This window comes from Pleurodeles waltl, chromosome 2_2 (genome assembly GCF_031143425.1).
Source record: "Pleurodeles waltl isolate 20211129_DDA chromosome 2_2, aPleWal1.hap1.20221129, whole genome shotgun sequence".
Taxonomy (NCBI): domain Eukaryota; kingdom Metazoa; phylum Chordata; class Amphibia; order Caudata; family Salamandridae; genus Pleurodeles; species Pleurodeles waltl.
The window spans coordinates 19756058-19828146 of NC_090439.1; positions in this window are offsets into that span (position 1 = coordinate 19756058).

The window sequence follows — 72089 nt, forward strand, 5'->3', positions numbered from 1 at the left end:
CAGGAACTCCTTTACAGCCTCTGGCAGTAGATCTGTGAGTGGGTGCTCAAGTGTTTGAGTGGATGTGAAAGTGGGTGTGTGAGTCTGAATAGGTGTGAGGGGATGCATGAGTGTCTGAGTGGGTGTGTGAGTGGATGCATAAGTCTCTGATTGCATGTCTGAGTTAATGATTTAGGCCCTGATTCTGACTATGGCGGGCGGCGGAGGCCGCCCGCCAAAGTCCCGCCGACAAATGACCGCACAGCGGTCAAAAGACCGCGGCGGCCATTCTTACATTTCCGCTGGGCCGGCGGGCGCTCTCCAAAAGAGCACCCGCCGGCCCAGCGGAAATGCCCCTGCAACGAGGATGCCGGCTCCGAATGGAGCCGGCGGAGTTGCAGGGGTGCGACGGGTGCAGTGGCACCCGTCGCGTATTTCAGTGTCTGCATGGCAGACACTGAAATACTTTGTGGGGCCCTCTTACGGGGGCCCCTGCAGTGCCCATGCCATGGGCATGGGCACTGCAGGGGCCCCCAGGGGCCCCGCGGCACCCCCTACCGCCATCCTGTTCCTGGCAGGAGACCCGCCAGGAACAGGATGGCGGTAGGGGGTGTCAGAATCCCCATGGCAGCGGAGCACGCTCCGCCGCCATGGAGGATTCTCCCGAGCAGCGGAAAGTCGGCGGGAGACCGCCGACTTTCCGTTTCTGACCGCGGCTGAACCGCCGCGGTCAGAATGCTCAAGGGAGCACCGCCAGCCTGTTGGCGGTGCTCCTGTGGTCGGTGAGGCCAGGGTCAGAATGACCCCCTTAGTGTATGAATGAGTCTGTGGTTTTTCTATCAAATGTTTCTATATTGGCAAATAATTCATGAGAATTTGTGAATTTTCATGAATATCATGCATGGTGACACAACATTATTTTAAACCCATAACTTTTGCCTAAAACACACCTATCACACACCTGGTGTCAGGGTAGTCACCCTGACCCCTTATGTCACTTACAATTTGGATTTTTCATCCCTGGGGTGTCCCGTGAAATAAAATGGCAGTCACAACTTTGTAGTCAGGTTGTGGTCAGTCAATTGCAAACTTCTTTTCGCACGCATATTTGCGAAAGATTTGCAAATTTCATGAATTATTCATGGCCAGCGATACACAAATTTATTTTCCCTTCAATCACTGAAAAACTAGGCAAAAGCGTAATCTGCATACCGAAAGCTAGCTCTCTGCCAAGTTAGATGTAATTTGATCAAGTGGTTTGGCCTGTAGTCGTGTCTAAAGAATCCTATGGGCAGTAAAATGGGAAATACAACTTTTTTGAGCCCTCTTTTTCTAGGCCCCTGTTTGACGATTACCCAGAAACTTTTCATCTGCAACAAGAATCATCGCAAAACTTTTTGGAGAAAATCATATAAATACATACGTGTATGTTTTAACTTCATGTAAAATCTAGAAAATTAACATTATGTTAATTTAGAAATTATTTCATATTTGCAATGCAAATTAACATACATAGATATTTTGTGGACATAACAAAAAATTATGATTTTTATTATATATATTATCCCACCAATCACTCAGTCGAGGTCAGGTGTCTCCAAGCAGCCGATTGTGAGCCACCAGTATCTCCCAGACACCTTCAGAGTAGCTCACAGCCTTGAGTTCAATTTTAAATGAGCATAAGTTCAAATTTACCTTTTCCAGTTCAGGGTAGGCTGTGTTAATTATACAATATTATCATCAGGCTGCAGATACCAGGACCTGATAATGAGTAGTGCTCAAGCAGATTTAGGACCCATGCTGGGGCTGGGTAACAGAGGTGAACAACTGAAGCCTTGCGGTATTTTAATCTTAAATGCAAGTCCTTTTCAGCTCTGTATTGGATCTGTGAATCAGATTATGTTTCTGAATGTTTTAAATGGCAGATAATTACAATGAAAAGTTACCTTGATGATCAAGTTAATTTTTCATTTTAATTCTCTCCCATTTCAAAGTGTCACAATTGCAAACAGCAGGCCTCTTACTCCCAGTGGCCAGTGGGCACTGTGCCACAAGTATAAGGTAAAAATACAGCACCCATTTTATAAAATGAGAGAAATAAAGTGTAGGAAACTGTTTAATATTGAGAATTTTTCTGCAGAATATTTTTCTGCACTTTAAATTTCTCCCATTGAAAAATAAATTATTGTGTTAGACATGTAACAGTGTCACATCTGGCAAAAGGTATGTCCTATGTTGCAAGTACATACAGCACAGGCTCTCAGTTACCTTCACAAATATATTACATTTGTAAGCACACACTTTCATACTTCACCAAAGACCAAGCTCTCACTGCCACACATGGCATCCCTTTCATAGAGCCCTTAGTAACAATATATGGTTAAAACTGAAATGTTGGAGACACCTGACCTGGATGATGTAACTGGCCTGGATTAGTAAAATAAGAACATGATAAGGGATAAGGGTACTCAACAGGTCAGAACAAATGTTTAATTGTATGTAATAAAAATTAAGAAGAAAATATTATTTTCTAACTGTAAGAAATGGGGTCTTTGGTTGGCAGTCAGGTTACCCCTTGCCCAAACAAGGACCCTTACTCCAGTCAAGGCAAAGGAGAAACACAGCTGGTTAACCCCCATTGACTCCCTTGGTGGCTTGGCACAAGCTGAAAGACTTACCCCAGAAGCTATGTGTAAAGTATTTGTACCAACACACAGTAATACATTGCAGACCCTGCAAAATGGACACCACACCAGTTTAGAAAAATAGGTAATATGTATCTAAATCAAACAAGAGCAAAACAACAAAAATCCAACATACACAGGTCCAGATATCATTTTTTTTAAAGAATAAGGGGCATATTTATACTCCGTCTGCGCCAATTGTGCGTCAAAATTTTTGACGCACAATCAGCGCAAACGTTTCCCCGTATTTAAACTTTGACGCCTGAGCCCGCGGATGACAAAATTCCACTGTGTGCGTAATTTTTTGGATGCGGCAACCCGCCTTGCGTTAATTATATGCAAGGTAAGGGTTCCCGTCCAAAAAATGGCTTAAACGGCCGTGCGTCGTATTTATGCTTTCGGGCAAAAATGACACACGGCCGGGAGGCGGAGCCAGAAAATGACGCACAGCTCGATTTGCGTAAAAAATTAACGCCTGGGTCAGGGCAGGCGTTAAAATGGGGCAAACACACCTGTATTTAATCAGAACACACAGAACAAACAGCAGAGCAGCAGAGCAGCAACAGGGAGCCATGGAGGTGATTCTAATCCAGCATGCACGCAGACGCAGAGCCCAGCAGCAACAACAGCAGCTACAACAACACCAGCAGGGACCCCAAAGGCAGCGCAGAAGGCAGGAAAGGATATTCCGCCCAAGAACAACCCTTCAGGGCTTCATGGAACACGACATCATACAGAGGTACTGGTTGAACTGGCAGGCCATTCAGCAGCTGCTGCGCAACATTGAACAGCAGTTGGCCCCCACTTGGTGACACACCGCACCATCCCAACAGAAACAAAGCTGCTTGACATACTTCATATGCTGGCAAGTGGCTCTTTCTAAACAACTGGTGCCCTTGTTGGCGGAATATCACAACCATCATTCTCCGCCTTTTTGCCCAAAGTACTGGATGCCATCATTCGACTGACACCCGCCACATCTGCTTCCCTAACACACTGCAGAAGCAGCAGGAAACAAAACAGGGGTTCTACGCAATCAGTGGCTTCCCACACGTCCTTGGTGCAATCGACTGCACACATGTACGCTTGTGCACCTGCTGCAACTGAACTCCTCTACCGCAACAGGAAGCACACACATTCCATCAACGTGCAGGCCATAGTCGATCACCAGGGATTGAACACCAACATCGTGGCTAAATATCCTGGGAGTGTACATGACTCATACATCTTCCGTCACTGCACCATCAATCAACACTTCCAGGATGGACGGTATGGCAATGGACTACTTGTTGGTAAGTACAAAAACCTACTTATATACACACTGCACAGCAACCCTCTAGGACACACAACACATACACCACAACAGCAACATGTGAACAGGAACACACTGAGGTCGTGACATCACTAGCCATGTTTCTTAAGTCACCATTGAAGCTGTCACACATTGGAAATTACTGTATAGCCTAATGTGAAGACGTCAATAAGTGGGGTTGCCTAAATGTCACCTTGCAAATTGTAAGTGTCCCAATGACCTTTACATTAATGCATTGCATAAGTTTCAAGGTATGGGATGTCCAGGGTACTTTGATATGAATGTGTTAATAACACTTTCAATTTTAACTGTGCATGGAACTATCATCTCACCCCAGTGAAGACACACGGACACCTGTATCACAAGTCACAATGCTAGGGAGGGCACACTGTACTGCAAATCCCAAAACATACTGCTGACAAACGCTTAGCAGACAAACACTTGTTCAGCCAAGGAAACAACACAATGCAGATGGTACAGCCTACAAGCATAGGATGTCACATTAGTACACAAAAGAGTCACAGACAACACAAGACAACTACTGCCATGAAAGGTCTTTTCAATAGTGCCAGCTACATCAACATGATCCCATTCATTTTCTCTTGCAGCTGATCAGGGGTATGGCATCCAGCCATGGATTATGACACCATTTGGCAAACACAAGTACAGCTGCAGAGCGTGCATACAACGAGGCACATAGGAGGACACGCAGCATTGTTGCGCGGACCTTCAGCATCCTCAAGTCAAGGTTCCGCTGCCTCGACATCACTGGTGGTAGCCTCCTATATTCCCCCGAGATGGTCTGTAGGATCATCCTCACATGTGCAATATTGCACAACATTTGTATCAGAAGAAACATTCCCCTCCTGGAAACAGAGCCACACATGCCTGAAGAGGAGGAAGAGGAGGATGCTGGCCTGCAACAGGAGGGGGAACTACAAAACACAGCTGCTGGTATAAGCAGGCGGCAACAGATTGTAAATAATTTCTTCTGAATATGATCACCTTCACCACTTTAGTTAACTAATTTAAATAAACACCTATTCTAATCACCATATCATGGTCTGGCTATTCCTTTTTGCACACCTTTATCTCTACTTATCAGAATAAGAGTGTTGCCTCATGGAGCATTGCTGAGATACTGAGTAGGACACGGAACATCCCAGAGCTAATGTGATGCCTAACATACAATGGTCACATACACACACACTCTTAATGACATATATCATGTACATATCTCCTTTGAAAGCCAATAGCAGAGGACCACAACTATTTCACACATACATGTTGAAAGCAAGGTCCAACGCAGCATATGGCACACAACTATGAAACCATCACTCAATAAGGGGAAAACAAGCCTCATACATGAGGCAGTCAATGTGCTTTGGCATCACTAACAGGAAGGTCTGACAAGACCCTTGACAGCATTTAGTCCAACTGCATCCAATATTTGCAAGGAATATCTGTGACTAGAGTTCCATAGAAGCAGAACATAAACAGCACAAATGCCACACATATGACATGCATTGAGCACATGACATTCCATGCACATGTCAGCCCATTTCCTAACTCGTGACACACCCATAAACCTGGTCACAACCCACCTGTTGGAAGAGGTCCCTGGAATACTAAGATGTGTACCCTGATATTACCTCCTCTACACACACAGACCTACATTAGCAAACCAGTGTGCTACACCCTTTCCTAAGGTATGCCATTGTCATATAACATCTGACTGCATGGACGTCAGGTCAATTTATAAATTGTCTTCTAGTTTCAAAGCCCTGTTAGCACATGTAGATTGCTTCCCCTTGTGAAAATGTCTGTTGGCCCTTAGAATGCAAGTCTCACCTACAGGACTGGTGAGAAACAGATGCAGCCCACACCTGTGATCACCTCCATGCACACCACCCATTTAAAAAAGCACTGCCCCTGATGATGCCTGGAACAGCATAGGAGTTGCCATTATGTCAAATACACCGTCAACCATTGATACTAATTAAGCCGTGTAACACAGCCCTTGGGTTCATTTGTCACCTTCAAAAACACAGGACGTACACAGTTTGACATGTCAACTGTCTAGTTTGTCCTCCAAACAGTCTCAGTCAGACCACTGATTATGTAACTTGTCCAGTAGCTGGCTCCTGAATCACCTTGCATTCTGTCAGCCTGACTGGCATCTGTCTGTGCGTCACACTAAAGTATCCCTGTGTCTACATATGTACCACACGTGCGTAAGAAAACCTCCCATTCATCAGGGGGCATTGGGCATGGGCTTCTTCCATGCATACCCAAATACATTGTGTAGCATCATCTGCCTTTTAACTGTACCATTTGAGTTACATCCTCTTGGAAATACAAAATTCATGGCCCATCCCTTGTCTGGGTTGCATATATGAATGAATGACAAAGTGTGACAGTGTCCCAGGGTCATAGGCAGGGATTGGGTACGGGGCTTTCAGCACAACCAGCAACCTCTGAAAATGTACATGAATAATACACAAATGTCAGAACCATGACAGTTCACACACAGCATCACAGTGCGCACAACGTAGTGATGGGCCGTGTGTGGTGAATAGCTGCGAGAATAAACAGCACAGAGGCTATGATGTTCCCAGATGCAGTGGGAAGTGCAGAGGCCAACCTGTGTACAAATGTTGTAATGACACCTGCCGGAACATGACAATTGAGACATTATCTCACTCAGCACACCAAGGTTGCCCTGTTGACTGTCTCATTACACGTCTTTAGTGACAGGGTGGGACCATCCACATGTTGGTTCACATGTCCACATCTACTTTACTCACATTGATCAACAAAGGATACTCAGTAGTTACAGGAATAGCTGCCACTGACTCATGATGAGTCCTTGTCCGAACTGTGACAAATTACACCCCAAACAATCTACAGGATCATCATTGGACCACACACATGAACAAGACACCTATGTGTAATTGATCACTGGAAATATGTGTACACGTGCTGTCTTGTATGCCGGTCCACCACAGCCACTTGATAGTTGGGGGCTTACTTCTATGGCCTCAACTGTGGTGTCATCATACATATGAGATTGACCCTTGTCTGTCTGTGCAAACAACATGGTACCCACTTCCTCAATGCATGTGTATGATTCACTGTGGGATTCATCAACTAGTGCCTAGGAAGCTCTTACCAATACTCTAGGACATAGGATGTAAAAAATGTGGACCATTGACATGAATATGCGTCTGCCATCCATCTGGTGCATGCTATGTCACATGTGGTGTCTACGTGACCCTAAAACTTGGAAGTATACTTTACGGGTGTTGTTACATGTATGACTAACACATGCCCTTGCTCATTCCAAATCTGACTTGCATTTTAGGATTGAACACATGGACGTCAGATTCATACAACCATATGTACAATAATGCTTCATGTGATATACACACACACAGTTGGTTAACCAACACATTAGTTGTCAAAGCACACACTTTGAGCCAAAGGCATTTAGGTGTTGTACATATGTGCGTCACATTGTTATACTCTCCTTATGACAAACATGCACAATTTGTGCCACACATATATGTAGGCCACACTTATGACCATCTATGACGTCAGCCAACTGTAAACATACTGTGAAGGGTGTAGTGGATGATGTTCCGCTGCAGTATGATGTCACACATGTGAACATACACCATCAACACCATACTGTCTTCAATTAGCCAATCTCTGATGTGTTCCAAATGTAAAATAACCAAAAAACAAGTAAAAATGCTCCAAACCAGTTAATGCACTGTAATTTTGACGTCCCTAGCGGTGTGCGTCATTTTTTGACAACCAAAACTGTATTTGCTTCATTCTTTTTACGCACAGGAGTGAAATTTAGCCGCATCCAGATATTTGAACAGTCCATGTATCATTATGTGGATGCGGGTTAATATTCACGTCTGTGCATAAAAAAAAATGACACAAATACAGTTTTGTGCAACAAAAAATTACGCATAACACGAAAAAGGCATGACTTTTCATACAGGAAGTGATGTAATAGGATATCCTGTTTACAGATCATGTACAGTGGGTGTACTTTCACTTTCACTTTGCAGTCTATGATCCTTCTAGACTGTGTGGCTGTGTAGAGAGTGTTGTCCAGAGATTTTGTGCTGTTTTTGTCCTGTGTGCTATCTGTAAAATCCTTTTGGGAAATAAATATTGTTTGTGTATACTGTAGTACTGTGTTTTGTCTACATTTGTCCATTTATCTTGTGTATTTCTTGTTTGTGGGAGTCTGTTGTGGGTAGTGTTAGTTTGGGGATAGTTGGGCTCTTTTAGTGTTTAGGTTTACTTTTTTTCTGTCTTTTTACCCCTACTTTCACCCATTTCCCCTTTCTATTTCTTTTACCCCTATTGACAACCAAAACTGTATTTGCTTCATTTTTTTGACGAACAGGAGTGAAATTTAGCCGCATCCAGATATTTGAACAGTCCATATATCATTATGTGGATGCGGGTTAATATTCACGTCTGTGCATAAAAAAAAATGACATAAATACAGTTTTGTGCAACAAAAAATGACGCATAACACGAAAAAGGCATGACTTTTCATACAGGAAGTGATGTAATAGGATATCCTGTTTACAGATCATGTACAGTGGGTGTACTTTCACTTTCACTTTGCAGTCTATGATCCTTCTAGACTGTGTGGCTCTGTAGAGAGTGTTGTCCAGAGATTTTGTGCTGTTTTTGTCCTGTGTGCTATATGTAAAGTCCTTTTGTGAAATAAATATTGTTTTTGTATACTGTAGTACTGTGTTTTGTCTACATTTGTCCATTTATCTTGTGTATTTCTTGTTTGTGGGAGTCTGTTGTGGGTAGTGTTAGTTTGGGGATAGTTGGGCTCTTTTAGTGTTTAGGTTTACTTTTTTTCTGTCTTTTTACCCCTACTTTCACCCATTTCCCCTTTCTATTTCTTTTACCCCTATTCCTTATCTTTAACTATAAGTATGTCTGGTAGGCCACGTCTTTGCAGGATGGGGGAAGAGGAGTTGGGGGGCTTCATCTGGCTGGTGACACATTTCTTGCCGCTCATGATCCAGGCAGGGGGCAGGGTCATACAGGGGTACCCAATAGAGGCACGCAGAATCAGGTGGGGAAAGGTGCTGCATCACCTGCAGCGTGTGTATGCCAGCCAGAGGAGTGACCACCAGCTGAAGCACTGGTGGGCTGACCTCATCACCAGGGAGCAGGATCTCTTGGACCACCTGGGAATCATGATTGGTGGCACTGTTGGTGAGTACGACAATTGTTAATGTGCACGATTAAATGCTCTGTAGTGACATCAGGGGATTAGTGCAATGTCTGCCAGCTAACTTGATGACTGTGTGTAATGCTGGGGAAGTATAAGGGGATCATTGATGCACTATGGCAAGAATCACAATTGCTAGCTGTCAGGTAGCACGTGCTCAGCAAACTCACAGGTAACTTTACCATGAAGGAAATTGGTGCGGCCTTTTTGTCAGCACAGCTAACAAAATAGGAGCCAATCATGTCTATATAGTGGATTATTGACAGAGAAGTACAGATGTACCAACATTTAGGCCAACTATGTTGACGCAATTGCTAGGCTGACTTTAGAATCACTACATGATGCTGAAAATGAGTGCTGCCTTCACGTCAATTGATAATAGCAAAGTGGCTCAAACAATGGTCTCATGTTAGTCTGGTGAGTGTGGAAGGAAAGCGTTCACAGAAGTACTATGAATGTGTGGGATTATTTGGTTTCTTGATCTTTTTGGATACATGTCAGTTCATGATTTGAAAACATCGTGAAAAGGTGTAAGGTGCCCTCAGCTAACATCTTAAGATGTTTGTTGGAATTAGTTGAGCCACAATCCAAATATGGATGGCAGTCCAAGTGTATACACACGACTTCACATCTCCATGGTTGGTGCAAATCACCGTAGCTGGGCCACATCAATTGACTATACTGTAACAACAGGATGGCTTACAGGAGTCCCTGCCCCTCCCTCTGTACATTGGGCCTATGTGCAATAAATGTGTCATGGCCACAAGGCATGTTTGACTGGTAATGCAGTCCTCAAGTAACCAGGCGTTGGATGTTTCTCTTGGATGCACATGATGAGACGATTACACTCCATAATTTTTAGTGCTCACCAATTATGGGGCAAGTTTGCAACCACATGATAGTTAGGGCCAATGTATGTGTGCAGATATGTGTGTAACTGTCACAGGAGACCCATGCTATGTACAAGTTGGCCGTGAAGTATCAGATGCAGTACTATCATGTCTGAATGGCTGCCATGTCCTTATTCAGCCTACACATTGTAAATGATTATGAAATTGTTGCACTGTGCACAGATTTTGAGCACATTTCTTCCTTCTGTACCTTACAGGTGGACCGGCACCCTACACTGTGGGAGAGGTGGCGACATTTGAGGACCCCAACCACTCCAGTAAGTGTTGATATGTCTGTTATGTGTTGTGTTTGCTGGTTATGGACTCATGTGAGTTGGACGCATAGCAAGGTGTGATGCGTTGGGCAAGCTTTTCACTTGTTCCATGAGTGGGAATGCAGTTCTCACATGTTTTGAGTTTGCCAATGCATATCCAATAGTATCATGTAGGGATTGTAGGACATCCCTGTAGGCCCCACTGTGAGTACAGGGGATAGTCATGTGTCTGACACTTGACTCACCAAGAGTCGCAATGGAAGTCAGCCCCAATTTAGTCAGCCTGTCAGACCCACATTCTCTAAGATTGGTGGAGCTAATAGCTTCCCAATAGACATCTGCTTCACTATTTACCTACGTAAATTTGAAACAGTAGGTAGAACCTCCTAGCAGCATGTACTTCCACATGTAGTGCTACAAGTATGTGGAACCTGAGTGTAATAGCCTAGGTGTGCATGCAATTCATGATCAAGGGTGTTCTAGCAACTCTGAGTCTGATGTAAGTCAGGCCTCACTGGAAGTATATGTTGTGTACTAAGTTCTGCATTTCCTGACATGTCTGACCCTATGAGTGCTCTAGGGTTTGCTGACTCCAAATTGTAGATAGACCTTACCTGTGGTGTGTCTGTAGAGACAAACATGTGTGGAGTTGCCTATACACTCCTCAGTGTACATGTTGTTGGCAAATTATAGTTGTGTATCCACAGCCCCCCTCAAACATGGCCATGGGTTTGTGAATGGGGTACCTAGTACTGATGCTACCAGTATGTTACACATACCTGTGAATAAGTGACGGTTTGGTTGCATACTAGTATACACACTCAGGTTTGGCACTTGGTACCATACTGGAAAGTCCAGTTACAACTTGCAGACCATGTGGCTTTAGTTTTGCTTTCCGTACACTGACATTTGTAGCCCAGCTCTTGGTGGAGGATATGCAGCATGATTCTTAGATGTTAACTGTCAGAACTCAGATTGCAAGTCAAAGCCAGTTGTTACCCATCTTGTGGGTTATGGATTTGCTTTGTGTGATGTGACCTTTGTTGTCTGGCCTGCCATATACTTCCTCAGGGACATTCAATGCTCTGTATCATGATATGAGCTGTTACAAGTATAGTAGATGTAGGGGGTCATTCTGACCCTGGCGGGCGGCGGTAGCCGCCCACCAAGCGGGAACCGCCAGAAGACCGTACCGCGGTTAAAAGACCGCGGCGGTCATTCTGGGTTTCCCACTGGGCTGGCGGGCAACCGCCGAAAGTCCGCCCACCAGCCCAGCGGGAAACACCCTTCCCACGAGGACGCCGGCTCAGAATTGAGCCGGCGGAGTGGGAAGGTGCGACGGGTAGAGTTGCACCCGTCACGAATTTCAGTGTCTGCTAGGCAGACACTGAAATTCTTTTTGGGGCCCTCTTACGGGGGCCCCTGCAGTGCCCAAGCCATTGGCGTGGGCACTGCAGGGGCCCCCAGGGGCCCCGTGGCACCCCCTACCGCCATCCTGTTCCCGGCGGGTGAACCGCCGGGAACGGGATGGCAGTAGGGGGTTTCAGAATCCCCATGGCGGCGGAGCACGCTCCGCCGCCATGGAGGATTCTCAAGGGCAGCGGAAAGTCGGCGGGACACCGCCGACTTTCCGTTTCTGGCCGCGGCTGAACCGCCGCGGTCAGAATGCCCAGCGGTGCACCGCCAGCCTGTTGGCGGTGCTACCGCGGTCGTTCGCCCTGGCGGTTTTTACCGCCAGGGTTAGAATGACCCCCGTAATGTCTGATTAACTTGCTGTGCCGTTTCACACAATGCAGTTACTAATGTAGCATATCTGCATTTGTCTTCACAGCAGCTAACATGGCTCCAGACCAGGTCCGTGAATTTCAGCGTCGGGCCATGCGATACCAGCGCATCCTGCTGGTGGAGTCAGGGTTCCGGAGGATGGCCCGGCGATATCACCATGAACGTGCCTCTGGGGCATGGCGAGCCTTCCCACAGGGTGGGCCTACTTTGCCCACCACAGCCACCACAGAAACAACCACCAATCAGAGCCAGGTGGCCCCACCCACAGCTGCCACTGTTGATTCAACATCTGCTGGACTTCCTGGCCCCAGCATTGCCACCGGTGCTGGACAGCCCACACAGACCTCCTCCACCGGTACCCAGACTGCCACTGCTCCAGCTGTTGACCCTGCAGCCATCAATAGACTTGAACATAAGATGGACAAAGTGCTGCGCAAGGTGAGCCACCTGAGCCGGGACGTGCGGCACATTAAACGGCAGGTCAAGGATATAAAGAGTACCCTCCGGAGGGCCAACCTCTAGACAGTTGATTTGATGGAAATGATACCCTCCCCTCCCTCCTCTTTCCTTGTTCTTATAGGGGGCTTAGTGTTAGGTTAGTATAGGCTGTTAGTTTAGTTAGTGTTCGTGGGTTGGGGGTGGGGGGTCCTGCTTTTTTCTTTTTTAACTTATTACATGTGTGGGTAGGTGGGTGGGGGGCTATGTTGGGGTTCTTGTGTGTAAAAAAAAATATATATATGTATTTGTTTAGGATAGTATACTGTAGTATGTGTTTAGGTTAGTATGTGTTATCCTCAATGTGTCCCGTCTCATAAGGGGGGTGGGTGGTAGATGTTTAGAATGTTTCATTACATGTGATTAGTAAGGGTAGCTTAGGTTAGTTACGGACAGTTGTGGGTAATGAGTAGTCAGAGTAGATTAGGGTAGGTAAGATATTTCCTTCAGTTTCCTCATCTATGGTTAGCTTTTAATAAATATTTGGTTACCCCTTAATAATATGTGTTGAATGGTACTTGATCGTGGGTTTGGATTCAGTGTACATCAATTTTGTACTATAACATCTGTGTCCTATGCTACACACAAATCCCAACTGAGCTGTACAATTGGCAGCTAGCCCAGAGCTACCTTGCAAAGTGTCGACCCTTTGTTGCAACCACCAATCACAGTTAATTTGGTTCCCAATGTGTTTCTGTTGATAAGTGTGTTTTCAAAGTCACTAACAGTGTTTCCAGACTTGAGATCGGGGAAACAGTTTTAGGTCTGACTGTAGTGTGATGATCATGCACACCCTTATAAGATGAGTTCTCATTGGCAATCTTGTATTCTTGTCTTCATGACCCTCATACATCATTTGTGACACAGTTCAGCATGATTACCTATTTGTATGTTAACTCAGACACCTTAATTTGTGCAGTTTTTTTTTGTATTTACTTAGATTTTTGTGGCATGTTTAATGTGTTATTTTTGAATGTTGACAACATTTAGCGGGCACTATTTGATGACTTAGTTATCCCCTGAGGAAGCATTCTTCTGTCCTACACAGCATGGTGGTGTATGGTTTCTCACTTCATCAGATTATTCCCTCAGGATGGGCAGAGTATGATGCAATCATGGTCACTGAGCAGATTTCTCTAACTTCATAATATCAGGACAGTTGTATTGACAAGCTACGTAATGTGACAGTAGGCACATTTCAATTATCTACTGCACAGTTGATATGTAACATTACCCAGAGACAGATTTGTTGTGTAAGTGCTATTTATTGAAAAGTGCTGTAGTGCTATATGTACATTGTCCATGATTGTGAGTCCATTATAGTGATATCTTCCATTGTGATCCAACACAAGGGTTTACCAAAATGCTTTTGTCATGCTTGGGGTGCTGTTTCAGACAGTGCAGAGGGACAGACTTAGCCAATGAGTAGGAGAGAGACAATCACTGGGCTGGGTGACAAGATATACAGTGGTTAGCAGAACAGTGCTTGAGTACAGTTGTTGTAAGACTGTCATGTTTCAAAACGCAGGACTTTGGTAATAGTTGGCCATCTGGCAGGGACTAGTGCTTCCGGGTACTTTTCCTTGTGAATGTGATCTGTTCCATGTCTTCTTCTTCTGATGTGTGTGTTGCCTGCTTTGTCCTTCTTGTTGTTGGTTGTGAAGGGGCAACACACACCTCACGTCTCACGTTCAGTGTTAGACGACGTGGAGTCAGACATCCCGGTCACTGCTCCCTGTGAAGGTCTTAAGGGCAGTACTGCTGCAAGGAGGGCCTGCTGGTTCTTGAGAATAGCAGCCACATCACGATAGTAGGCAGCCAGGTCTTCCTTGAGCGGTTCAATGTTGCATTCGTGCACGCGTTGACAGGATTGCTGTTGTAGGTGTTGGGTCAACTGTATTACAGCTGTGCTGATTTCCTTCTGGGTTTTCTGCAGTTCCTGCAAGATAGATGTTAGGGCTTGCATAGCTGCTGCCTGATCTGCAAATGACATCATGCACGAACGCACCCCCTCTAGACTGGCTGCCATATTTTGCATCCCCACCCGCACCTCCTTGGCCAGCTCCCGCTGTACTCCAACTACAGTTCTCTCAAAGCTGGTGCCAGTGTCGTCTGAGTCCTCAGCTGTATTGGAGCTGGCAGGTCTTACAATTGGGGTGGTGGGTGCTTCCTCTGCGATGGCTGCTTGTTCTGTGCTCCTCCTTGTGACAGAAGGCGGGGTCTGGAGGGTTTCAAGGACCTTTTGGATAGTCTCCTGGGGAATGTTTATCGGCTCGTCATCCATGTCATCAGGGAAATCTGGGACAGGCATATCGGCAGGAGATCCATCTTCCTCTGCAATGAAACAGGGTACAATTAGTGTGTCTGTGTTGTGGCAATTTTGATGTGACGTGCCTGCCTTTTGATGAATTCACTTTGTGATCTTGATTTGTGTTAATATCTCCAATCCTTCAGATGGGCATTGTTTCAGGCCTATGGCCCACCTGTGTGTCACATGTATGTTATAGAGTTATTAGACTTGTCAGCCTCATCGCCTCTAGGTGTTGATTTTAGCCAAATAGAGAATTGCCACCTTCTTTTCCTACTCGACCCTCCGTGTACATCCATTCTCATGTTGAGACCTTTCACTGGCTGTGGGTGTTCTGATGGCTCTGGCAGCACACTTAACAATCTGGACCTGCCCCAATCCTTGATCGTTCACATCGACTTAAATGTAATTGACATGTGGCATAACCTATGCATGGCAATGTTATGATCCAATATGGATGTTGACATTGTTAATGGGTCCTGCTGATGTTGGGTAATGTGTGTTACATTGAATTGCCATGATAGTCGTATCAGTGTCCTATTTCCTCCTCTGACTGTGCAGGTGTATTTCAGTGACCAGTTACATGTGTCCCCTCCTCTATGCTGTTGTCTGAGCAGTATGACATTTGGGATGTTGCCTTGTTACCCAGGCACAGGATGGACCCTGACATATGCAGCATGGGTGTGTCCTTAGTGCTGTGTTGGTCCTATTGTTGTTTACTTTGGCTGATGTTTGTGACAACTATGGGCCTTGACATTTGAGTGTACTGGGGCCTTTGTCTTGTTTCTGGGGATTGTTGCAGATGTCATCCTCACCCCCTAATTTAGGTGTGTATGATCCATGGGGAGGTTACTGCCATTGGCTACTTGAGCTGCACACAGATCAGAGGTGGTAGTGGCAACTGTTGTCGCAGTTACATTGCAGTTGTCGGTTTCGCTAGAGGATTGCTAATAGGGCCCTAGTTAATGTAGGGGGTATGTTGGCTGACGAGTGCCAGGATGTAAGTTTGATGTAGTGGCCTTCCCTCCTGTCGTGGCTTTCCCTTTGCTCTATCGTTGGCATGACAGCAGGCCCCCATGGGACTGTTGTTGGTGTAGTGTAATGGTGTGCCCCAGCTTCTGTCTGTGCAGGCCATGCCCCTTTACCCATGCCACTCCATGTATATGTTGACTTCCATGCATTTTGTGGTTGGTATCCCCCCCGCTTGCAGTTAACATTTGTGCATTTTAATTCCCCATGCAACTTACCCTGCATGTGCGTTGTCTCCTGATAGTCTGCGCTGTCCTGTCCTTGAATCCCTGTGACGATCTCCTCAGGGATGACGGCTGCAACCATCTCCTCCATGTGGTCCAGGGCCTCCTGGTGTGCTGGACTCCCCCCTACAGTCTGCAGTGCTGCGTTCCTGTTCCTTGCCATCTTTTCCTTGGTCCTGCGTTTGCAGTCATGCCAGCGTGTCTTGCACTCGATGACTGTTCTGTGTACTTCAGCCACACTGTTAATCTTGTCGACAATTTTTTGCCATATAGCCTCTCTCCTACTGATTGGCAACTGTGATGTGACAAACAGTTGGTGCTGGTGTTCCGTCACCTCTTTAACCAGAATTTCCTGCTCCTCTGCACTAAAGCGACACTTTCTTTTCTTCTTACATGTGTCCTGGTTCTTGTGTGGGTCCTCCTGGCTGGTTCCTGGTCTGCTGTCATCTTCCTGGGGTCTGTAGTGGCGTCTGGGATCCATTTTGGCTCTCCTCTGGTGAAATGGCTGTGTTCGCTGTGTTTTTAGACGCTATTGCGTAAAAAAAAACGGCGCATATCCGGTTTGCGGTGTCGTAAATCGACCCACAGTCATTTTCGCCGCGTTAACGTCATTTTCCTTTACGACTTGACACCGCGGAGTGCGTCATAAATAATGACTCCCACCTGTTGTTTGCGCCGCCAAAATGGCGTTAGCCGGCGGTAATATTTTTGACGCAAAACTGGGCTGGCGCAGTTTTGCGTCAAAAAGTATAAATATGGGCCTAAGAGTCTTACTCCACATAAAACAATGGAAGCGTTGATTTTACACAAAATACCTGGTTGTTGTCCAAAATAAAGCCGTACAGGCGAACGTGCATGGGAAAAGTCAGCAATGTGTTGATTACTTACTTGCAAGTGAGGCAGTGCGTTGTTTCTTCTCCGGTTAGGTAGCCGATGCATAGTTTTTCTCCCTCGCAAGTGAGCGATGCGTTGATTTCCGGACAGGGCATCTCAGATCCGCATTGATTCACAATGACTTTGACACCCGGGGCCAAACTGCTTGGGGTTTGTGTCATTATCAGCAGCTACAAGTGGGGTTTGCAGTGTTTCTCCAGCCGCGATGCTTCGATCTCCCAGCTGAGATGCAGGTGGTGCAACGATTTTAGCCGCGAAGTAGGTGGCCCGCCGTTTATCAACCACATTGCAGATGGTGTGTCGAAAATGTCCTTGCAGGGCGTTCTGTGTGTGGATTTCAGCTCTTGTTCTGCCAACTTCCCCTTTCAAGGGTCCACGGACTGGATAGGGCACCACTTGGCAGGTCAGGAGTCTCAGCAGAGAGTCCAGGTGCTGGCAGAGGAAGTCTTTGATTGCTCTGAGACTTCAAAACAGGAGGCAAGCTCAGTCCAAGCCCTTGGAAATTCTTCTCAAGCAGGATAGCCCAACAAAGCACAGTCACAGGCAGGGGTAGCACTTCTCCTTGGTAGAAGTTCCTCTTGGTTACAGAAGTGATCTTCAAGAAATCTCAAGTCTGGGGTTTTGGGTCCACTACTTATACCTCTTTCTGCCTTTGAAGTTGCTCAACTACAAAGAAAAGGTCTCTGTTGGTCACAAGATCCTGCCTTGCCCAGGTCTGGCCCCAGACGCACACCGGGGGTTGGAGACTGCATTGTGTGAGGGCAGACACAGCCCGTTCAGGTGTAAGTGACCACTCCTCCCTCCACTCTAGCTCAGATGGCTCATCAGGATATGCAGGCTATACCCCAGCTCTGTGGGTACACTTGCCAATGCGAATTGGCAGTGCAAGACTGCACACACAGACACTGCATTGGCCTGTCTGAGACAAGTTTACATGGCTACTCATGTGGGTGGCACAATCAGTGCTTCAAGCCCATTAGCAGCATTTGATTTAAAGGCCCAAGGCACCTTTAGTGCAATTTACTTGGGACTTACTAGGAAATCAAATATGCCAATCGTGGATAAACCAATCAACAATACAATTTGCACAGAGATCATATGCACTTTAGCACTGGTTAGCAGTGGTAAAGTGCCCTGCGCCCTAAAGCCAACAAAAACTGGTCAGAAAAAATAGGAGGAAGGAGGCAAACAGTTTGGGGATGACCCTGCAAAAAGGGTCAGGTCCAACACAAACCCTTTCAAAATCAATTGTATTACATCAATGCAAAAAAACAAAACTCACATTTTTTTTTCCTTTTATTTTTTGTATCCATACACGTCAACGCCCATCAGAAGAAAAATATCTGGAAGGCCATTGCAAAGAAGGTGCGAACCATGGGGGTCCACAAGCGGTGCAGCATCCAGTGTCAGAAGAGATTGGAGGACCTGTGATACTGGACCAAAAAGTCAGCTTACATCCAGCTTGGCCAGTCCTTCCAACATGGGAAGCATGTGTGCCACTCCCTGACCCCCGTAATGGCCCCCATAATTGTGATGGCCTATCCACAGCTTGTTGGGCAGTTGAGAGCCCAACAGCAGCATCAAGGGGGTGAGTTGTTTTTCGAGTTCTTCTTGTTAAGTAACTATTCTTTGTTACAGCAACAAATTATGGCATCAACGTAAGGATTGCCACATGTCCAACGCACAAGAGGAGATCTTGAATTTGTACGTTTTGCAAAAGGTGTGTGATGATGTGTTTTGTACATTTTTGTTTAACATGATACCACTATTTTTCTGATCACTTCCAAAGGACTATTTTGACCAGAAAAATACCTGCCCAAGAAAAAAAGGTACATGAGTTTGTTTGATGTTACAAGGGACCAAACAGCCCACAATTTATGATTGTTTCAGATGTGATTCTTCATCATAATTGTGAACGGTGTTACATTAGCCTGATTAGAAGTGACATAGCATAAAATGCATTTATGATACTCTGGATGTTCCAAGCGTCACATTGGTGAGTTGGTATTATAGGAAAACAATAATGAGCATGTGAGCCAAAATGACAAGAAACATGAGAAAAATTGCAATTCTTTTTTAGTAAAAACATATTACAAATATGTTTAGTAAAAAAATCAATTCGGTTTATGGTAAAAGTGACAGATTAGCACGATGTCTTACTCCTTCACAAATGTGCCTGTAAGCCAGTCTGTGTTTTTAAAATGAATTTGATAGGCTTTTTTTGTTTTTTTAACAGACTGGAATGTGTACACATTGGTGACAGAGTAACACATGCCAAAAGCAACATTTGTATCCTTTGTAATGTTCAGATGCTAAATCAATAATGAACAAAAAAAGGTTAGTTAAAGAGACTTTTGCAGATGAACAACGTACAATGTTTTCTTTTGCTTGATATTAGGTTTTGTAACATACGTTCACTATTCAAAGTAAACAATCAGAATCATTCAGAGATGTTAAATAATTCCTGGAGAAAATGAAAATGTTTAAGATAAATGATCAAACATTATGTGGGAGTAATGATGGGAATTTACAAAACTGTGACCAGCATGCATGAGATAATGGTAAAGTAAACCTAAGTTTGAAAACCTTGAAGCAGGTGAAATATGAAAATTTGGAAATTGTTTTATGAAAAACCTTATGATTAGTTTTATTTAAACTATTTTAAAAGTCTTTTCAGCATCTACAGGAGCAGGCAATGGGGACATTGGCCACAAAGGCTGGGAAGCAGCTGGCGACTGTGTGTTGGGTGGTGCAACCTCGGACATCAATGGCATCGGTGACATGGAGGGTGAGGGGACTGGAACAAAGGTCACCAGCTCTCCATCATCTTTGGAGGCCTCCACAAGTGATCAGACCCTAGTGGTGGTGGATCCTACAGAAACTGTAACATCCACATCATTGTTCGGCACCTAAAGACCCATTTCCACCCTCCCACTTGCTCCCCCCAGTTGGCCAAACCCGACCCCCTAAAAGGGCTGGCCACAAGCACCTCAGCCCCTGCCCCCGCCTGTGCTCAGGGAGGAGACTATTGAACTCTTACACAGCATCACTGTAGACCAGAATGTGATTATGAATGGCATCCAGGGCCCTAGTTGCTAATTGCAACAAACGGTTGAATTTCTGGATGCTGTTCATAGTTCAATGTCTGACATGCAGAGATCACTTGCTAAAATAGCTTCCACATTCACTGCAGCTCCCCAAACAGCCCAACCTTGTGCCCCAACTCAGGTCCCTTCCTCATCCCAAATCCCAAGTCCCACCCCATCACAAGCACCCTTACTTCTTTACAGGGGCCCACTCCAGCAGACACAGGCAGCATACTCACACACACACACACACACATCTGGAAGCTGCAGATAAGATGGCTCACTATTGTGAAAAGGTATTCTTGACCTTGAATGTTGGATTTCACTTCTAGCACAACCTTTCAAAACTATAAATAGTGGAAAACACTGTAATACCCACAATGTTTGCATTTTTGCAGCAGTGCTCGGTCCATACTGTATTAGAATGTTGGGATATCCAGTTAAAATCAATGGTGCACTCCGAAGCTTCTAATGGCCGGTAGAAGCCCGGAGCACCAACATTCCAATGTTTTTATTCACAGCTGTTGCTGTGAACAAAAACCCCATGGAGCCCAAAGAGATTTCAACCCCCTCAGGATCCGTGAGACTTTTGTTTTATTTATTAGAACATTCTGCCAGCTACTGGCAGAATGTTCTAATAGCTTTATACCCCTCCTTAACTGGGCTATGCTGGCATTAAATTCCTGTTTCTTAGACAGAGGCCCTTGCCTTCAGCTCAGGCCTTTAATGCTGGAGTGAGCCTTTAATGGCTGGTATAGTCAACTACGTTGGGCTATAAGAATATATTACAAAATTAGCTTTAAATTCTATCCCTGCAGAAAATACTATAAACCTGATTCACAAAGATTAGTATTTGAGAAAGTGTGACCTACTCTTTTAGCAAGTTGTGGCTTTCTCGCGAATTATGAAAGTAAGCAAGGAGTATTCCTGGCTTTCTACAGGTATAGTCATGGATTTCAGGAGTACTACAAGAGTAAGTCATATCAAAATCATTGTCAATTTTGGACCTATGAATATTGCTCCATGTTCCCCACACAGGCACACTCCCTGTCATTCCAAAGAAGCTAAACTGTTGCATCTATTTGCTTTTTTCATGACTATTACTGTTGTAAATGTTTAATATTAACCCTTTTTTCTAGCCAATATATTCTTGCTCAATGAGATGTCCACATGCAAGATCCAACCACTCTAGCCTATTGCATGTAGACTAATTTTTGTTCTTTGCACTAGAATTTTTTTGACATTGGGAAATCTTAGTGGAGAATTAATGGCAGAGACCATAGAAAGTGTGTCATAGTATAGCAGAGGGTGGGGGCGAAAGTGCTGTGTGTACTGTAGGTAGATGTGTTGGTGGCTCTGAAATAAAAGAATGCAGACCCTACAGAAAGAGGGAAACACCTCTTGTGATTGTTTTTGTGCAGGAAGGTGTTCCTTCCTGCACAAAAACAATCATCCCTATAATGCAGACATCCTTGCACCATGGTGCAAGGCTGCCTGCATTGGCACTAGACAGCAATTTGTCACCAGCGCAGGGGGAGAGGACAGAAATGCACCATATCTTGTAAATACAGCAGATTTCTATTGTTTCCCATTGGCGCAGGACGGTGCGGCAAGGCACTTGCAGTGCCGCCCTGCGCCATGGGTCTTGAAAATGAGGCCCCAGCCCTCATGGAGCCCTCTTTGCCTACAGTCTGCAGCCTTTCACCACTGGAAGATTAGAACCTCCAAATACCCGACTAAGGCCCTCATTATGAAATTGGCGGTAAATGTCACTTACCGCCACGCTGACGGCTGCCAACATACTGCAGCGGTGGAGAATATCCGGTCACCATATTATGACACACACACACCATTCCAACAGAATACAGCCACACACACAAATCCCCCAGCCCGTAGGCCAGTGCAAAAGTGGCGGACCTAACACCCATGACCCACGAATCACCACAGTGGACATTCAACTGCTGTAAACCATTGATGGTACATTCTGCCGTGCTCAGAATGAACACCCACATACAAAACAACACAACATTGGCCAATTCAAACAACACACACCTGACACACATATACACACCACACCTACACACCCACACCACTATAAAACACACACCCACATTGCCCACAGCCCTTTACGAATGCAAATCACTGCCACCAGACTGACACCAAGACCACTCCGACAACTAGACACACACACCACTTACACCCATAAATCCCTCATCTACCCCACATCACCCACCCCACCACATTAATCAACACACTCTCTCCAACACACACACCACACAACACCCATATCCCCACAAAGGCACCCCTGTTTCACTGATGAGGAGTTAAGGGTCATGATGGAGGAAATTGCCAGGGTAGATACACAGCTCTTTGGAGCACAGGTACAGCAGATATCCATTGCAAGGAAGATGGAGCTATGGCGGAGAATCATGGACAGGGTGAACACCGTGGGACAGCATCCAAAAACAAACAATGACATCAGAAAGAGGTGGAACGACCTACGGGCGAAGGTACGTTCCATAGCAGCAAGGTACCAGCTTGCCATACAGAGGCCTGGCGGTGGATCCCCACATCCTCCCCCACAGCTCACAGCATGGGAGGAGCAAGTCTTGGCAATACTGCATCCTGAGGGACTCGCTGGAGTAGCCGGAGTAGCCGGAGGAGTGGATACTGGTAAGTCTGCATTTACTACTTATCACCCCCCATACCTGCATGCCATCTCACCCCTCACCCTCACTCCCATCAATCCACTCCATCCCACATGCTGCTTCTATACATATGACTAACCCCAATGCCAGGCCCTGCATGCAATACCAATGCATGGACAGCTCTCCCATCCCTGCATGGACACTCATCACAAAGGCATGCACAGCAGAGGGAAACTAACAATCCCACAATGCATCACCATACACAAGCTAAAGGTGGCAGCGCAACACCAAAGATAGAGGGGAAACCAGGGATGTACAAATGTCATACACATGAAGCATAATACATCACTTACTTCCCCACAGGTACCCCAGCCAATGTCAGTGGAGAAGAGGTGCCACGACTATCCAGTCCCCCAACAGAAGATGCCTCCAGTGATGACAGTATCTCTGGACTTCTGGATTTGTATGAACTACCTGGCCCAGCAGGGACCACTGGACACCCAGTCACCATAGCCCACTCACAGGCCACCACAGAGCCTCCCCCTTCAGTATCCCACACCACAGCACCCATCCCAGCGCACCTACACCCCTGTCACTGGGACACATCAATCAGCAGTGTGCCCACCTCATACCCAAGACAATCAGGGACCTGGGGTCAGTGGCAGTGGGTACACCATTCAGGGGATAGGGGCAAAGGCCAACAGGGACACTGGGAGGACTGCTGTGCGCCGGGGGGGGTGACAGGACTAGGGAACCGACTCTCCAGGAGGCACTCTCTGAGATCCTTCAGAGCCTACCAACATTTCCACAAAACGATGGAACAGATCCTTGAGAACATTCAGGAGAACAGGCGGCTGCAGGAGGAACAGTATCAGGGGATCAGGAAGGACGTACAGGCCATTAACACCACATAGCAGGGGTGCTGGCAGACATAGCCAACATCATGAGGGAGGCAACAGCACACCAGCGGGCCCCTGCCACAGCCAGTCCATTGACCAGCCCTCCACTTTCACTGCTGCTAGTGGGCAGGAGGCCCTATCAAAGGACCCACAGGCCACCAGCATCCCTCCCCCTGCAGAAGGTGAACGCAAACATTCCCTGTGACCTAGACAGAAGCCAAAGACACTTGCCAAGACTACTGACAGGAAATGAGACACTCCTGATTGTTCCCCTTGTGTCCCACTCAGTCATCTTGTCCACTTTGAACTGCCTTTGCTCCCCTTCCAATGGCCCCCTGGACACTGTACCTGTGCTACAAACAGACTGGAACAATACCCTGGACTTTCCTCCATCATCGCCCCATTCCAATGCACTTTTCCCTCAATTTCTTAGCACTACAAGAAAATGTGTATTTATGGAAACAGTCACATCCATTGCAAATTAACTGTATACTGTGAGAGTATAGAGATAATGATATGTAGCTGTCTGTAGTCAGCACATCAGTACACAGTTGTTATATCACCAACATCTGTAAAATGACAAAGCATAGGTGACAGTAAGTAGAGTTAAAAGGAAGTTAATGCCATCATGCTACAGTCACACAGAATACACCAATAGTCATAGGAATGTGCAGTTGCACTGTCTCACCTGTGTGTCACTGGAAGTACGGGTAGATAACTGATGTTCTGTTGTCCTCATCCTCATCCTCAGCCTCTTCATCCTCACTGTCATCAGGGTCTACTGCTGCCACAGAGGCATCTCCAGTCTCCTCCTCCTGCAGAAAGGGTACTTGGCATCTGAGGGCCAGGTTGTGCAACATACAGCATGCCACTACTATCTGGCAGACCTTCTCGGGTGAGTAGCACAGGGATCCACCTGTCAGATGGAGGCACCTGAACCTGTCCTTTCGATGATCTGTCTGGTTCACCCATGTTCCTCATTATAACTTTCCTCTGCCCCTGTCCTGGCATCCCTCACAGGGGCTAGCAGCTACAATAGGTTTGGGAATCCAGAGTCACCTGCAAGTTTTGAGGGAGCACATTTAGCCACATGCAATCCTATGCGGTTAACACCACAGGCATACACTAACATACAGTGGGTGGTGACCAAGGCTCACCTATTAGCCACACCCTGTGCCTCTGTAGCTGGGCCATCACATTTGGGATGCTGCTATACCTCAGAACAAAGGCATCATTCATTGACCCACGATACTTAGCATTGACGTGGGAGATGTACTAGTACGCTAGGCACACCATCTGCACATTCAGTAAGTGGAAACTCTTACGATTCCTGAACACCTGTTCATTCTGCCGGGGGGGACAAACACCATATGTGTACTGTCAATTGCCCCAATAATATTAGGGATATGCCCCGTTGCATAGAATCCGGCCTTCACAGTGGCCAAATCTTCCACCTGTGAGAAAGCAATGTAGCTGCACATGTGTTTAATCAGGGCAGACAACACTCTTGCCAGCACGGTTGAGAACATTGGCTGTGACATTCCTGCTGCCAAGCCCACTGTCACTTGTAAAGAACCTGTTGCCAGGGAATGGAGCACTGATAACACTTGCAGAAGGGGGGGGATCCCAGTTGGATGACGGCTAGATGAGATCCGGTCACGCTCCAATTGGGCACACAGCTCCGTGATTGTAGCCCTGTCCAGTCTATAGGTGAGGATAATATGCCTGTCCTCCAGTGTAGCCAAGTCCACCAGGATCTGTACAAGGGGTTATGTCTCCACCTCCTATTTATCCACAGTGGTAGGTATCTATGGGGCACAAGAGTGAGTAGGCTGTCACATTTGGAACAATGAAACCACAACTGCAGTCCGTATGGTGCACTTATGTACTGTATAGGGACAGTGTTAAGGGAAAGTATATGCTGATCTGTGATGCAGTAATTGTCGGTATGACTTCCCCCCTGAAATGGTGACCGCCTGTCCTGTATGTAGGAACAGGTGAAAGTGAGGTAATTCCACCAACGTTGGGCATCATAGCGGAAGGCAGTCTTGCACAGTTGTGCAATTCATCATTGGATAATATGGGGCTCTATGGAGTACAGTGGCCAATGGGGATCTATGCCAGCGATGACGGTGTACACTGCCGCAGACGTGACTGCCATTTTCTATCTGATCCCTCACTTATTTCCTGACCTGCATCAGAAGAACACCTACACTGTGTGTGCTACTGTGACCTGTGTCTGGAACATACCATGGTCGGTGTGACTGGGGAAAGGGCCACAGCCTTCACTTAGGAAGAGCTGGAGCGACTGGTGGATGGGGTCCTGCCCCAGTACGGACAGCTGTATGGGCCTCCAGACCAATATGTGAGTACACTTTGGGCACAATGAATGTGTGAAGGATACATGGAGATGTGCGTGCAAGCATCGACTAGGGTGGGTGAGGAGCTGGGGGGACTGTCTTGTGGCAGTGTACATCGTGTGTGCTGGGCTATGTGTGTGCCAATGGTGATGGAAACGGGTATGGTGGGCCATTTGTGTGACAGACTGGACTGTTTGTTTAATGGTGTTTTCCTGTCTGCATTGCCTTTGCAGGTCAGTGCCCATCAAAAGAAGGGAATATGGCGTGACATCGCCAAGGACGTGCAGTCTCTGGGGGTCTATGGCAGGAGAGCACCCACTGACGTAAACGGTGGGAGGGCCTGAGAAGCTGGGCACGGAGGGCTGCAGAAGTCCAGCTGGGGATGGCCTCCCAATGAGGAAGTGGTACCCGTTTCACCCTGAGCCCCCTGGTGGCCCGCATACTGGCGGTGGCCACCCTGAGCTGGATGGGTGCTTGAGGGAATCACAGCAGCCACAAGGGAGTGAGTACAGTGGGTATCATTACATATTTTGTCTGGTGGGGTGGTATCTGGGTGGTGGATGTGTTTGTGGTTGCCCCTAAGGCCAGGCCAGACATTGCAGCATAGGTCCTCTGAAGGGTATTGGGTGTATGGCAAGTACAGGTAACCTAGCTTGTACACAGTCCATTTCAGCTAGGCTACCGTTGGTTCCAGGAGTACTTCAGTTGGTGGTGTGTGGTCCTCATCTTGTCTTAGTGACTAGCCATATCACTGGCAGTGCAATGCATAGTGCTTAAGCCTGTCCTCTGTTTGTGATGGTGATGTGTATGCCAACTGTGGTGTTGGTGCCGTCATTGACCCAGTGTATCCTTTGTCTCCCTCTCTCTCTCCCCCTTTCTTGTTTTGTCATCATGTCCTTGTGTGCATTAGCATAATCTGGCGGAGGAGCAGGGGCACCGGTGACAGAGGGAGCTGCATCCCACAGGACCCAGGAGGCAGAGTCCACCAACATCGAGGGAACCAGTGGGATGGAGGGCGAGGGGATGACCACAGCGGATACTGGAGGAGACAACACAGACTCAGATATCTCCTCCTATGGGAGCTACCTGGTGGTGGCGGACACCTTTGTGACTACCCCAGATTCAGGTACAGCCACCACCCCCATACCAGCACCACCCTCCCAGCAGCCCATCAGCGAGTTGGCCATGCCCGCTCAGCTAGGAGGGTGGGCATCTCCTTCGCCCCAGGCACCTCAGATCCTGCCCCAGTGAGCCCTGCTGCCCTGAGTGAGGAGGCTATTGACCTGCTGAGATCCATCTCTTTAGGGCGCTCAACCATTGTGAATGCCATCCAGGGGCTGGCATCCCATATGCAGCAATGCACTCCTGGAGGGCATTCACAGTGTATTGATGGCCCAACAGAGATCTATTTAGGCTCTGGCCTCCTCTCTGATGGCAGCCATTGTCCCTGTTTCTACCATCCCTCCTCCAAATACCACTTCCCAGTCCCATTCTCCTGAACCCATCCCAGGCACATGTACAGATGAGCATGCACACAAGACAACACCCAAAAGTGCCACAGGCAAACACAAGCACTGAACTTCATCACACAAGCACTCACGCAAAACCATACAGTTTCAGACATGACAACATCCACTGCCTCCACTGTCTCCCATTACTCCTCCTCCACCACCTCACTCCCAGTCATGTCCACACTCACACCTCCATGCACTAAATCAACATCCACCACCAGCATCACCACACCAAGCAGCACACACACCTCACTAGCAGACACCTCCACAACAGCCATGCATGTGTCCCCTATGTCATCTCCCACCTTGTCTCTCCCCCCTCCTAAAGGGCACAAACGCAAACACTCACACACCCAACAGTCATCCACCTCACATCAGCCTACAGCCCATGCACCTGCACCCACATCAGGAAGACAAACCTCCTACAACCACTCCCTCTACCTCCACTCCCATCACTCCTATCTCCTCCTGCACCACTGTCCCTAAAAAGCTTTTCCTTGCTCAACTTGACCTCTTCCCTGCCCCTCCCCCATCCTGCCTGTACGAGCAGGGAACCAGTGGGCAAGTCACCCACTCCAGAGACTGTGGACTTGCACTCCCCAGCACAGAGTAATGGGCATGTTGCCCCCTCCAGAACCATTGGGCAAGTCGCCCACCTGAGACACAGTGGCCTTGCACTCACCCGGACAGAGCAAAGGGCATGACCCTCCTCCAGAACCTTGTTACCAGTGGGCTTGTTCCTGCATCTTGTTGAGGTGCCCCCCAAGGTACCTGTCCATTTGAAAACTGATGCCCCTGCGGAGTTCTAGCCAGATGAAGTCAGGATTCGAATTGGGCCTTAGACTGTGTCCTGTGGCCATGTGGGCCCTTTGAACATTGGACTGGGCAGTGTCCCTTTGTGTACATGTGTACATATCTGTTTCATTGACATATTGATAAATATTTAAGATTTTGATTTGAATACAATCACTTTCGTCCTTTCCTGTTGTCCTTGCACTATTCTGCTGTGTCTCTGGGGCAAATTGTTTTTTTGGTGCAGCTGCACATGTGCATAGTGTGTGTGTGTCGGGTGTGTGTTGTGCGTGTGTGTGTGTGTCACTCTCATTTTCCTACCTCCCTCCCTTGTGTGCTAGGTGGCTGTACTCACCATCGTCCTCTTCATCTGCGTTGGTGTTCCAGGTGGAGCATAATGTAGGAGATCATCAGGAAAACTTGCAGTTCGGGTTCCATGGCGGCGTTGTTCTTCCCTGTGTCTCCGATTGTGAGTACTTTCTCTCTTATGATGCATTTCCGTCAGACTTTTGATGGTGTTGGTACCACAACGGAAAAGGTGGCAGTTTGCAGTGTCTTAATATGGTGGGCAGTGCTTTTTCTTCCGCCTGCCTGTTGGCAGCTACCGCTTTGGTGAGTGTTGTTTCCACCCTGGCGGTTGGTGTGGTACATTGGCTGTCTATGGGAGCTCTCACCGCCATGGTCAGAATTTTGTGGTACTTACCACCAGCCTGTTGGTGGTATTACCGCCACTTTATCTCTCACTGCCAGGGTCGTAATGAGAGCCTCAGTCTGAATGTAGAAATCTTCACAGGGCAAAGGTGTCAAAAAGTATCCAGTTGGCAAGGGATCTTCTATAAGTGTGAAAATCAAATATCTCCCACTTAGATCTTTCCCAGTAAATATCTGTAGCTTCATGGAGACCTCGTTCTGCTGCTATCCAACAACGTGGAGCCTTCTTCCGCCACAGCTTGCTGCTTTGCCCGACTGAGGATTTTTGACTGCCATTACAGCCATTTCAGAGATTAAGCCTGAAGGTAAAACTTTTTTCTGTATCCAACCGCGCTCCATCTCAGTCTGCCTTAACTTGCACCAAGATACTGGTGAATCGCAACCAGATGACTAAGGTTGGTGCTTTATGTTTTTTTTAAATCAATTTGAACTTTCAACTTGAAAAATATTAACTCCACTTGCTGTAATTTTATTTATTACAATTTGCTGTATTTTTTAAAATTGGTTTGAGATTTTTCTTGTTTTCTATTTTGACTTTGTAACTGTTTTGGTGCTGTATAAATGATCACACATTGTTTATATTTTATGCCTGTCTGCTCTGTGCCAGAGCTTTAGGAGAATGAGCTCAGGTTAAATTAATACTTTAACAGTTCACCCTAATACCTATACTTCTTACAAAGACCCTTCTGGATAAACATTGATTAGATGCAATGAAAACCATCAGCCCACTAACAAATGCTGCCATACCAGTGGCTGATTTGTAAAAAACGTAGGGCCTCATTCACAAGGATCTTGCGCCACCACTGCATAATTATATTTGACGCAATGCAAGAATAACTTCATATCTACAAAGTGACACAGGTGGCCTCTAGAGTCACTTTTACTTGCACTGCATAATTTTCCCTTAGTGTCGGATATAGCTGCATCAGATACCGATAATAATATGCAAGGTAGGCTTCCCCCTTTAAAAATGACAAAGGACTGATGCAGTCATATGTGCAAGCTTTTACAAAAATGATGCACCTTTTGGAAAAATCACGCAAAGTCTGCAATGTGCCAAAAAATTACTGCCTGTCAGACCAGGTTTAAAATTATGCATTTGCCCAGATACATAAGGAGAACAGGCCCAGATCGCTCTGGCACTCTTTAGGATAATATGGATCTACTTCAGCTTGTACCACAAAGAAGACCACCACCACCTCCACCATCACCACTACAATCACCACCACCCATACCACAGAGGCAACACAGGAGAAGTGAACACATATATTGACAGCGTACCTCATTGGACTCAGGGAGGAAGAGGTAAGAACTTGTTACCATCTGTGGAGGGAGTCAATTATCCAGGTGCTTCACCTCATAGCAACCACACTGCAGGCAACGGTCAACAGAGTCACCAATATTCCACCACAGACAAAGCTCCTGGCCATGATGCACATGCTGGTTTCAGGGTCCTTCCAGACCACTGAACTATGAGTGACAGGAGTTTTGCAGCCATTCTTCTCAGCATTCCTCCCCTCTGTCCTGGATGCCTTCATCCTGTTTACACCCTGCCACATCCTGTTCCCCAGTACCCAGCAACTGCAGCAGGAAATTATACAAGGTTTCTACGCCATCGCTGGCTTTCCACATATACTGGGCGCCATGGACTGCACACATTTGCAACTTGTTCCTCTAGCTGATACTGCCCATATATACCTTAACAGGAAACATACCCACTCCATCAACGTACAGGCACCATTGACCATTGTGGGTTGATCCTAAATGTGGTGGTCAAATACTGTGGCAGTGTATATGATGCCTTTATATTCCGAAAGTCCATCATCAACCAACGAGTCCAAGCTGGACAATATTGAAATGGCCTACTTGTAGGTAAGCAAACAACAATTTCCTAAAAAACACAATTAAAAATAGCTGTGGGGGACACAATACACAGATCACTGTCTGCCTGCACAGATAGGGACTGCAGGATGAGGGCTGTTTAACATAAACGCACCATGCTTCAGTTTACATATGCAATGCAAACCCCTCTGATATATATGGGAATACATCTCAAACCAGTTTTGCACATGTTGCATGATGTAAAGGCACACAGTCATGCGTGGCAGGCAGGAAATCTGCCCAACAGCATTTATTAAAGAGAGGTGCACCATGTACATGGGGGGTGTTCACATGCAACACGCATAGGCCATCAGCTGTGTTATGGCTCACACATCAGGGAGTAGTTGTAAGGTGACAAACCATGGCCCATGGGCAAGTGACATGTAACTGTACAAATGGATAATGCTGTGAAAAAATAACTCACATAACATTTGTGATGCATAATACTACACATATACATCAGTCACCATGCCTTTGAGGCAGCAGCTTTGCCTGGAACTTGCTCCACACACACAAATACCATCCTGAAAGCAAAGAAGAACCCCTACAATCCCTGATGCAAGTCTGAATGTGTACTCACCAGGCAACTTGTGAGCAAGACTAGCCAGAAGAAACCAGAAAGTGAAGGAGGTCCCAAGGTACCAATTCCCCTTCTTAGAGGTGTTGTACAGTGCAGGAAGTTGTGTAACTGGACTGTAGAGGACCACTCACAAATATTCAAGATACATCATTGCGTGCAGAAATTGGGCACAATGCCATCCCACATGCACACATCGTTTGCCCCTGTGACATGCAACCTTGGATTGGGAAATTGCAGTTGTATCATGATGTCCCTCATTTGGGATGTGTGAGTGCATATTGCGTGGATGTCATCATGTCAACTTCCTTGGACAATATTTTACACTCGAATGCCTGCGATAATGTAATGCAGGCCAGCACCAACATCTGGGGATGACTATGGGCCCATGCATGTGTCTCTGTCAGCCATGTGTGATATGTTACCACCAACCTAGGCTGGTCCTGCAATAAAGATTGACATCCACATTCTGGGGGTTATTCTAACTTTGGAGGAGTGTTAATCCGTCCCAAAAGTGACGGTAAAGTGACGGATATACCACCAGCCGTATTACGAGTTCCATAGGATATAATGGACTCGTAATACGGCTGGTGGTAAATCCGTCACTTTTCCGTCACTTTTGGGACGGATTAACACCTCCTCCAAAGTTAGAATAACCCCCTTTGTCTCTCCACACGTGTAGTGTGAACACAAAATATTGAGTGGACTAGAGCGATGGGAGTCAGCCACCACAAAAAATTGCTGCAGAAATATGACAGTCAGGATTTTGAATTGTATGATGTATCTGCTCAAGCACTGCATTTGACATCACATAGAGTGAGTGAACAGGCCCACGTAAATGGCAGTACCCTGACATTATTGACACACCATGTGGTCATAATTGGGAGAAGGGCATGACAATGCCATTAAACATAACACACATGGGCAGGACTGTTGCAAATACAGTTACCCAACATAATAACACTGTTTTTCTGTCATACATTTTAGCTGACCAAGGATATAGCATCCAGCATTAGGGGATAACACCATTTGCCAACCCACGGACTGAGGCAGAAAAGGCCTATAACCATGCACACATCTGCACACGGAACATAATTGAGCGGACCTTTGGCCTGCTCAAGGCCCAGTTTCGCCGCCTGGACATTTCTTGGGGTAGACTGGTGTATTCCCCACCCCACGCCAAATAACTGTTGATACACAAGAAAGACAGATGGATCTAAATTACTACATGATGCATTAGGCCCAAACTGTGTGCTAATGTCTGTAAATAATAGTCATAAACTGCAACAGTAGATCGGTATGAGATTGGCCAAAATATTTATTTCACTGGTGACAACTCACCATATCCATGTCATTTACACTCACTTGTATGACAAATAGAAGTGTATCACAGAGGACAGTATACATGCATGTGTAGCACAGTGTCGGTCTAATCAGTGATCATCTTGCATGTATGCCAAACAGTGTCATAGCATATCTCATACTGTGAGCTCATAATAATTTGTTTATGAATACGGGGCCTTAAGCTGGTATGACCATTCAGCCAATCTACCCCTACACACTGTGCAGCTGACAAGGGATATAGGGCCTCATTACGACCCTGGCGGGTGGCGGTACGCTGGCACACGGCCAACAGGCTGGCATTGTTCCACCAGCTATTATGACTGTGGCGCAATAGCAACGGCCATACCGGCGGCCCCTCCAACATACCGCCAGACTTCTGCCTGCTGGTCATAATCCCCAGGGCAGTGGTGCAAACTCCGCTGCCCTGAGGATTATGAGTCCCCAACCGCCAGCCTGTCCACGGCAGTAAACACTGCCATGGAAAGGCTTTTGTAAGGGGGACTCCGGGTGCCCTTAGGGGCTCCTGCACTGCTCATGCACCTGGCATGGGCAGTGCAGGGGCCCCCAGGCACAGCCCCATCGCGCATTTCAATGCCTGAATTTCGGCCAGTGAAATGCGCAACGGGTGCTACTGCATATCAACATTGCTGCCGCCTCTATTACGAGCAGGCTGCAATGTTGATGTGACTTTTCCGCTGGTTCAGCGGATGGAAACACTTTTACTGTCTGCTGGCCCAGCGTAAAAGTCATAATAGGGAGCCAGATACACCGCCAGCACTGGTGGTATACTGGTGCCTGCAGCTTTGGCGGTCTTTGTAAAAGACCGCCAAAGTTGTAATGAGGGCCATAGTCTGCAGCTGTGGGTGAGTACTCATCACAAACACACCCATGTGCATGCCCTACAGAGCCACATTCAGCTCCTCAACAGGACCTGCTACATTGTGGAGGGGACTTCCAGAGTACACAAGTACTACTTCGGGAGTCAGGATATCAATTACTGTACTCGCCACCAATGGCAACTGAATAAATCCTGGTGTGCTGCTTATTGCAGAATACATTTGCAGGGCATAATCTCGCAAGGCCCAATGACAATGAGGAGCAGGAAGAGCTGGCCGATCAGTATGGGGAAGATAAGGCTCAAGCACAAAATGTACCATCAACAGCAGCAACATTGCTGATGTACCATATACTAGACATCTGTCTGATACATGTGTGAATGACTCTCACATTGTCAGAAGAGTATGGCAGTAAGAATCCTTGTACCTATGTAAAACAATACATATAAGCACAACCAATATGTAGGCAAATTACCCGCCAAATCACAGGATGAGGAAGTCATCTTTTTCGCATGTTACCCAAATATGTATGACTGATACTGATAGTGACTGACCCTGGCTGTAACCTGGATCTGCTAACCAGGCCCAGGGCCACTCCTCTGAGTAAGAGGTATATTGTAAAGTGGCAAATTCACAATTGTCAATGACAGAACCTTGTAAGTCCCTTGTAGATAATAGGGCAAGGGAGAATCAAACTACCTAAAAGTCCCTAGTATATAATAGGGCAGGTACGTTTAGAGGCCCAGTAGATTTCCTGCACTGGGGTATGCACTGCTGTGTTGCCTGCTGTAATTTTTAAAGGCAGCACTGCCTTGCAGACAGTATTCAAAAATTAAAATGTGTGCCAAATTGACTATGGAATTAAATGTAATTCTAAGTTGTAAATCCACCTTAACCTTGCATACAATTCACACCTACGGTCTCCCCTAGGTACTCCATGGATGGGTGCCTCGTGTAGGAGGCTGGCCTGGCTTGTAGTGGGTACCAGAGGTATTTACACCTTTTACCAGGTCCAGTTATCCCTTATTAGTGTAGAAGAGGTGTTTCTAGCAGCTTAGGCTGATAGAAGGTAGCTATGGCAAAGCAGCGGAGGCTGAACTAGGAGACATGTAAAGCTCCTACTATACCACTGGTGTCATATGCACAATATCATAAGAAAACACAATACACAGAAGTACTAAAAATAAAGGTACTTTATTTTTATGACAATATGCCAAAAGTATCTCAGTGAGTACCCTCAGTATGAGGATAAGTTATATACACAAGATATATGTACACAAACCAAAATTATGCAGGTAATAGCAAGAAAAGTAATTCAAGCAGTGTAAAGTTCCAATAGATTGCATTAGGAGCACATAGGTGTAGGGGCAACACAAACCATATACTCCAAAAGTGGAATGCGAACCACGAATGGACCCCAAACGTATGTGAGCTTGTAGAGGATCACTGGGACTGTAAGAAAACAGTGAGGGTTAGAAAAATACCCCCCCAAGACCCTGAAAGGTAGGTGTAAAGTGCACCTACTACCCCCAGAGAGCACAGAAGTCATGATAGGGGGATTCTGCAGGAAGAACAAACACCAGCAATGCAACAACAGTGGATTTTCAGACCTGAGTACCTGTAAGACAAGGGGACCAAGTCCAATAGTCGCGACAATGTTGAGAGTGGGCAGGAGCCCAGGAAATGCCAGCTGAGGGTGCAAGGAAGCTGCCACTTGTTGGAAGAAGCTTGGAGTTCTGCAAGAAAGAAGAGGACTAGGAACTTCCCCTTTGGAGGATGGATGTCCCACATCGCGATGAAGCTTGCAGAGGTGTTCCAACACAGAAAGACTGCAAACAAGCCTTGCTAGCTGCAAGGGCCACGGTAGAAGTTTTTGGGTGCTGCTGTAGCCCAGGAGGGACCAGGATGTCGCCACTTGGAAGAGGAGACAGAGGGGGCGCCCAGCAATGTAGGGAGCCCTCACAGAAGCAGGCAGCACCCGCAGAAGTACCTGAACAGGCACTTAGAAGAAAAGTTAACCGGAGTCACAAAAAAAAGGGAGTCCCACAACGCCGGAGGACAACTCAGAAGGTTGTGCACTGCAGTAAGGACTGTCAGGGACCCAGGCTAGGCTGTGCACAAAGGAAATCCTGGAAAAGTGCACAGGAGCCGGAGCAGCTGCAAATCATGCAATACCTAGAAATGCAGTCTAGCGTGGGGAGGCAAGGACTTACCTCCACCAAACTTGGACTGAAGAGTCACTGGACTGTGGGAGTCACTTGGAGAGAGTTGCTGAGTTCCAGGGACCACGCTCGTCGTGCTGAGAGGGGACCCAGAGGACCAGTGATGCAGTCTTTTGGTGCCTGCGGTTGCAGGGGGAAGATTCAGTCGACCCACAGGAGATTTCTTCAGAGCTCCTGGTGCAGAGAGGAGGCAGGCTACCCCCAGAGCATGCACCACCTGGAAACAGTCGAGAAAGCCAGCAGGATGAAGCAATACAAGGTTGCTAGAAGTCATCTTGCTACTTTGTTGCGGTTTTACAGGCGTCCTGAGCAGTCAGCGGTGGATCCTTTGGCAGAAGGTGAATAGGGAGATGCAGAGGAACTCTGATGAGCTCTTGCATTCGTTATCTGGTGATATCCCCAAAGCAGAGACCCTAAATAGCCAGAAAAAGAGGTTTGGCTACCTAGGAAGGAGGATTGGCTACCAAGAGAGGTAAGAGCCTATCGGAAGGAGCCTCTGACGTCATCTGCTGGCACTGGCCACTCAGAGCAGTCCAGTGTGCCACAGACACCTCTGTTTCCAAAATGGCAGAGGTCTGGGACACACTGGAGGAGCTCTGGGCACCTCCCCTGGGACGTGCAGGTCAGGGGAGTGGTCACTCCCCTTTCCTTTGTCCAGTTTCGCACCAGAGCAGGGCTGGGGGGTCCCTAAACCGGTGTAGACTGGCTTATGCAGAGATGGGCACCATCTGTGCCCATCAAAGCATTTCCAAAGGCTGTGGGAGGCTATTCCTCCCCAGCCTTCACACCTATTTCCAAAGGGAGAGGGTGTTACACCCTCTCTCAGAGGAAGTCCTTTGTTCTGCCTTCCTGGGCCAGGGCTGCCTGGACCCCAGGAGGGCAGAAACCTGTCTGAGGGGTTGGCAGCAGCTGCAGTGGAGACCCCGGAAAGGCAGTTTGGCAGTACCCGGGCTCTGTGTTAGAGACCCGGGGGATCATGGAATTGTCCCCCCAATGCCAGAATGGCATTGGGGTGACAATTCCATGATCTTAGACATGTTACCTGGCCTTGTTCGGAGTTACCATTGTGACGCTGTACATAGGTAGTGACCTATGTACAGTGCACACGTGTAATGGTGTCCCCGCACTCACAAAGTCCGGGGAATTTGCCCTGAACGATGTGGGGGCACTTTGGCTATGTCCAGGGTGCCCACACACTAAGTAACTTTGCACCCAACCTTCACCAGGTGAAAGTTAGACATGTAGGTGACTTATAAGTTACTTAAGTGCAGTGGTAAATGGCTGTAAAATAACATGGACGTTATTTCACGCAGGCTGCAGTGACAGGCCTGTGTAAGAATTGTCAGAGCTCCCTATGGGTGGCAAAAGAAATGCTGCAGCCCATAGGGATCTCCTGGAACCCCAATACCCGGGGTACCTCAGTACCACATACTAGGGAATTATATGGGTGTACCAGTATGCCAATGTGAATTGGTAAATTTAGTCACTAGCCTGTTAGTGACAAATTTGGAAAGCAGAGAGAGCATAACCACTGAGGTTCTGGTTAGCAGAACCTCAGTGAGATAGTTAGGCATCACACAGGGAACACATACTTATGAGCACTGGGCCCTGCCTGGCAGGGTCCTAGTGACACATAGACTAAAACAACATATATACAGTGAAATATGGGGGTAACATGCCAGGCAAGATGGTACTTTCCTACACCTTGTAACTGTGAGCAGGGACATTTAAAAAGATGTGTGATATACCCTGTTGAAGGGAACCCTGCACATCAAAGTTAATTTACATTCTAGAAACGTATCCCCATAGGCCAACATGGTAATATATGACCTAAACCCAGATATTGCTACGAAGGAGATACATGTGTATTGAAATAACTCAAAACTTTTGGCAATAAGAAATCTAACAACCTGCAACTGTTGACTTCATCATGACCAATACCGGGAAGAAGTGATAAGACTACCTGTCCTGGAAGCCAAATCCAAGATGCTAGTGGGCTTGCCTAGGATGGCAAGTTATACAGATATGAGCCTAGGTACCACAGGCTGATATCCTTGGTGTCACCTCTCCAATGGACCAACTGCTGGCACAAGCCTCTCAACAATATCCATGAGGCCATGCAAAGTCCAGTTGTGTGGCATATCATGGGCTCATGCCAATAGAGTAATATACTTTACCCCAAGGAACTCACAAGTGTCACTCATTGTCATGGGTGTATTGGAGGGACATTGTCTTTGCATCAGTGCTGGGCAGCCCCCATGGATTACATGGATGACCAATGGAAATATGTGGATGGTAACACGTGGCTGTAAAAGAGGCTCACATATGCACACAATCTGCTGTCATTTGACATCACAGTTCATTCAACACCTTCATGAACATGTACCATCTATGGCCCAGTCCAAAATGGCCGATGTGAGCTACATAATGCAGGACACATTGAAGCAGATGGGCCAAGTTCACATCAATTGCTACAACCTTTTTGTATGCTCTACTGGGGATGTCTAACAAGTTTGGGACTGAACATGGTCCACATAAGTCTCATTACCTGTCACAGAGTTTAAATACTTGGGATAGTATGTGTACACCACCTACAAAGCACACGCAACATTACCTTGATGCAGTGCAGTAACGGTTTGAGGTACATTGTCTTGCTGTCCTTAATACATCTGAGGCCACACAAAGGCATGCATGATGTGGTAACATTACACCGTCAGCATGAGTGAAAATCATGTGCACCACAAATGATGTGAAATGGACTAGTCAGGGCACCTTCACATGTTAGCCCACATGGAAATGGCACCTTAAATGCAACAGTATCCTCACCACATTCTGCAAGGTTGAAGTAGTGCAGGTGCACTTTGACCCATTGCACACTTAGGGCCATATTTATACTTTTTGACACACAACTGCGCCAACGCAGTTGTGCGTTAAAAATGTTAACGCCGGCTAACGCCATTCCAAAGCGCCATGCGGGCGCCTTATTTATGGAATGACGTTAGCCGGCGGAGCTGACTGGTGTGCGTCCAAAAAAATGACCCACACCAGGCAGCTCCGGCGTAGGGGAAAATGGAGCTTGGGCATCAAAAAATGGGGCAAGTCGGTCTGAGGCAAAAAATCTGCCTCAACCCGATTAGCGCCATTTTTTTTTACTCCCACCCTCCATTGACATGACTCCTGTCTTAGCAAAGACAGGAGTCATGCCCCCTTGCCCAATGGCCATGCCCAGGGGACTTCTGTCCCCTGGGCATGGCCATTGGGCATAGTGGCATGTAGGGGGGCACAAATCAGGCCCCCCTATGCCACAATAAAATTTTTAAAAAAATACTTACCTGAACTTACCTTAAATTCCCTGGGATGGGTCCCTCCATCCTTGGGCGTCCTCCTGGGGTGGGCAAGGGTGGCAGGAGGTATCCCTGGGGGCATGGGAGGGCACCTCTGGGCTCCTTCCGAGCCCACAGGTCCCTTAACGCCTGCCCTGACCAGGCGTTAAGAAATGACGCAAATGCGGCTGGACGTCATTTTTTTTGACCCGCCCACTCCCATGCGCCATTTTTGCACGGGAGTTTAAATAAGGCGCACATGCCTTGGAGTAATTTTTTAGACGGGAACGCCTACCTTGCATATCATTAACGCAAGGTAGGTGTCCACGCAAAAAAATGACGCAAACTCCAAGATCTTTGGCACTAGACGGGTCTAACGCCAAAGTATAAATATGGAGTTAGCTTTGCGTCGGATTTGCGTAAAAAAAAACAACGCAATTCCGGCGCAAACAGAGTATAAATATGCCCCTTAGTTGTACCCAAGTGTCCTTGCAAATGCCTGAAGGTGCTGCACATGTATGTACTGTCAGTCAAAACAAAGCTGTAGTTTACTGACACATACTGGCTGTAGCAGCAACAGAGGGTTCACCCTCTTGTTCAGGAGAGCTTGAGCCCATGCCATTGTGTTGATCAACTGATTTGGACTATATGTTGTCTGTAACATGTGGGGCTGGGTGCAAAGACAATCTCCAGAGGTGATGGCAGAGTGCCCCCTGATGGGAGGTCTCTTGGGGGGGCATGGTCAAATAGCACTATTCATACATCCCTGCCCATGTGTGTCTAGGCTATCGCAACACTTGCCTGCACAGGAGACTGTACCCCCTCCCATGATGCCTGAAAGCCTGTTGTCTGCACCGTGGGACATAGCACAGATTGACAGAAGCCTGCACTGCCATAGATGTGGGTATGTAGACCACATTCCAGGTCAAGTCCATGGCATCCCTGGATGTAATCTAAGCAATGGAATCAGGTGCAAATACATAGTTGGCACATGGGGCAACCATTCTAAAGTGTGCTGTTAACCAAACATAGGAATTGCGCCCTATGTGTAGTTGGATCCTAGTAAGGCATGTCCTTTCAGCATTTACTCTCACAAAACACACATTGGACACATAGAAAGACCGGAATGTGGTAAGCACAACTATTCACAGGCAAAACAGCAATCTATATGACTCTTGCAACACATTGGCTGAAAACATGCCACATCCATCCAGGAAGTGATGCAATGGATCAGCCATACTGCAAACCAGGAACAGCTTTTGTGTCTGTACTTGGGAGAGGTTATGTTGTACTGTTGGTGGAGAGAGTATTGCTGTTTTTGAATCGTTTGTGCTGTCTGCTGTACCTGTTGTGTCCCTGACATCTGAATTGTCCTTTGCATTTTGTACCTTATTTTACTGTATATTGTTGGGTGGTTGTCCTTGGGGTAGATTAGTTCTTAGGGTCAGTTGGGGGTAGTTTTGGGTATTTTTATTTTGTTGTCAGTAGTGCGTCTGGTGTGGAACATGTCGGGGAAGGGAAGGGCCAGAAATATGAGTGTGGAGGAGTTTGGCATGTGACCTACTACCTTCCGAACATGGTGGCCGTGGTAGATTGTGTAATCCAAGGATACAAGATGGAGGCATGCAACCTGTGGTGGGAGAAGGTCCTCTTCCACATACAGCACATCTTCGAGGTGTAGCAGACAACCCACCAGCTGAAACATCGCTGGGCAGACCTCATCAGCAGGGACCGTGATCTCCTGGACTTTCTCGGGATCAAGGTTGGTGGAATTGTTGGTAAGTACACATTCCTTGTGGATGATTCTTTGGATTGCACTTGCATTTAGATGTCCACTGGCCATAGGACCTCCGTTACTAAGTTAGGACTCAGGGCAGGCCTGTATGGCACATTCTATCCTATATGGCACATTCCCAACCTTGTCCCATGTGTTGGTGCAGATTTGGCTGACCAGCACCAAAGCAGGCCCCCATGTGACATGGTGCAGGGGTACATTGCTGACAAAGAAGACTGCTCATGTGCAGGAATGGACACCTTCCTATCCATACACACTCATCAATGGCATTTTTGTTTGTCTATATGAGCTGTAGAAAGCAGCACACGTAGGAAGATGAAAAACATGGAGAAATCATGTATTTCATTCCCATTGTGCCCATTGTGCCACTGCGGTGATGTTTGAATATGAGGCATTTTCAGCCTTGTGATCATGGCCTGGCATGCTGTGCCACAGAAACTTCAAAGAAATGTTGTTCTGGTGGTGCAGCATAATATTTGCGCTTGTAAATGAGGCTCATAGTGTAATTGAGATGTGTCAAATGGGCTATTTGAGTTGTTACAACCAGAAGGGATCTATGGCCCTTTGCAAGTCATGTGTAATGTCCTGTGTCTCATGTTATGTCTTGCAGTTGGATCTGAGCCCTACACCACTGGAGAGGTTGAAAGCTTCAACGACCCTGATGCTTCTAGTGAGTGTCATCCAGTATATCTAAATTGGTAGTGCATGGATTGTGTGTTCGATGTTGTATGCTGTGTCAATGTCGTCAATGTCATGTACAAATTGCATGTATACAAAATCAAACTCCATATGCTATATATATATATGGACAGTTTGGTATAGGATGTGTCCAGGGTGTGCTTTTGCACCTGACTAATGTCAAAGAGGCTCTGGTTGCTATCATTAAGGCCCCACATGTTTGCTGGTATGACCAAAGGGCAATTACGCCAGTGCCAGGATATGTGAACCTAAATGTGCCAGGATATGTGAACCTAAATGGTTGTTGGTTCATAGGTGAACAGGGGGTTGTATACCTAACAAAATAATTTCATATGTACAAATAGGCTGTTGTTACAGTGCAATCTAGGTCTGATGTGTATGTCTAGCCCACACATGGTTGATGGGTCAAAACACAGTGATGACAGTAGGAACATGTGCCAGAATTACAGGCTGCTACATATCTATTCAGGGTGGCAATACGTGGTTCACACAACATGTTTGTGCTGTGTGTAAATGGGAAAATCACAGTAATTAATGTTCATCCAGGACTTAGAACCTTGCTAATAAGTCCCTTTGTGTAGCAGGACACAGGTCAACATACCACACTTGGAACCGCAGTTGATTTGCCCACTCATGTGGTGTGATGCCCCATACCCTATTTTGGATGGATCAACATTGCTATTCCCTGTCATTTTCCTCAATCCAGCAATGTGTGTTGAACCAGAGGAATGTGTGTTTCCGATTGTCATATGACATGCCAATACTCAATCCATCTTCAGAGAGTGCTGGCCCTGATAGTCACCAGGATGTACTGTAAATAGGTCCATACAATGAATAGCACTAGCCATTTAAACCTAACCACAACTGGATAAACAACAAGTGTTCATAAACAACACAAAGAAGTGTGACTGTGAAAACACAAAAACAGAGAGTCAATTCTGACTCTCCTTCTTATCCATTTTCAGTGATTCCCTACACTACGGTAAATTGTGAGGAGCTATTTTCCTCTCTTCTGTGGGGTCATTCCTTTATGGAAGAGGAAGCCTCAAACACCTGTTAGTGTCATGCTTCATCATCGGCTACCTCTCCCCATCCTGGTAGGACAGTGCTACCAGGGGGGACTCATCCTTCAAGAAGATTTCGTGCAGGAGGGAGTTGTTAAATATGATACCAAATGGATAAAACTGGGACCTAGATGAACAATTTTAAGAATACCTTGCAGTATTCTGGCATTTCACCTTTAATATTGATGAACCACAGGTAATATTAAAAACAGGACAAGGATGGCTGTTCGAGAGTAATGATTTGAGCCACCTACTCTAAGACCAGCGTATTTCTGCCCATATTTATAGCCCTAATGGGTCTCGGCATTCTTCAGGACTATGGATCCCTATAAAACCTTGCTGGCTAAATTATCCTATATTTATGAATGAGCAAGGGGAACTCAATACATGCAGGATTTATCCTACCTAAGTACAGGGTGGATAACTAAAGCCACCTAAAAGACATTAGGTAAACGATCAATCCAAATATTTGGTGATCATACCCCACTCAAGTCATTTCACTGTGAACACACCTGACAGTGCACATGCCACTGCAAACACTCCATGTGAACCACTGCATGCACTTCACCTACTTTCTATTATACTACCTAATAGTAATAATTCTAGTGCTTTTCTAATTAAAAGTATCAGCAAAAGAGTGTAACGTCATGTTTTATAAAAAGTTATTACATGGGAGTAACCCTTGCCCTAACTTTTGGGGCTGTCAGCTTCCTGGTCAAGGAAAGGGTTGATGGCCTTTATAGTCACCCACTGTGTAAGTAAAAGACACAAGACAAAACAAAACAAAGGGACATACCCAGTACAGAACAAATATAGTAGGATTTCAGCCCAAGCATTTGTATATGCTACTACCTCTTCTACATATTTTTTGTTATTTTATCAAATTATATTGGTTACCATTGAAGAATAACCTTCTTGTGTCTCCCTCAAATATGGTTAAATAGTTCTGCCATGATAGTACTTAACTCCACATTCCAGCACCCACAGTAATGTGGCTATACCACCAGCAATGTTCCAGCAGACTTACGTATATAATGGCCTTTTATTCTTTAGTGTCAGAACAACCCAACTAGTATTGACACCCCATGTATAACACAACTTCCAATGCAAGGTGCTCCATGTCTTGCCCTCAGGAATTTAATCTTTAGAAAAAATGTTAGACACGGCCAGGTCACATCTCATCTCATGACATTGCAATAAAACAGTACAAGACACCCAGGGATCCATTGATATTTCAATCATGTACACACAAGGTGCCCGATACGTGCTGTGACCGCTATGTCACCCCCTGTTTGCCACACTAGCAGACTCATTATTTCCTATCCTGGGTTCTGTTTTACTCACAACTCCAAAAGGCACATCGTAGAGGCAACCTTCATGCTCCCCATCCTTGGAGAACAATAAGGACACCACTCTCACAGTGGATTTAAATGTGCCCGTGAACACATTTGCCTATTTCCCTGACAAGGCCCAGTGTGTTACCTCATCTGGGCGCAACTAAAGGGATTACTGGGAGTTGCAATTTCACCCAATTGCAACTACTTCATCCTGTTACACTAACTACACCTTGTGTATTGCCTCATTGAGGCACGACTTACAGGGATCCCAACAAAAGCATATATACGCACACCCAACTAGAGGTAGAACCCTAACAAAAATCATGAGCGGAGTCAAAATGTTTGCTGTTCGATGTGCTGAAAAATGGCCTTCATTCTACGGCCACACTTAATTATTAAGGGCAATTATCTGCTGTTCAATATTCTGTATGGTAAGGGGGCACGGCTGTAAATGATGCTGGGAATATAATTTTACAGCAGAAAATGTTTGAAGCTGGACAACAGCCTGCAGCTTCACTTAGAGAGTTAATACAGTAAATAACATATGTATGAGGTTGTTACCACATGACAACTCGTCTGGCACATATGTCCTCTAATTTGGGGATGCATTTGTCAAATATCCCTGTTTTTCTTTTAAACATATATACTGAATTAATTCACTGCATGCCCCCAGTGGTGCAGTGAAATCCACCAATCCACACCACACACCAGTCACACGTCTACATAGCACCAAACCCCCAAACAGTAGGATGTTAATGTAGCATTTTTATCATGAATACGTGGTCCCCCATGGAACTCCATGACTGAGTTTGTGCACATCTCTACGCAGCCTGTAGATCCAACATTGTTCAAACAAGAGCAATGGCCTCGTCATGTCAGGGCGTGTTTTTATTAATTTGTCCAGGACACACCATTGCATATCGTTTTCACCATGCCCTTGTTCTATGTAGTGTCTGATTAGTCTTAATGCATCTCTCTTACACCTATTGATGCTCCACTGTTCCACAATTTGAGTCTGTATACTCCTGGTTGGCATGCCTATATATACCAAATTAAATGATCATGAATGCCACATCCTTTGAGTTGCAGTTAGTTAAATTAGCTTCGTTTCCATGGAGTGCTCAACCCCACATCCACTTCTTTCATTCTACATGTAAGAGGGAAAACACTACACCCTCCCCATGGTGAGTGTCCCACTGGAGTAGTTATATTCCAGAGGGTGGTCTGATCTCTCTGCATCCCTGTTCTTTTAGGGGGTGTGTGTACCAAGGTGTCCTTGATGTTTTTTGCTCTCTTAAAAGAGTACATAGGCTTTTCCCAATCTAAGTCCCCAGATTGTAGGATCCCCCAATGCTTGTTCACAGTTTTTTTAAATTGGTTTGACAGGGGTCTAAATGTGGAGACACAGATCAGTCTCTTGGTATCCTTCCTGTCAAAGGACACCAACAGTGGTTCCCAGTTGTGGTTCAATGCTCTCTTCCTTGCTTTCTTTAGCAAATGAGTTGAATATTTCTTTTAACTCAACATATCAGATAGTCTCATTGTGTGTACTTTGTACAGTGCTATTTCTGTGCAATTACGTTTCAAGTGTAAGAATTCACCCACAGGGAGGTTTTCACATAATGCACATGGGTGGAATCTGTCAAACCTTAAAAGGCTATTGTGATGTGTGGACTTATAGAATACCTCAGTCTCCAAATGCCCATTCTTTTCCCTGATCAGTTGAATCCAGAAAAGGATGTTCCCTCCCCGACTGTTGCAGTGAAACTCAAATAAGGGTCCAGTGCATTTAACCATTCTACAAAGGTAAATGCTTTCTCCCGGGAACCTGTCCAGCTCAGGAGAGCATCGTCAATGTAGCATTTCCACAGTCAAATCTTTTCTCTGATGGGATTGGAATCATGCAGGATGATCTCCGACTCAAAAGCGTGCATACATAGACATGTTAGACTTGGAGCAAATGTGCTCCTCATTGATGTTCTGTGTACCTGGAGGGAAAACTCCCCCTCAAACTCAAAGAAATTCTTCATTAGTGCCAGATGAGCCAGATCGAGTACATAGTCTTGTGGGATTACATATTCCCAGTTGGTGTGCCTCAAAATCTTGTCAATAACAACCAGCATTGCTTCCTGTGGTATGTTAGTATATAGGTAATCCACATCCAAACTGATCAATAGTTCCCTCAATAGTTACCTTGTGTCATTAAAGGATTAATCCTTTATCAAGTTAAGAACATCCTTTGTTGCATTAGCTATTGCCATTCCAAGATCCCTATGTAGATAGGAATTAGGGCATGCATGGACACGCCCATCAAATGGCTGTGCTGAGTGCTGGTGTACAGCACGGTGACATGAATATTGGACATGTATGTACAGGCAATGGGCAGCATGGCGGGACACATCCAGTTACTCGGGGAGTATGCAAGAAGTCGTGGCACAGCCCACCATGTACTGACAGGTGTCGATATAGAAGTTGTCTCATGTATCTCTGTGTCATGTGACATTTCCATTCTCACATGTGATACCTGGCATGTGTAGGTTATATGTTCAATGTTTCCAGATATATGTCCTTGCCATATCAGGCACATCATGTTCTGAAATAACAAATCTAACTTGCAGTCCTTGCTCAACTGACTTTGGCTAATGCCAATTGATTCAAGAGCATTGGAGGATGCAGAAGGGACATTGATGGTGACTGTGCCATACCATGGTCACAAAACAGCATTGTTCATAGGCATACTCAATGCTGACATGGTCATGCCTAGATGTACAAAGATTGCTAGTATGCAACATTAGCTTAGCCTTGATACCTTGACCTTAATAAATATGAAGTTGATGGATACTGTGCAGATGTATGCTCACTTTGACCGTCAAGATGTTTTTAGGATTTGTGAAGTGCAACATGGTGTGTGAAGATGGTATTTTCATGGAATGGTTGAGGTTCATTTGCCAACTAAACCTTTGAATGACATGTTTTCTTCATTATTACACAGGGAACATGACCCCAGCCCAGGCGAGGAAGCATGAGCTAAGGGCAGAAAGATATCACCACATACATCAGGTGTACAAGGCCTTTAAGAGGATGGCAAAGACATTCAAAAAAAGAGAAAGCATTGGGGTCCAGGAGTGCCGTTCCCCAAGGGGTTTCCACATTGGAAGGAGCAACCACAAGTAAGGCTTGGACCACAGACCAGGGTGGGTCTGCAGGGGTAGGTCCATCAACCTCCACCACCACTCACACTGTCCCATCTATGTCTCATGGCACACCACACTTTGATTTTGGGAAGGACAGGACATGATGAAGAAAGTGGGTGACCTCAATAACGTATCTCAAGCCTGGAGCATAAAACTAACATATACGGCTAATCCTGCTCCGGTAAATAAAGCAAGCGGTCATGAAACCATGAGGAGCAGGATGGGCGCAATGGACCCTCACATCCTTTCCCCAAGTTGATAGTTGTTTTTATTGTTGGGATTTTAGATAGTTCAGTTTCGATAAGTAAGTGTATTGCATGTTGATTCTAGTACATTGCAGTTTTCATTAGGGGAGGGTAAATTTTAGAGGTTTGTTTTTATTTGGTGTTTTTATTGGGGGGTTGATGTTTAATGTATGTGTTTATAGACAAATAACAAATACAAAAAAATATATTTTCTTAGGCCTAGATGTTTAGTTAGTTTATGTATAGCTGTACTTATTGTTTTCCTTGTCTGGAGATGTGTTTTAAGTGGGGTGGAGGTTGATGTTTATCATGTGGCATTACATAAATAGGATATGCTAGGTTAAGTTAAGATAGTTGTAGATATCAATTAGTTTAAGGTAGTACAGGCTAGGTTAGGATAGTTAGATCTGGTAGTTTATGTTATTTAGTGACGCATTTATGGTTTCATTAAATATTGTTTCCTATATTAAAGTCTACATCATGATTTATTGTCTAGGAGTTAGCATGTCTGCACAGGTTATGTGGGTTACATGCCTTTGTCTATGCTAGCAGTGTTCGGCAACTGTGTCTGGGTGAATTCCCTATGGGCAAGTACCTATCAGGTTGGCAATGGAATCACATCAGCTATCTACAAACATCGTTGAGCAATGTATATGACAATCTGGATGGGAACTGGTACACATTGCAAAACAACTATTCATATACAGTTGATCAGTGTTGGTCAGTCATGGTACATGCATTGGTGGAATGCTGCCGTTATCGCACTCACCATAATTCTAGGATTTTTTACTCACACATTTATGCCTACCCCTCACAGACTCACATTTGCATCATTTGGTTGTCACATCAATGTTGAATTGTTGCTACTATCCATGCTTAGACCTGCCATCTGTGGCGTGAGTTAAATCAGCTGTCACAATGACTGCACGATACCTGTTGCACTACACGCTTGGGAGCCTCAGGAACTGATTGATAGTTCAACATACATATCATATTCGTCAGTTATGTTTCACTCAGTCTGTGTGGCTTTGTCTCTGTCTCCAATTAACGCATATGCTTTTGACAAGAAGTCAGTGTATTTGCTTCACACGATTCATGTTCATATTGGTCCAGCTTCAGACACACAAACAACACAAAGATTGTAGTTAGTGATTTTATTTGCATGTCACAATTTACATGATGTACTGATGTACATTGCCTGAGACAACTACCCCAACAGATGCATCAAGCCATTGGATGTCCAGACAGAGTCCATGGTGGGAAACATGTCATGGGACTGTTTTGGAGAGGAGTGCTTCAGTGAGAGGAGGACCACACTGCCATTAGGGTAGATTGGCCACAATGACAGTCCACATCTGTGAGAGGTCAACAGTGGGACAGTCAAAGTGAGGACAGTACCAGCTTTTTGGACACTGGCATGATCTTTAGCACAGAGCAAAGGAGAAAGTGGGCATGTGCCACAGAGAAATGCTACCGGGCAGTTTTCCTGGTGAAAGATGTTCCTTCCACATTTTCATCCTCTAGTGCAGTGGTCTTCAAACGTTTTAGTGCCGTGCCCCTCAGTTGGGGAAAAAAAAAAACATTGGGCATTCACAATTATTTTAGAAAGATGGCAATGTTTAAATAGGTTTAAAGCTATTTATACATTGTAGTTAAGTACTGTTACCTTTTTAAAACTGCAATAACATGCTTCTGCTTAAAATAAAGGCATGTTATCTGTATACTATTTCTTTTTGGCCAGAGTTTGGTGCCCCCCCTGGGATCACTTGAGGCCCCCCAAAGGGGGCCAGCCCCCCAGTTTGAAGGCCTCTGCTCTAATGTATATGGTGCCTCTTGTGACAGGGATGTGATAGGTGTTGAAGTAGAGGGAGGCAAACACACATCAGTGGCTGAAGATGTGGGTTCCGGGTCCATGGCAGCTCTCATCTGTGGCAAAACATGAGACAGCGCAGCAGCAAGGAGGATATGGAGGCTCTGCAACACAGTAGCAATGTCACAGGGGCAGGTACTCATGCTGGCAATGAGGCAGTCCTGTTTCCGCTCCATGGACTCCAATGCATTTTCTATTGTCCTCAACCTGTTGGCAACCTCACTGGTGCATCTTTGGCTAAGTATTTACTCATGCCTCTGCCTCATGACACCAGCGATGTCAGCCAGGGACTGCTGAAGGCCACGAAGTGAAAAGTAGGTGCCTCGTATGGCAGCCGAGTTGTCCTTATTCGTACTGAGGCACCTGTGGGCTGCCTCTTGGGTACCCACCATGGTCTCCATTCACACCTTCTTGGAATTTATGTCCTGGGTCTTGTGAGTCCAGGGCTCCAGGTGGGCTGGCAGGTGGCGTATGTTCAATGTTGGGCAGCTCATCGCTGCAACATTGGCTAGCCTCCACACAACTTGAGATTGTGTCTGCATGGCACCCAGGATTTCGTGAAGGGTATCCGGATGTATGCTTTACAGCTGGTCATCCACATCATCGGAAAAGTCTAGGACAGTCAGCTGGCCAGGAGGTATGTGTTCATCCTCTGAAATGGAATGGAGATTTATTGATATTGATCTCTGCTAGATGTTGACATGAGTTATTAGGTTAACAATCAAGGTGTCCAATGGAGCACTTTTAGCACCTCATTTACCAGGCCCTTGCAGCATACTACGCTACTGGAGTGTCATTGGTTTTGATGCTCCGGTGGCACAGTGTGCAGGCCCCATATTTACAAGGCCACACCAAGCCACCTTGTGTAGCTTGTCATGGCCCTGTAAATATGTACCCCTTTCACGCATTGCACTGTGTAAAAGGTGAGTTCCATGAGTATTCCTGTGGGTGTTCCCACACAACGCCCATGAAATCGAAAAGAATCTGATGCATTCCCAGAATTAGATGTCTGGAACTGCGTCAGATTCCTACATCACCTCAAGGGTGGCACTGAAGTGGTGCAACAGAGAGAAATGACATTTTTCTTCCCATTTCTTTTCCTCTTTCAATGTGTGCTGCATTCTGCAGTACACATAGAAAGTGGAAGATGGCATTTATGATTGTTCATGTTCAGGAAAGTGTCCCTTCCAGCACATGAGCAATCATCTCTCTAATGCAGACACCATTGCACCATGGTGCAAGGGTGTCTGTGTTGGTGCTGGGCAATAGTTTGTGCACCATCACTGAGGAAAGTACAAGGATGTGTTGCATTTTGTTAAATATAATGATCCCTGCACTTTCAAAATGATGCAGCACAGCACAACAAGCTGGCTAGCAGTACCATGTTGTCTCATTTGCTCATAAATGTGGCCCTGAGTTGAACAGTGGTGTGCCATACACCTGGTGGGCATAGGTATTGATGCACAGTTTCACTATATTTACGTTACAAATGGATTATTCGAACAAGCACTGTGTGCCTGCTCTGAGGGAATGGGCCCTGTCCTACTAGGCAGTTTAGCTCCCTTACAATCCCCTTCATACAGTCCTGATGTGAGTTGTTTATCTGCAGAGTCTTACACATCACATGATTCAGGGCCACACCATTGTATGTGTACAGACCTCCTCAGATTAGCCACTTTTGGGTCCTGATAAAAGGGTAAGTGACACACAGAGATCCTACCCAGATCATGCATTAATTCTCACATGCCTACAACTTGTAGATCATGCATGACCATGGCCAGTGGTACAACATATTATTTTGTTATAGACAGCAATTGTTAGGGCCTCACCCCAAATTGTAGTAGTGGCCCACTTCAGCCACTTCAGCCTGGGTTCTTCCATGGGTCCTATCATTTGTGTTTGCTATGTGTTTCTGGTTAACCCTTGTCAAGACTGTGTTTGACATTCCCCAAATTTTACATGTGGCACAGTGAGAGAATGTTGCATCATACTCCTTCCTGGCAAATGTCACATGCTCCCACCAGTCAACATGACATTACATTGTAGTCCCCCAATGGGCTTTACTCTGCCATCCCTTCCCATGTGTGCATCAAGCATTGCACAGTCAGACTCAGTGGCACATGTGTATTTGTGTAGGTACCATGCAGTATACATGTCCAGTCCCCCTCTCCAGTATGCACAGTCTCTCCATTCACACCAAATGTCATTTTGCCATGCACAGTCAGCATCTACCATGCCGATCAGTAGCAGTATCCCACCATGCCCACACATAATCATTAGTGGGAACACACATGGTCCAGTGGTGTACATTTCTTAAATTACACCCCCACCCAATTGATTATTTGGGATGAGTTCCTGTGGTTCCCTTCCATAGCAGCTGACACCTGTGTGTACTCACTCTGCCCGCCATGTCAGCTGCTGACAATATAATTTCATGCAGGGTACAATAGGCATGTCTCTAGCCATGTCACTGTGTGTGGATACCTCCCATCAACCACACCCGGCCCCCCTCTCAGATGAGTTGTTTGTCCTGTTACACAGCCATTCCATTCAGAGGATCTACATTCTAGATTAGTGTGCATAGACCCAAGTGAGACAAAGTATCTACATGGTGCAAGGGTGCCTGCGTTGGAGCTAGGCAGCAGCTTCTGCTTCATAGCTGAGGAAAGTACAGGGATGCATTGAACGTCAGAAAATACAATGCATGCCTGCACTAACTATGTGACACAGCATAGTGCAGCTAGCTGGTTTGCTGCCCTGTGTCATTTCCTCATACATGAAGCAAAATGTGAGGTAAACATGGACTAATGCTGCACTTCACACAATGAAGGGAGTGAGGTGATAGTTCCGGACTAGCTTGTTTAAATTATGCATTACATCTCTTTGCTCTTTAACCATATGATTGCCGGCATACTACCCTTTGGCCTGCAGACTGTGCGTTTTAGCACTGGGACATAGCTGCCTCCACCTTATGATATTGCCTAGTTACCACATAGCCCCTGCTGCGACTTCCCTGTGGTTCTTGTAGTTCGTCATATGCCATACTGTCATGTCCTGGGACTCCTGCCACAAACTCCTCATGGATGACGGCTGCCACCATCTCCTCCAACTCATCCAGCTGCTCCTGGGATGCTGGACTTCCACCTCTGGTCTGCAATGCTGCCTTGTGGCTGCTGGCCAATTTTTCCTTTGTTCTGGCAATCATGCCAGCACTTTATTCAGTCATTGGCTCTCTTCTTCATCTCTTCCACACTGTTGACTTTGTCCACAATGGACTGCCGTATGGCCTCTTTCCTCCCTATAGGAAATTTAGAGGTGACAAAGAGCTGGTGTTGATGCCCCGTCACGTCAGTGATCATGATGTTATTCTCCTCCTCACTAACCCTGCACTTCCTCTTTCTCTTCTCCTTCTCCTGGGAGTCTTTCTTGTCATCCTAGCTGGTACTCAGGTTATTGGGATTGTCATGGGGCCTCTGGTCTCCTGGGTTCCCCATGTCTGCTTCTGCAGTAAACCCATTTTTTTTAATGCAATGTTTTCTGTTTTTTTATGCTTTTAGGTGATGCAACGATGGCTTGCATCAGATTACTGGCTGCAAATGGGACTAGTGTCACTTTTGCAGCACTAGTCTCATTTGTTTTGGCCACGTCACAAAGGCTAGCACCATTTTTTTGGACAAAGCCCAAATCCTAACGCCAAAATGTGCCATTTTGTAAATTCGGTGCAAACATGGCATTAGGATTTGTCGTTCCGCACCATTAACATTTTTTAATGCATCACTGTGCTGCGGCAGCAATGCACCATTTTTTGGAAATGAGACCCTAAGTGCAAGGGCCTGACGTATTTCACGGGGTGCAACTGCAGCTTGTAAACCCACCCAGTGGTGCCAAATACCAGTGCCAACATTGCCTAATGACCATCATACTTTATTGTGAGAGTTTGGAGCATTCCATGTCACCAAAGATTTATGAATGGCATGGATGAGATATTGTTATTTCAATTTTAATGTATATTGCATTTTTAAACTAGCTGCTTGTGTCCTCTGCTCAAAAACAGACACAGCACCACCATGTGGTTGACTCTCAGAAACAAGTGCCAGAGTTGAGAAATATGTGCCAGTGCCAAGCACTGGAAAACACCGGCACAAATTAAGCACTGTGCCATAAATATAACTTACGGCCTGTGACTGTGACACTAGATTTATATTCCATACATGTCACTAAATTAGTGCTTGACTGAAAGTAGAGAGAAAATCAGAACCTTTCTTAATGTCTTTGAAAATTTTCAAAATCTTTTCATGTATTAAATATGAAGTAGATCCAAAGTGGATAGGATATCTACGTAATAATTGTGTTAATTCCCTAATTTAATAAATTACTTTAGAGAAATCTTTTGAAGGTTATTGTATTTGTGTGTTTAATAATTCTTCAATATTCCTAACAAGAATTGTTTGTTGCTTGTGAAATTTCAGAAATATTATTTTGGAAATTTCCAAGCAGAATTGCCATCATTTTATACATTTGACTTTTGTTTTGCTATTGCTGCTAACTAGTGAGTACATTACATCTGTTATGTTAAGTTACATGGTGATGCCACCATGTACACTGGGGGAGAACCCTCTGGGGTGTGCCTACAAAATCCTGCTGCTGGTGAGTCGTGCATGCATGAATACTTTCTGCTGTACTCTGCACTCTACACCCTGCAGCTGGAAGAGTCCAGCTGAGCATCCCCTATTTTGCCAAGAACCAAGGAAACACTTTATGCATGACAAATACCTCCCCTAACACTCTGCTTTCTAGAAGACATGTACAGTATCTGCCCTGCCATTGCTACAGTGCCATCTTGGAACCATAAAGGTTGCCATTTGTGGTTGGAATGCCACCAGACTTCATCTGGTGCTTTTTTTTAGCGCTTGACATTTCTGTGCTGCATCTTCTATTGCTTATGATAATAATCCACCTCTGTGAGTCCAGTGCAATGCACCACATCTCAAATTAATTTTAGCATCATCCATCTGCACAGGAAGTGATATCACTCTTAAAGGTAAAACAGTTTCTTCTAGAAATTAACCTCAGAACTGCTGTTCAAACTGTCATACTTTTGCATCTGGATGTAGGTAATGCACTGAGCATTGGTATTCTAGACTATACACTAGCACCTCTTAAGAGTATCCTACATGTTGCTGCACATTTCAACCAGGGCTTTAAGAAGTACGGTTACATCATCCAACCCTGATGGAACTCCCTTGGTTTCACTTGTCGCTTGCACAGTCTTTAAAACCGGCTTTATCCATACCAAAGAATCACAAACAACACCCTAGCTTATCTTGCAGACAAGATCACCATGTCTGGTTGTTCGGGTTTTGGCACATTCCCAGCCAGGACACCAAGGGTAAAAAAAGACAAAAACAAGGCAGTAGTACTTTTCTTTCTATGCACCCAGAATCTGGATCACTATTACCATACCCATCAGGCCTGCCCCAGTGCTGCTCTAATATAGGAAAGAGTTAACAACACACCTTTTTAGAGAACATAAGTCACAATGGATTGACAGTCCACCAATTACTCCACTTCTCATTTATTGATTTTATGCAAGTCTTGGACCCTGTACAGTGAATCACTGCCATGTGGCTAGGTTCACACAATAGAAATACCACATACATGCATCCAATATTACTGACAGATGATTTTTATTGACAACGATATTCTTACATGCAGCCTGTAGGATTTGTGCCCTTTCTACAGGGTCAACCCCGATTTTTTGCTTTGCGATGGACCCTGTTTTTTTCTCTTGATGGCTGTAGAACTCTGTGCACTCTGCCCCTGCTAACCAGAGGTAAACTGCTTGTGCTCCCCTTTCAACATCATGAAATGAGCAAACCCTTGATTTACATATTTAACTTTCCTATATGTGGAAGGCTCGGCGATACAGAGGACTCTGACCCGTATTCTAAGTGAGTCCCCAAAGGGAAAAAAAATAATTTTATTTGTTTTATTGGGAAGATAATAACTAGGGTATCAATACAGTTTTCCTCTATTCGTGTCCTTTTTTTAGTGGAGGTGCTTCCGTGAAGGTCTTGCTGTTTTAATACTCCTTAATGTTCTGTTTTCCTAGGTTGTGATGGTCTTCGGACTACGTCTTCTCGGCTCCTTCCAGCAGGGTCTCGGAAAACAACAAGACAAGACCAGGTAAGTGGTGAGGTATGGGGTTGTCCCATTTAGTTAGTACACGAGCGGGAGGGTGAAGGAAAGAAACACTGGGGTTGGTGTGTCAAGTTAGTGCAGGCATAGGGGAGGGTGCAGTACTATCTAGGTAAGGCTGGTGGCAGGGAGGTTGTACGGCCAGTGTCTTGCCCAAGTTCCCGGTGCTTAGCCCAATCTGCTCTCTTCCCCTGTTCCCTCCCCGGTGTTCCTTTTCTCTCCCACCCCTCCCTTTGTGCCCTCGCATCCTATAGCCCCCTTATGCCGATGTCCCTTTAACAGGGAACGTACCTTGAAGAGCCACGACCCTCCTGGGTCGTGGTGGGGCTTGTTGCCTTCCTTGTGGTCTTTCCCAGCTCCGTTGCTCGGGCTGGTTGCCTCTTCTTCGGTTTTTCCAGGTTCGGTGTTCTCCTCCCGGCGCGTCTCCTCTTCGTGCTTTTCTCTTCCGGCTTCCTCTCTTCCTGTCGGGTCGTCCGTCTTCTTTTTCTCTTTGTTTTCGGCGACCCGGAAATCTGGGGCCGAAATATGGTCCCGCCTCCACGCGTCTCCCTGGAGACGCGGGACGGAATCGGACCAGGCGCGCGATAGGCGCCATTCGCAGGTATCTGTAGACGAGGTGGATGACACCCGTCAACACTATAACTCTCTAGTATATGGTATAAAAGTGTACCTTTAGCCTGTAAGTTAAATAATATGTCTCCCTGATGAGGAGTATCACCTAAGGTTCAGGGATAGGCTGATGCAGTCACAACAATCATCGGTAGAATCTCCGGATTCATCAAATAAGGCACTGGATGTTTGGGTGAAAGACTGCAACATAAATTATTATGATAGGCTATACAAATTGGTTTTGAGCGAGCACATCATGAGTAATTGCTTTACAGAGTTAGGCCAGCAGCAGATATACATCAGACTCACTATGCCCAGATAGCTTGGGAAAGAGGTAGAGTGTTGAAAAAATTATCAAAGAGTGACCACAAGAAGGATGATTCAGGTCCCCCTCAGAAGGATGGGAAAGCCAGGATAATGCACAGAAGTTCCCCAAAATGTCCCCAGTGAATTTGGAGGTAAAGGATTCCCATTCTTGTTAAGAGCCTAGGAAGAGAGTCTTTTGATGGGCACTCTTCAGTCTCAAGTATAGACCCTAAGCTAATAGTCCAGCCTCAGGATACCATCTCCTAGGAAGCATAGATGAGTAGAAGGAGGATGTTTATCACCTGAAGATGTAGCTTTCCCCCTCTCAGAAACCTTAAAGGCCAGGGCGATCTCAGGGAAAAATGGGGGATACTTTACCAGTCTTATGGTTGAAAGTGAGGCCTGCAGAAGGCCCCAGATTGTTGCCTAGCTCCTGACACTGACAGCTGTCAGTGGCCTCTATTGCATATTTGCCCTTTGAGCAGAGGGTTTGCCTGGAGTGGAGCAGAAGTGTGACCTAGGGGCCAGAATGGGCGTGGTGACATTACCTGCATACTGGGTTGGGAACAAGCTAAGGTTAGAAGCCTCACAGAATAGGTCTGCAGAGGACGAGAAGAGTTCCCTATGGTCCTGTATAATGGCTCAGGAGGATGTTCACAGAGGGTGCAGATAGGTTCACAGCTCCCTCGACCCCCCAGCATACACCAGCAGAATAATCACCACGTGGACACCGCTCACCACACAATCTACCTCAGCCATCGTGTCATCTATCCACTCCGGGGCACCCATTGACCAATGTCCCCACCACCTGTTCAGCCTCTGAACCAACCACATCAGCACAAAACCCACCAGCATCCTCAACCACTCCATCACCTTTGCAGTTTCTCTGGACAAATGGAAAAATGCAGAAATCAGGCCCCTCCTGAAGAAACCTTGGCCCGTATTTATACTTTTTGACGCTAAACTGCGCTTACGCAGTTTAGCGTCAAAAGGTTTTGCGCCGGCTAACGCCATTCTGAAGCGCCATGCGGGCGCCGTATTTATTGAATGGCGTTAGCCGGCGCAAGCAGACCGGCGCTGCCTGGTGTGCGTGTAAAAAAACCACATACACCAGGCAGCGCCGGCGTTGGGAAAAATGGCGTTAGGGCGTCTTAAAATGGCGCAAGTCAGGTTGACGCTAAAAAATCGTCTTAACCCGATTTGCGCCATTTGAAACGACGCCCAGACGCCATTTACATGACTCCTGTCTTAGTAAAGACAGGAGTCATGCCCCATTGCCCAATGGCCATGCACAGGGGACTTCTGTCCCCTCGGCATGGTCATTGGGCATTGTGGCATGTAGGGGGGCACAAATCAGGCCCCCCTATGCCAAAAAAATATATAAAAAAAATAAAAATTATACTTACCTGAACTTACCTGAATGTCTCTGGGGTGGGTCCCTCCATCCTTGGGTGTCCTCCTGGGGTGGGCAAGGGTGGCAGGGGGGGTCCCTGGGGGCATGGGAGGGCAGCTGTGGGCTCATTTTGAGCCCACAGGTCCCTTAACGCCTGCCCTGACCCAGGCGTTAAAAAGCGGCGCAAATGCGGGGTTTTGTGCCCGCCAACTCCCGGGCGTGATAAATACGACGCATTTGCGGCGGAGTCATTTTTTTGGACGGGAACGCCTACCTTGCATCTCATTAACGCAAGGAAGGCGTTCACGCTAAAAAATGACGCTCTTTCCTCATACTTTGGCGCTAGACGCGTCTAGCGCCAAAGTATAAATATGGCGTTAGTTTTGCGCCGAATTTGCGTCGAAAAAAACGACGCTAATTCGGCGCAAACGGAGTATAAATATGGCCCCTTATGCGGACCCCAGTGAATCAAAAATTATTGACCTATCTCTTTTCTCCCCTACTTTGCCAAAATACTCAGGAAGGCCATCAATCAACATCTCACTGACTACCCAAAAGAAAACAACCTACTACACACCTCCCAATCAGGATTCAGTGCCAACTACAGCACAGAGACTGCACCCATCTTGGCCATGGACGACAGGGGAAAACAATGCCATGATCCTCCTTGGCCTTTCAGCTGTATTTGACACCATCTTCCACCACACCCTAATCAACAGACTACATGGTATTAGCATACAAGAGGACACCCTCATATGTATCTCATCCTTCCTGTCTTGTTTTTTTTTATAGTGCTCGACATTTCTGTGCTTCATCTCCTATTGCTTTTGATAATATTCCACCTCTGTGAGTCTGGTGCAGTGCACCGCATTGCAAATTAATTTTAGCAGTAACTTTTTTTGTAATATCTGAATGCAATACATTCACAGGTGGACTAGATAGCACACCTCAGATAACCAATCAAACTAGGCCCAGGAAGGCATGGACCTGTGAAGTAGAAAATGGAAAAAAGAAAAACATTTCCATAAGGAAAGATTTCAGGACAGACAAACACTACTTCTTTAACTAAAATAAAGCATGCCATTATCCCATCAACAATACTTACCTATACCTCATCAGAATTACCTAAACAGCACCACTTCCTTATACGCTATTACAATGAGAATTATTACCTAGTCTGAGGGTAAAACAGTAAACTGTAATTTATGTCTATTACATTTATTTTATTTTAATTTAATAAAATATAATGAATTAATAAATAAAATAAATATTAAACCAGTGGTTAGGGTTTGGATTTAAAGTTATAACTTTTTATTCTTTTTACTGGCCAGAAAAAGGCTGAATCGTTTGAGTTAGCTTACGAAAAAACACATTAGAATGTACAGGGAGTGCTTGCTTAAAAATTCAAGAGCCACTGCAGGTGTATGAACATTCAGATTGTGTTAACTTATTTAATTAGAGCACCAGGCATTCCCTTTTCTGTATTATTTAGTAGAGCCCCATGTTTCAATTTTTACAGGCCTTTTGGCCAGCAACTGACCATGACGACTAAGTTCTCACTGATTTAGAGATTCCTTGTCACTATAGCTATTCTAGTAGATGTTCTTCGTTGAAGTTCAAACAGGTCACCACAGTTTTTCGCTGGATTATTTTAACAACTATTCTCCTACAATGTGAGACATCCTGCACTGGTTTTCCTTTTTTGGGCAAACATGAAGGCATCTCATTTTACCTTAACTTGTCAAGATCACCTTGTCAACACCATTACCTTGTGCATCATTACTTCATCTTAGATGTGAAAGGCCATATTTATAACCAGTTTGCGTAGTGTTTGCACCGCCAACATGGTACATGCACAACGCAAACCTTCCTGAAGATTTATTAAGCCACTCAAGCAGGGACAGCTCCTCTGCAATGGCGGAGGGGCGTTGCCCCCTGACTAAGAGCCAGGAGATGAAAAATAAAACAATAGCTTACTATCGTTTTATTTTTCATCTGCTGGCTCAGCCAGTAGTGCAGGGAGGGGTGGGGTTGAGCCATAGGGCCTGGGAGGGGGAGGATAAGAGACACATGCGCACTTAGGTTTCTCCAAAGCAGCTGTGTACAAAGCAGGGCTGGAGAAACTGCACAGACCCCCGGATGGTGTCTGAGCGGCAGTCCAAGCTGCTCAGACAAACCCTGATGCTGCTTTCAAGCTAGGTTTAGCATGAAAGCAGTGCCAGAGTTGCTGGGAGCCTGTGCTGGTGTCCCAGTGAATGCTGGGACACCAGAAGAGAAGCAAGGTGGCAGGAGTCGACGGGGATGGCAACCACAAGAACAGTAAGTGTTTTTTTTTATCCCCGTCATCGCCCCAACCCCCCTTGAAATTTATGGTGCCCTCTGCTGCACTCAAGGCCACCTTGCTCAACCTTGGGTGGCTTTATAAATCTCAAGTAATGCAATGCAGTGCAAATCTCTGTGTTGCATTACTCTGCACCAGGGAGGCATTTCCATGGGTGTTGCGTGGGTGTTCCCACACAACATGCATGGATTTTGTCAAACTCGCAGAGTATCAGAAATGGTAGACCTGGGAATGTGCCAGAAATCTATGCCTCAATAAGTGAGGCTTAGCAAGGAAAAATATCTTAAATTCTCTTAATTTTTTCCTCCTTTTATTGTGCTGCATTCTGCATAGAAAGAGGAAAAAGACTCTCACAATTGTTTTATGCAGGAAGGTCCCCCTTCCTGCACAAAAACAATTCTCCATGCAACGCAGGTACCAGTGCACCATGGTGCAACAGTGCCTGCATTGGCACTGGGCAGCCTAATGTGCACCAGCGCTAGGGAAAGGACAGGAATGCATTGTATTGCCTTAAATATCGCACATTTCTGCCCTTTCCCTGTGATGCAGGGCAATAAGGTGACTTACTGCAGTGTGCTTCGCTGCATCACAATTTCATAAATATGCCCCATTGTGTAAAATGGTAACACAATAAAATATTTCACATGTATTTGATGTAATTTTTTTTTATGTATTACATTTAATTCATTTTAATATAACTAGAAATCACGAGTTATGGTTAAGGTTAGATACATTTTCCATTCCATATTTAAAAACATAATTTAATATGAATTGAATGTACATTGAGTAGTATTAATAGAAATAAATATATCTCATTAATTGGGGCTAACTTCAGGTGGGACCGAAGGTTGATTTTACAAGGAACCAGTTTAGTTCCATTTAATGTAATTTAATTTTAATAACAGAATAATTTTAGAATCAGGGTTAAGAGTATAATTGGGGCTGGAAGATGGGATCACTAATTATGTTCATTTGTATTTTAATTAAATTAAATTTAAATAAATATGTAACTGATTAGGATTCCTGCTAATATTGGAGAGGGTTAGCATAAGGGTTTAATAATTTATTGGATTTAAATTCTTTAAAATACGTTTTCAAAATGTTAAGTATTTTTAGCGGCAAGGAAGAGTGTTACAGTTAGGAACTCAAAATGTTAATTTATTTTATGATAATTTATCGGAACATATTTACTTACCCACAAATTTTTATAATTGAGTGGGGTAGTCTTAAAGTTAGCCAAAGAAAGTGAAAAAGATGTTAACATTTATTTTAATTCCACTTTTTTATTTCTTTTTTATCCTCATTCACCTCAGGCTCCACGCCATTTCTTAAGCTTTCCATTCGATAATGCTTTTGCTTTCGAGTTAGACCTTTGCCCAGAGAGGCCTCATCTCTTTCTTATGGACCGGGAGTCAAAGCCACACCTCTAGCCAAGAGAATTGAGAGGAAGTGTAATCATTGGACTGAATAACAAAAGAGCCTTCACATGTATACCAATCTTGCCTGTAACCATTGGAAAAACTGATATCCTTCAACCCATCTAAACAGTAACTGCCAATACTGTTTCCCTCTAGAAGGTCTACCTACCATACCCATCTTCAATGTACATAGGAATGATTCTAGCCAATCTGTATGTCATGGTGGGGTTCTTCATACCCATTTCTGACAGATTTCCCTCCTAGCCAGAAGGGTAGAATAAAAAAGAAGCTTATTCTTATCTCTGCTAAGCTGCTCAGGCCCATCCATAGACCCAAAAATTATTAAAGAAAGGTCTATCTTCAAAGTTATCCCCATAATACCTGACAAAGTGCTCCCCACTTCCTCTCAGAACGGCAATATTGTTGGACAGTCCATAAACATATGAGCGTCTATAGCCTCCTCTAGTCTGCATTTAGCACAATTAGCAGGCCCCACTTTCTACATTTTTGAGATTCTGCGTGGAGATAAATAAGCTCTAAGAATTGTAAAAAGGTGGTCTCTTCTTAGAGAGGCCAGTTTGACAATGGCAAATAGTCTCTGCATTGATGTTTGCTGGCTGTCCTGTACTTGATCCCTTTAAAAACATCCTCCCCAGAGCTCTTTTGTCAGTGTAAAATCTCCATCAAAAGCCTACAGTATCTCCCAATCCCAAATGGATACTTCTTTCCTCCCTGGGGCAACCCCGACAAGCTTTTGCTCTGAATGATTTACCAGAGCCAATTCTCCCTGCAGACTCTTTCCCAACAAGCCATCTGCAAATACTTGAACCTTGAAAGGTTCCCCCCAGTTTTCTCACATATGACTTCCTAGGATAGTAGCCCACCCTCCAGGGCAAGATCACTCCAATGTTCAAACATGCCTTTTTTATTTTTTTCCTCCTTTTATGTGTGCTGCATTCAGCATAGAAAGAGGAAAACGACTCCCAGGATTGTTTTGTGCAGGAAGGTCCCCCTTCCTGCACAAAAACAATCCTACATGCAACAGAGGCACTCATTCAAAGCCTGCCCTTTTTATTGGTAGAGCTAACTTATCTTATAGACGTGTCGGAGTTCCAGGAGAGTCCTAAATGGTGGCCATGTAGCTATAGTACCCTGTCTTCAATACCCGTCTGACACGAACCAGACCTTCGCCATTGCTTGCACACTTTTAATTTGATCTTTTTGAAAAACCTTGGATCTCCATATTTTAACACAAAATGGTTGTCTCCCCCTTTAACCTCTCCTAAGATGGCTTTAAACAGGCATCCAAGCCCTGAAGCTTTGGGGGTGTTAAAAAACATCCTCACATTGTTTAACTGAAAAGCCCAGGCATAGTACTTCATATCCGGCAAAGCAAGGCCCCCAATTTCTCTCCTTCTTCGCAACTTCTTCCACGCAATTCTTAACCCTCTATATGCCTATACTAAAGCATTTATTGTCTGCTAGATCTTATTTAGATGTAACTTACTCAATTTGAGTGGAATTGCATTAAAAGGAAACTAAACTTCGGCAATTCCAATATAACAATTTTAACTAAATTTACTGTGCCCAAAATTGTCAACAGGAGATGTACTTTTAACTCACAGGTTATCCACTCCCTGGTTCCAGATCATAATCTCTGTCTTCCCTGCATTAGCTAAGTAACCTGAAACTCTCCCAAAGTCTGAAGCTATTTTCAATATGGCCGGGAGGGCTGATAGCAGGTCTCTTGAGAACACCATAAGATCATCTGCATAGAGAGAGACTAAGGAGGTAAATCTGCTGGGCCGGATGGTCTTTCTGTGGGGCTTTAAAAGGCCTTGTGGAACTCTATAATGCCTGCTATGGGAGCTTTGTTTGAGGAGATCTTGGAGGGTAATGCTGCCTTGCCAGAATCTTAGAAGGAAGCAACCATCACTCTGATTTTAAAGCCAGGGAAATCACCTGCCAGTGTGAGTCTTATAGACCAGTTTCATTAATGAACTGTGATTGTAAGCTATTTGCAAAGGTCCTAGCTGACAGCCTAAGGAGGTTGGACCAGAAGGGGTTTGTTAGACGTAGGTTTTTGCATGAACTTACTTGTGACCTGATTGGTTCTATAGATATAGTTATGACTTAAAAGGTTCCTCTGGTCGTTATGACGTTAGATTCAATTAAACCATTCAACAGAGTAAACTGCACCTATCTGGGTACAATTCTGAAACTGTATAACTTAGGGGAGACATTTTGTACGGCGATTAGTAAGATCTATGATGCTCCCTCTGCAAGAGTTTTGGTGAACAGGAGTTTAACCTCCTTTTTTGGTATATCTAGGGGAACCAGGCAGGGTTGCCCTTTATCGCTACAGTTGTTTGATCTCTATATAGAACATCTTCAGTATCAGGCAGGAGCCTCAAATTTCTCCTTTTCGATGTGGTGGGTGGGAAAAAAAGTCACTCACTAAACATTTATTTTAATTTAATATTTTGCAATTAGGAGAAAATATCTAATATATATTGATGGTAGGGAGCATGGTTGGGATTAGGGATAGGTAAAGTTTTTAATGATGAAATGGTACAGAGATTGTGATTTCAGTGTTAAATATTGAGTGACGGGGTAATGGAAGATGGGGTAAAAGGACAAGGAAGAGGTCATGGCAGCTGAGGTAGTGTTTTTATGCAAAAATATGAAAAAAGAGCAGTGTGGGCATACCACTACTAACTGTATGCAGTCAAGTAACCAAAGAGAATGTCCACCATCTCAATGTCAGTCCAGTAACCAAAGAGAATGTCCACCATCTCAATGTTGTTAGCCATAAGCCACAAAGTTAAAAAAGGTGAATCTCTGGAAGATTGTTAAAGTTGTGTAAATATCCGCAGTTCAGTTTTACTGCCCTGTTTCACCGAGGTTGACTGCTGCTATTCAAATTGGCTATTTATTTAGGAGATGTGGCATAATGGCGAGAGGTGCCATCTTTGAAACTGGGCATCCAGGTTCAAGACCTGGCATTGGCTCACTATCCTGTGATTCTTTGCAAATTGCTTAAAGTCCCTATGCCTAAATAATGTACATGATGTGTAAACATCTAGCTTCCATGTAAAACGTCTGGTTCTCGCGTAATAAGCTCTGATGCCTTTGGGCCAAGTCGGCACTTTATAAAACCGCAAAAAATAAATAGTGAGGCGAATCATCACAGAACAGAGGCGTCATTGATAGGTAGAACGCTTACTGTCAGAGGCCAATTAGGTTATATGTTATTATCTGCCTGCAAGATCTGTTGGTGAGTAGCCAGTTCTATTTCGGGATAAACGTATGCCCATAATGGAACATCACACTATATGGTCTCATCCTAAGGACTCCATTATGTGTAAAATTTACATGAAATGTTTTGCATTGGGCTTCATGAAGTAGGATGAAAGCATTTTATGTCAAAAGGTGTCATCAGTAAACTTGATTGCCCTCATTGTTACCCATTTCAGCCGAACTTTACCCAATAATGGGTTTTAGTGCCTAAATAGAGACAGTCTGCACCTGATTCATTTTTTATTGTGTGCTGCTTTTGCGTTTCGATTGTATATGTGCTTTCCTTGGTTAGAAGGTGTTCAGCAAATGACTTGCCATTTTCAATTGGCCCAACAGAGACTTGTTCAAATGAAATTTCATACTTGAGGTAAAGAGATAGTGGCCTCTGCACAATGCCAGTGCTACCACGAATATGCTGTTAACTGACTTCTCCGATCAACCGGGGACTACCATCATCATTCAGTTTGGTTAAAATTTTCACCGGCGTCTCTGAAGCGTAAGGTCTGATCCCGACAATTTTATGTTTCCATTTCCCAGGAGGTATTTTCGTCACTTGCTCCCCCTTTTCTCTTCCGCTGTAGAGTTTATGATCATCAGAGATGCTGGAGAGTGGAATGAAGAAGATAAAGACGAACCAGCAATTTAGGAATGGGAAAGGTTTGAGAGGTAAATTTTGTGTTAGACTTGTGTGATTAAAATAAAGGCAGCATCTGCAATAAAGCGAACAGGACACATCAGCTTGCACCTCAGTGCTGTCAACTCAGTATGCGGACGCACCGAATCTGGAATCCGACAATGCCTAGTACAGGAATTATCGGCTGAGGTACCAATGCGTCATTCAGAGTGAGGATCCACTGGTACATGCATATTCATTTTCACAGGTTGTATTGTGGTTTTTTTCAAGCACTGTTGCTCAAATAAATTCCACCTGCCTATCTCAGGTGAAATGCATCAATGAAAAAAGCCAAAGATGCAGATTTTCTCACAAATCTTGTAAACGTCGATTCAGACAGAAACGTACTTTTCCCACCACGATGGAGATTATCACATAATTTAAAGTTGGGACATAGGACACCACCAGAGGATCTGTTGCTGCCGTTGTCGCAGTCACTTACAATCAGTTTAACTTTGAACATGGAAAAGCAAAATCAAGACTCCGTTTTTTTGGTCTTTGTTGTACAAATTTCCTAATGTGTGCTCTACCTTTCAAGGTTAGTCGTTCCTTATTTTTGTATTTACACCAAAAATACAAACTTGAGTATCTTTTTTTTAACTCAGACCCCATAAAATGACCCACACAGTTTTGAATTGACAAATATTAATTTTGTTCCTGATGCATATGTCAAGAAAGGGCCCTCGTCGTGGCAGACACCGGGTACAGATGTGGACCACTCCTGTGTGGGGCCACTGATGTATTTTTTTAAATCTTGGTGTGTGCAGGTGGAAGGCTGCGAAAGTAGGCCCCCACTGGGTAGGGGGGCTGGGTCCCCTGGGGGGGAAGGGCGGCAGCATAGGCAATCTATGGGGGTCATTCCGACCATGGCGGTAAAATCCGCCAGGGCCGGGGACCGCGGATGCACCGCCAACAGGCTGGCGGTGCATCCATGGGGATTCCGACCCCCTTACCGCCATCCTGTTCCTGGCGGTTTTGGCCGCCAGGAACAGGATGGCGGTAAGGGGTGTCGTGGGGCCCCTGGGGGACCCTGCAGTGCCCATGCCAATGGCATGGGCACTGCAGGGGCCCCCGTAACAGGGCCCCACCAAGATTTTCAGTGTCTGCCATGCAGACACTGAAAATCGCGACGGGTGCAACTGCACCCGTCGCACCCTTTCCACTCCGCCGGCTCCATTCGGAGCCGGCATCCTCGTGAAAGGGGGTTTCCCGCTGGGCGGGCGGGCGGCCTTCTGGCGGTCGCCCGCCCAGCGGGAAACTCAGAATAACCGCGGCGGTCTTCTGACCGCGCAGCGGTATTCTGGCGGCTTCCGCCGGCCCTGCGGTTACAGTGGCCGGCGGGAGTCAGAATGACCCCCTATGTTTTCAATGTTTCAAATTCTGGCAGTAGCATGTGTTTAATTTGGCTGTGGTACATCCATTTTTTGACATGTTGGAAGATTATAAAATTAATTTGTTACTTTCATGGAAAACAGTGGTTCTGATGTTAAAAAGACATGCAATCAGATTACGGATGAGAACGCTAATTATACACAATGTTAATATATCCCACAAGTGCATCCTAACAAGCACACCTTTCATGGCGATGTTTGTTCTGAAGGGTAACTGGAACCTGCCTTGATTTGACATTCCTCTTTTAGCAACTTGGTAGGGCACAATGTTCAGCAGGATTAGGAACCGCAAAATAATGCATTGCAGATGGCTTCTGGCAGTCATGCCGATATCCGGGGCCTTTAACACCTTATTTGGATCCCAGAACAGTAAATTGGGGAACAGTCAGGGGAATGAATGGGCCCAATTCACAAAGATTTTGCTAGGCGTAGGTCTGAGTTTCTCTTGTAGTATTTCATCAGTACTTATGTTTACCTCAGAGTTTCAGAGTAAGCCAAGGAGTACTACAAGAATAAGGCACAGCAAAATATCTGTGAATCGGGTCCATTATTTATCCTGGAATAACCACACTTGTTTGCTTTTCGCAAAAGACTGCAAGACAAATATTCAGAAATGAGAAGATGGTGAAATGGTATCACCTCGCAACCTGCAAAGCAGCAACTGTATGAAACACGGGGTAATTTCAAAGAAGAATTGCGAGGATTTACAAGGATTGTGAGCCATTTATTTCAAACCAACATGGATGCTGACAGGCTACACTCTTTCCATTAACAAAAGAAAAAAAAAATAACTATAATTTGTTTTCTCGGTAGAAAATCGCATCGCAAGCATTTGCGTCTATTGATTTGTATTGAGAATCAATAAGGAAACAGTTTTTGGGACCTATTTATTTGACACATTGGTTAGAGAATGACTAGCAGACCCAGGACCCAGTTTAAAAAAAAATGCTGATATCTGTAGCAGCTGGTATACTATCTTTTAAGTATGCAGAGGTCAGATTTTAGGATTGGCAAAGGTTTGCAAGAGTAATTCTGGAATCTATTTCTGAATGCCATCTTCTCATGAGCAAATAGACACATTTATATTTGCTCATGAGGAAATCACTGAGCAAGTGAAAACACATTTGATAATTTTTTATATATTTTTTTTCACGTGGAAAATATTTTTGCACAAGGAGAAAAACATTAGCCTACGCTGAAGTACTTGTTATCCTTGATGGAAGTATATGTCCGACTGTTTTCCAGGGTGTACATTTTTGAGAAAAAGATTGAGAGCACTGGCATACAGGTATATTGCGATTGTCCACAAACCATCATAGCATTCCTGCCCTGAAATCCCCACTCCCCACTCCGGGGAGTTGATTTAATAACACTGCGATGTTCACAAGAGTAAATCTTTTTACAGGAGTTAAACCACATTTTGTGAATTGCAAACAATGATTTATGCTTGTAAAAGAAACTCCTTGCAAATGTGGGTAAACCTATATATGCAAATAGCTTTTTGGATTGGAATCCTGATGGCAGTACAATTACATGTCCACTAGGTGTACAATATGAAGGGCTGCTTAGGCAATCCGTACCTTTTGGGTCGAGCCCACAAGTGTTTTTTGACCTGTTGTTATCTATCTATCTGTTGGCATTTAACCACGCCCATCTCATGTCTAGCACTTTCACACGTTCATGGACTTGCATTAAAATTTAAAATCAAGACACTATTTGCTGCACTCTGAAACTCATCCCATAATGCTTTGCAGGGCATTCCATTTTCAAAACATTGTTGCCCATAACTCAGGCTGTGGTGTTCCTAGGACAATGGGACCACCATCAAAACATTCAGCAGCACACATGTTGTTGTGCACTTTTTGTAGAAAATTATTAGTGATTGTTTATTGTTTAATACCCCAATAAAAGCCTAGACTTCTTATCTTAGCATTGTTACATCTATTTCACTTTGAAGTTCACCTCCTGACATGAGCACATTGTAAATCTTTCCATTGGAAGGCTAGAATGTATTCCCTATTTCTGGTACCACTGAAAGAAAAGAAAGATTGGTGTTGTCTCTCCGGGCTGCAAAATCTCCACTCCTTAGAGGGCTCTTCAGGCCGGCAGTACTAATCCTACAAAATTTGCACATACTGAGGGCTTCAGACTTGCAGCATGCATACCACAATGATAAAAAGTGGTGCACGACAATTTGACGGATCAACAGTGTCTCCAGGAGCCGCTGGGCCGGGCTTGGTGGAGGGGGCCAGCCTCCGTCTGGCTTGCGGCGATGTCTCGTGGGTTGGTGAGGGCCGCGGCGAAACTTCCCTGCCCCAAGCGGCTGGTCAGTGCTCCAGAGCCAAAATAGGAGTGAAATGTGAGAGACTGACCATGCAACATGCCCCGTAGTGCTGCGCGGGAGATCGGAAGGGTGGCCGGAGGTGAGACCTACGCTCGGCCGTGTTGCAGGGATCGAACCGGTGGCTGAGAGTGAGGCCTGCACTCCACCATGCTCCCTGATACTGGGCGTAGGTGCGCTCGGTGGACTTAGTTGCAGCAGAGGAGTGCAATCCGGTAGGTGAGGGGGGGCCGGGCCTGGGAGACTGTGTGCCCAGGTGTCGCTGGGACTACCCTCCTCCCCGATTGATAAAGGTGCCCTTACTGACCACCAGAGGGAGGCCCGGAGACATCTGGGGGGGCAGGAGGAACACGTGCTTTGTTTGCTGCCCCCGATACCCATCTTCCACGGGGATCAACTCCGGGGGCCTGCTCATGTACCCTGCCATAGACGAGGATGAGGCAGGGAGAGGTGGGCCCCTTGGGCTATGATATCTGGGCCAGTGGACTGGGGCCCCCACCCGGCATACAAAACGTCTCCTTGAACTGGGGAAGCTGAAGAAAAAGACCCTTCCTTTTTTTTCTGCCTGGGCTCCCCATGTCATCTGAGACTATCAGCAAGACAGAAACTAAACAGGCGAAACTCACATTTGAGGACAAAAAGCACATCTCTCATACAGAGGGTGAGAAGTACTATGAAGTGGCTATGAACTCCCCGGTGGAGGAGGACCCTGGTGAGCTTGATCTCAAGGAAATACTCTTTGACGTGAAAACCAGTCTCAAAACCATAGATGGCAAGTTGGGCCTCCTCACTGATTGCCTCAACAAGGTCAAAGAATGTGTAGATACCAGTGAGTCCAGATTGGACTGCCTAGAAACTCGGATATCTGACATTGATGATCAACAATCTGAATCCAATGAGCACCTTTTAAAAATGGACAAGACACTCGACATCATAAAATGCAAGAACAAAGATTTGGAGGATAGATCCCCTTGCAGCAACCTCCATATCACAGGTGTACCGGGGTACACATACATATCCAAAATGGAGGATTTTATTGAGACAATATTAGGCAGCCTATTCAGCGAAGATCTATCTCCATTGTTTATAGTGGAGTGGGCCTATCACTCGCTTGGCCCTCGACCGCCCCCCGGGGGTGCCAGCCAGACTGATAATCGCAAAACTCCTGACCTACCGGGGCAGGGATACAGTTTTGTGTTTGGCTCATAAAAAAGGACCATGTTTGGCTCATGAAAAAGGCCCATTGCCGCACCATGGCAGTGCCATCTATTTCTTTCCTGACTTCAAACAGATTGTGCAGGCTGTACCTGTGAAGAAACATCGGCAGAAAGCTGAAATATTGTATGCACTATTGTATCCCACCAAACTCAGAATCTCTGTTGAAGTAAAATCATATTTCTTCACGGACGCCAGGTCAGCCCTGAAGTTTGTTAAAACTTGCTGCCAAGAAACACTGCCCAATGGGGTAATCGCCTGACTGCCGAGAGCGCCTCCTTAAGTGACAATGACTGAGCCGCTCACACGGTCTTCCACTTCTTAGTGGTCTCTGGGTGTACCATGTCCATATTACCCTTGCGTGGCATTTCACAAGGGTCTCAGATCTGGCAGCCGGCCACCCAGCCACCTGGCTGGGCCAGTGCCCAGAGTCGCTTCACCCCAGCATACTTGTTTCCTTTATGCTGGGGTAGGAACGTTGGGGAGGGAGAAGGGCACTTCATCTCAACTGCGTTTGGGGGTGGTGTGGGTGGAGTTGGGTCGGGTTGTTTGTTGTTCAGTTCCGCATTATGACTGTTTGTTTATGTTGTTTCCACTGATGTACATGATTATGCTCTTCCCACACACGAGTTTTGACACCACATCACAATACATGGAGAAGGGACCCGGGGCCCACAAGATAGCATGTACCTCATCGATATGGCAACCCTGAAGTGCCTAACCGGGAATGTACGTGGCCTCAATGATGCTAGAAAGGCTTGCCTTGTGCATCCTTATTTAAACAGACACAAAATCGACATTTGTTTCCTACAAGATAGGCACCTGTCTGACCCCAATTCCCACTGCCTGAAAGCTGGAGGCTGGGACACAGCTTACTCCTCAACATACTCAAATTATGCCATGGGGGTCACAATACTATTACGAAGGGGTGTAGCCTGGCAAATAACTCAAACAATATTCAACTCTGAGGACACTTATGTACTCCTAGCAGGTTCTTTTGGAGGACATCCCGTAATATTGGTGGCCGTATACGGACCAAATGTGGACGATCCTAAATTTTACTCTGCCCTATGGTCAAAGAGTGTGGGCCCACTAAAGGTGGCGACTTTAATGTTGTCCTAGAGGACCGATGAGATAGATCACGTGGATCCCAGGATCTTCATCCACACGCCACAAACATGTTGCACACAATCATGACTGATAACCAGCTGCAAGACATTTGGAGACTTACACACCAACACATACTCAAAGGTACCTGCATTTCCACATACCACAGATCGTGGTCCCGTATACATTTTTGAAAAGTATCCCCAGAGGTAAGGGCATGGCTGATTATCATTACACACCATCC